Source organism: Pezoporus wallicus, unplaced genomic scaffold (genome assembly GCF_028554395.1).
Source record: "Pezoporus wallicus isolate ANWC-B61680 ecotype Strahan unplaced genomic scaffold, APGP_CSIRO_Pwel_v1 contig_4131, whole genome shotgun sequence".
NCBI classification, from domain to species: Eukaryota; Metazoa; Chordata; class Aves; order Psittaciformes; family Psittacidae; genus Pezoporus; species Pezoporus wallicus.
The window spans coordinates 51230-123318 of record NW_026641950.1 but is presented as its reverse complement, the minus strand read 5'-3'; the positions used below and the strand labels follow the sequence as shown (position 1 = coordinate 123318).

The 72089-nt window shown below is 37.4% G+C and overlaps 1 long non-coding RNA gene across 1 annotated transcript; it reads right to left on the bottom strand.

The window, feature by feature from the left end:
- Positions 1 to 48221: 48221 nt before the first annotated feature.
- LOC130608302 (uncharacterized) lies at positions 48222 to 67554 on the bottom strand. Its single transcript, XR_008974505.1, has 3 exons — positions 67532 to 67554; positions 66566 to 66698; positions 48222 to 48638 (listed from the first exon to the last, which is right to left on the bottom strand). It is a non-coding gene; the product is annotated as an uncharacterized LOC130608302 (long non-coding RNA).
- Positions 67555 to 72089: the final 4535 nt, after the last annotated feature.

Genomic DNA, 72089 nt, shown 5'->3' with positions numbered 1-72089 from the left:
AATTATTTACAATGAGTAAGCAATTTCCTTCAGGCGGACGCGCAGAAAGCTTCTTACATTTGTGAAGATAAAGACAGCGATCTTTGTTGCTAGTATGAGTAGTAGTTTCTTTTACCTAATGTAAGAAATTAGACCAGCAGTGGAGAGCTAAACAGAACAAGATAAAATAATACATTCTATGTTAGTATTTTTCTAAGGGTTTTAGAGGTAAGAAATGCAACCTTTTCTTTTATGTGTAGTTTGTTTTGTCTCTGCTTGTGCATTCAGTGAATACAGTTTTAGAACTCATCTTTTTTATAAGAAACATCATTTTGTGATTAGGCTAAAACTACTTGGCAGAACCAGGAGATCCATGATAGGGTACTTCCACAGGACCAGGCTTTGTGATTTGCTTCTTGTCTATAGCAGACCAAACTTATCACAAATCAGAGACCTTCCAAACACCTAGAAAACTGTTCTGAGGATTGAAATCACTATCAGAGAAATCTTTCTATAACTAGCAGCTAAATTCACTTCTGTTGTAACTTTGTTGGAGTCAGTCATATCTGATTGTTTATACAAAGCAGATAGTGTAGCTAAATGAGATTTAAGGGCATAGAGAACAGTTGGTGAAGCTGAATATGAGAAACTTATTTTCTGGATGCTAGATTCTCCTCAAGGAAAAAATGAAAGTGCTATTATTGTGCCATATACTCAAGTCAATATCTAGTATTTTACTTAGTTTCAACACAAAATTGAATTTATTGTCTAAAAGTAAAATATTACAAAGTAAACTGATATTCTCTGTGTCTGATGCTACCCCGAGCCTTTTAGCTTGTCATCCTTTCATCTATCTTAGAGATACTTGAGTTCATAGTCGTCAAAAGAACATGATGAAAGGCGAAAGATGAACTATTTTGCAGGGTTATAAAAAAAAAAAAACTTGGCTTATTAGGAGCTATTATTTTCTATATTGAAACCAAGCCCCAGTGGTTTTTAGTCCTTGGAGGATCTAATATGTTGCAACCACAATTGTAAGTTGTAGGGGGAGAATCTGACCTCATTGAGGCCTACAGGAAACTGAGGAATGTGATGGGGTCATGATTTCATATGTTGTGGCTATCCTATGGCTCTTTGCACTGTATGATGCTAGGCCATTAATATAAGGCTGCTTCAGACTTCGTAGCTTGCTCTGCTTCACTTTACCAATGGACCTGTACAAAAACAATCACGCTGTTGCAAAGAGAATCTTGCAGTTTTGATGTAGAAGGATGTTCTTTACTTATTCACTGATGCCTGTGAGTGTAAACAGGACGCGAATAAGACAATGAGTGTGTGATGTCAGCCAATGTAGAAACCAGCTAATAATTATTTGTTATCAGAGTTGTAACAAATGTTTCATGCTTATAACTTTGTGAAGTGTGCCAAGCAAACTCCCCTGTAGCACTGCAGTTCTATATGGCTGCAACTCTTCAGCAGTGTTCTGCTTTGAAGGATCTGTCCTTTGAATAAGACCAAGAAGAGGTGAAATTGCAGGTAAAGGACAACAATTTACACTGGTACTAAGAAATATTCCGTTTTGCCACAGCAAGTACTATGCACTTCATGCTAACAGGAAGTATGTTAAGGGAAAGACAAACAATAAAAATGCTTCTAATGCATTTATTACTGTAAACATACATGCATTATATTCAAACACTCAGTATAACTTACTTACTGCCACAGGCCAATTAGATCATCTCCAATCACATGTGGAAAGAGCTCAAGCTAATCTAATTTGCCCAAGAATGCTCCATTTATTCCTGTGTTTCTGATGTTTTTATACCATTACAGAATGATCACTAAGCATGCCCTCCAGTATGGAGCCTCTGTGCACTCAGAAATGCAAGTTCAGAGGGCCATCCTTCTAACAAAACAGTGATAACTCACTGTACTTCTAAATTATGTTTCTTAATGGTCAATAAACATCTGATGTTAAGTAGGGAACACTTGGCTCTGCACCTGAAATGGCTGATGTTAACATTCAATTTCAACTAAAGTCAGCTGCTTACTGTTTATCAGAGGAAGAAAAACCCAAACCAACACAACAACCCTAATTTTCTTAGTTCTGTGGCAGCGTTAATCTTCTTTGTAGTTGATTGGATGATGCAGGAATTTTAGTTCTGTATCACAAATAATTTGAGGCTGTAGTATTATAAAACTTTGTGCAAAAAAAAAAAAAAAGAGAAAACCAGAAAACAGTACATGAAGAAAAGTCTGCAGCAGTATTTGGTGTCTTTATTTTGTTACAAGAAGGGTAAGCTTCACTGTAAAAATGGCAATGAAGAAGACATTGGTGTCATTTTACTACACTGTACTTAAATGCATGCATATTTTATAGCTGAAAATTTTATTATACTTTATAAAAAAATCTGGAAAGTGCTCACAGTTTGACAGACATGTCTAACTCATAGGCAAGGGGTACACGTCACTGTGTAACAAGTGAAGGCTTGGGTCTTATGACAGGAAACATTTTGTTTCTTCATGTTTCAGATGGGTTGCATTATCTCATTATTTCTATCTAGTGGCACCAGAGTCTATCATATGGATCAAGTTAGCCCTAATAGTCTGTTTTTCCTCCTTGTCATCTTCACTAGAAGCATTCAATCAGTACACTCTCACAGTCTGAACCACTAACTTAAAGCTGGGTTCTTTTCTTCTTTCCACTGAATTTGTCTTAATTTGGTACATGTAATACGTTGTATTTCACTATCATTGGGGGGTGTCATAAATATCTAGAAGACTCCTACACAAGTTTGTCTAAATATTTTCTTGGTAAAACCAAGACTGGAACTGTATCCATCAAAACCCAGCAATATTGACTGCTATGTGAGCCTCAGTCAAGCAGTATTCTGCAGCTGTAGTTGTAACTGCATTAAATGTCTTCAATAAAACTGTAGTTTTCCCTGGAGTAAAGTAAAACATAATATTTTAGTCATATACTGTATCTCACATGAAATGTAATGATCTGAACTTAACGTATGTTTAAACCCCTTCGTCACAGCACAACCTCAACAGTAGGCAAGGTCTAGTGTATGTTACAGGACATTAAAATGAGCATTCAACCAAAAGAAAATCATAAGCTGACTCTGCCATAAATCTTGTGCACCCCTGGTGGCTATTAAAATTCCACCAAAATTCACATGCTAACGATGTGATTCCAATCAATCCAATTTATCAACCTTGCAGGCTTATTAAAGCTATCACACCATTATGATTTAACTCATTGCTGCTGGATTTTGCAAAGTGCAATACAAAGCAGAAACTTTGGCTTGCTTAACACTGAGAAGTTAATAGGAAACTATAAACTTCAAGAAAAATGTTAGGCCAGTTCATAAAAATCTCTGTGTTAAGTAAGAGCCAATCCCTTTTCCTCTGCATTTTTAAGCGTTCCTCTGCTCAAGCAGCCAAATAATTTACACTGTAACAGTTTTCAAACACCATTCATACATACTCTTTAAAACTAGGAGTTAGTTAGCCATCCCAGTTCCACTTCTGCTTTGGACTTCAGCCTCCTTTTTAACAAAGCAGGGAGGTGTCCATTTACAAACAGGGGGAAACAGCTCCATTAATCACAGAAAAGGATTCTTTACGTAGAAAAAAAGCATGCTCCACGCTTTTTCCACATAAAGACGTGACATTCATGTGGAAACGGCCTGAATTAGTTTTTATGAATAGGGCCCTTGGTGACTAATTCTTTTCTGGGGAGGGTAACAGGCAAATGTTATCCAGATGCATTCCTCTGGAATTATTCCCAGTTTCTGGAAGTGAAAACTACTGTACCTGTAGTACAATACAGGGCAGTCAGTGAAACTTGATATCAGCATAAATATTGCAACAGTGTTCCCTTCACTTCTCGCCATTGCCATAAAAATCATCTGTTGTAAACATCTACTAAATGACTTTCCAGTAATTCAGTAATACCTGTACCTATTCTCACACAGATCTGTGTATGGGAGGGAAAAGTAACTCTGGGAGATTGTAATCCACCTCAACAACTGAGACAAACAAAGATCTTCCAGCTTTAAAAACTTTCTGATTCTGGCTAACAGGGAAATATAAGAAAACAAATGTTTACTTATTCTATTTTGGTGATTTTTAAGACGGAATTGCTATACCCATCCTGCTTAGGAAAGACCAGTGCAGTAATTCAGGAGTCCAACACTACAAATATGATGATACTAACAAGAATGCTCCTGCAACATCCTTTTACCGCTTATTCATGGCATACAGCCTTTCAGACATAAAGGTCAAAATGTTTTAAAGAAACAGTGACTGTTGTTATGCTCAGGGCATGAATATGGGGCAAGAGGATGTGAAGTGATTTGCACAAGCCATTCAGCAAATATCTCCAGTGGCAGCGTCAAGGCTTAGCAAAATTAAGCGTTAGTAAATCCTTAACAAAGAGTTCTAAGTAAAGACCAGCCTCTTAGTTTTTCTCCAATGAAGAGATAAGTGGTTTCTCGTAACTGCTGGAACAGTTTGAAAATACTCCTTCAGAACTGAGAACAAACACTGCAGTTGTTCAGCTGTTTGCCAAATGAAATAAGAAAAATCTCACATTCCTGGTATAAAAAAAGCCTATTTTTAACCCTACAATGTTTATTTGTTCTTATGTATTTTGATATTTCTTTGTAACTATGAAGTAAGAGGAGACACTGTGTATGCATTTGATATCCTGTCAGTCCACTGGAGATTATGCTTCAGTAGTATGTTTGATGGTCTACACTGAAATTCAGTATTAGTTACTGATAAATATGGTAAGCTTTTTTTCAGATTGGTTGTTCTCTGAAGCATAATCAAGGCTAGAAGCCAACTACAAAACCAACTATGAATATTTCAGTCTCCAGCTGGGAGGATGGTCTGATTTGGATCCCTCATAGGTCACCTGACTATTGCATATTAAGAATTTCTAGACATTTGGAAAAGGGTCTTGACTAGTGCTAGTCAACGACCCAATATCTCTAGATTGAAAAAGGCTTGAAATATAGGTTAAAATAGTATCTACAGATTCAAAAAATGGTATTAATGAGTGTCAGTATTCTTTCTTGTGGATTTCTGCAATAAATGATTGGGAAAGTGAACAAAGCAAAAGGAGAGTTTTACCAAGGATAATGCTGGCATTTGAGTATCCATGCATTATGTTCCTTCTATTTTTTAACAGAATAAAGTGCTGTGCTGAGAAAAGTGCCATTATAGATGATCTGCTCCTGAATTGAAAAGTATGATAGTACTTCCCTATTTTTCACACTATCTTAAAATTAATAGGCAATTTGCAGAGTACAGTATTTTGGTGTTGTCTATCACCGCCATTTATATCACTAGTAGGTAGGTATCCATATGATTGTTTGAAAGCATCCAGCTGCATTTATTACAACCTCCCAGCATCATCTAATGACTCCACTGAACACGCCAATCACTTTCTGTAAGAAATGATACTTTTATCTTTCAATATTATCCAAACTTTAAAGCAGCTGTCATATATATGTGCTTTCACTAGAGAACCACCTTCTTGCTCTACCTCCAAGTGTAGGTTTTCCTTCACAAAACATAATTAGGTTAAGGCCCGTCATTAGTAATATTAAGGCTCATATTTCTGTCATACTTAATGCCCCACATCCTACCTATTATAATGACAGCTTTAGAAAGCCAGTACCTCTACTTTTTCAACAGCTGATAACTGCTTTCAGTAATATGTGAGATACTGGATTGCAGTTTCTACATATAAGTAATTATTTGGGTTAAGGACTCTTTTAAGCACTTCTTAGAAGTTTTTAAAATTTATAAATTGCTCTCCTAATTGTAGCCATTAAAAATTTTTGCCTACCTCCATAACTGGTAGAGAGACATAGGCATTTCCAGGGGCTGTTTCACTGTATTTAAGACAGGTATCTAAGATGAATCTTCATGAAATACAGCACTTTCTCCATTGCCCATAGAAAGAACCTAGACAACTCTCTTACAATGGAGGCTTATCTTTTAGACTTCTGCAATTAGGTAACTTCACCATTAGGGCCTACCTTGCCCTCTTTCAGACTTCTCAGTGAGTCACAGAGAAAGGAAGTCATGTTTAACTGACTCACAGTCAGAAAATACAGCTCTCATACACATTTTAAGATTCCAAGTTAAAAATCAATAGTTCCAGAAGTTCAGATATAACTTTCTTGTTAAGAAATGTCTGAAAAGTGCCATATTTGTGGTAGCATGATGAGATACAGAGTTTATTGGCACTTCTTTGAGAAAAGCAAAGCAACCTTGACTCCTGATGGCACCAGCATTCAAAAGCACATAACCATCAGATCCTTTTAACATATCACCATTCTTTGAATGTTGACTATTCCAAAGCATATCAGCAAACCTTGTCTGCTATGGATTATGCATTCTGGTTTGCAAAGATACTCTGTCTACACTTTTCAAAGACAGACATATAAGTGATTTAGACAAATATGTAATTATTTGTGTTTTGAAAAATAAATCACAACAAACTACCTTTTCTTCTTCTCTGCCAGGTACTCCTTGACTAGAAATTACCTTCAGATGTTCATAATTTTAATGTTCTTCTACAAGAATAGCTGTTTCTTGAACAAAAAGCAGTCCAGGATATTGGTCAGAGCTCCTGTGCTATAATTTGAAAGGATGACTTAAAAGCTTCACATTATATTAGCTTCTCTGGAAGCTGATTGATCTAATGAATTTAACCACAAAGCAATTTATTATGCAGGTTCCAAAAGCTTCATTCTTTAACAAGCCAAAGAATTGGTCTTTTGTTAATATACAAACTGAAGATGTTTCACAGCCTGCATAAGAAATAGTTCCTGTACTCAGCTGCTGTTAAATGGACATTTTTTTCAGTGCATAAGAAAAAGTGGGAATTGATCTGCATGTGATATTTGGCAAATACGTGTTCTATATTTTGCAGGGACAGTAAGTATGAAACATTATGTTAAAAATAGTGTATGCACAAAGATGGCTAATCCTGCAAAACACTCTAACAGAGGTGTGTTTTTACTCATGAAATTCCTGTCTATCATGTGCTTAAGTATTTGCAAAAGTTAGATCTTTAGATAGTAAAGTATTTGGATTTTCAGTACTTAAGAAACGCGAGAACCCACGCTTACATGTTTTTTGAAATCCATAGCCCAGTTTCCACAAGTATTGTTTCCTACTCCTGGAACTAGGCATATTGCAGTACATTTTCCCAAATGTTCTTTGCTGGAGCACTGAACAAAGTCCCAGCGCTAAATGCCACACTGGACATCTTGAAAGATGTCACAACTTTTGTAATATCAACAGAAAAAAATCATAATACCTTGGAGGTAAAAGCTTTCTGTTGCTGTTTTCTTCAGTTCCCTTTCTCTTTTGCCTTGTTCATTTGTTTTATTTATTCTGTTTTTAAGAACTAGAAACCAATGGACTGGTTTCCCTGATAAGATGATACCCCAGCAGCCACAGTCTTCTGGGCTGTAGAAATTCAGCTGTCATATATGCTGTGAAATGAAGCAAGGGTTTAAAAAGACCTTATAAATAGATCCACTCCTCACTAACATTGAAATGGATTCCTCCACTTCTCTGACTTAATGTAACCTGAATTTGACCTGCAGGGCATATTGCAAGGCTCATCTTTTTTCACTCTATTTGAAAATGGGGGTATACAATAGCTATTGTAAAAGCAGGGCATTGATCGAGCAGGGAGGGAGGATCAGTGTGTGAAGAGATGCTTCTTAAATAGCTGTATCAGGCGGTATTTTCAGATTACATCAACGGCATTTAGGCCACAAGGAGAAGTTGCCTTTTTACTTTTGAAGGAATTTAAATGAATAAATAATCCTTGTTGCATGAGCTATGAGCTATGAGTAGTATTTTTTCACGCTGCCTGTTACTAGCCTCTACAATCCTCCTACAGCTGAGATTTCTAGGGTCAGGCAGTGATCCTGGCAGGAAGGGTAAAATGCTCAGTTTGCCAAGGAATATAAATAGGACTAATTTACCAGTATACTATTCTTGCTTACAACTAAATCTATTTCTCCTTTTTCTTTCTGAGCTGTCAGAGAGCATATCCATCTACAACAGTGAGATTTTCTTCACTGTGATGATGCACACCTCCTATGACTCCTATTTGCATGTCTCTGTCTGTTGAGCAGGTCAGACAAGGCTCTCACTTTCCATCCTGGTGCTGGCTGTGGTATCTCAGTATCATCCTAGTGATTGTAACTTGTAGCATCACCCCTCTTATTTTATTCTTGCAAAACAATCACAGTAAGTTGTTAATAAATGAAGTATTGATGTTGATTATGTAGTCAGCATGAATAAGAGTGTCATGTGCAAGGTTTAGTAATGCCTAGGCCATAAGTCACTATGGCGTATCCCACTAGCAAATCTGCCTTTAAAAAAATCCCCTTAGAAAGCAAGATGTTCCATCAGTTGCATTGAGCTGAACTATGAACGCTCAGGTGCTGTGTATGCCAGTAACAGTACTAATCATTCTCATTTCAGTGTTGGTATTAAAGGCTCTATTCATGACCAAAGGAGTGTTATGCAGCTGCTCAAGGCTTTCTTTTAGAAGATGCCTGTGGGAGGTAGGTTGCATAATGAGACATAGCCCTATCTTATGTCCTCATCTGCATGTGGGAGGGTTTGAGCAAGCAGAAGCACATCTCAGTTTAAAAAAGGCCTTGAAGAAACACCTCTTTTGGTTTATAGAACAGATCACATGATTGCTTCAAGATGTTTCTACAGCATCTCCAGAGCAGCAAACCCCTTGATTTCCTTTCCAACAAAATGGAAGAAAGTTGCTTCCTGGCATTCTGTGACACTGAAGCAAAGGTCTCACTGGCAACACAAACTGCTGGCTGATTTACAGTAGCCACTCATCATATGGGCTCATGCAGATAATTTAACACTGATTTTGGTGAGATTAGTACATCTAAGGGAAAAACAGGACCACATTTCTATGAGTATATCTGCTGGCTCCAAACTGTAGAGCTACACTTTCTAGACCAAATATGTATGTTTTAACATCTTAACATGTCAAAGACTGAAACAAATCAAGATACTAGTAGACATCTGAATTGAATTTTTTAATAGAAATAAACTCTTCTGATGGGCCAAATGCAAAAAAAGCTGTTCTTTCATTCCTTGCAAAGTGTCTTTTTGGACACATATTATGTATGCTATCAGAGGATTTTTTAAAAAAGTGAAGATATAAGTTTCTAAACATTGAAGCCACAAAATAGCTTAATTAAAAAAAAAATGGGGTGCTTCCAGTAACATTAGGAGATGAAATAGGCCGAACTAATTTTAAATTTTGATAAAAATATTTCCACTGATTTTAATACTTCATCTCCTAATTACTTTAAGATGAGATTTGTGTCTCTCATTTTCTGAGAAATTTCCATAGCAATGGTGACAGTTTTTTTCTAGTGAAAACTGAAATTTTGGAAAAAATGAAGTTTCTGAATGCAAATATTTATTTCCCTGAAAATGACCATTTTTACCTTTGAAAATAATCAAGCTTTTTCACATACGAAATCTGATTAAATTTATGAGCAAAGTAAAAGAAAAAAAAACACTAAGTGACCCAGCTAAAAAAAATTTGGGTTCAGCATTTTCATGGTGTGTCTCTTGTTACCTTTCCCAAGAAATCTGGGATTCTAGAAAAATGTCTTTCTCAAAAGGAGGAAGAAAAGGAGACTCTAATGATATTTAAGTGGCTTCAATGCCTCCTTTATTGCTCTCAGAGCCATACTAAGCACAGGATTTGGACACACAGAAACTGCCACCTTCATGATTTTGGGAGATAATTTCTGTTATTTCCCTCTCATGAGTTTCCTCAAGACCATCATGCTGTCCTAAGGAATGCCTTTCCATATGGTCTGAAAATCTCCATGTCCCTTGCACAGAACATTCTGCTATGTGCCCATCACCTTGGCAGTGGGCACAAAGATGGGCCATGCTTTAAGGTCCCACGATGAAGGACATGATTCATGTCTACAAATTGCAGCTTCTGGGTCCAGGGCAGGGCCATGGGGTTCAACACCACACATCTGTTTGCACCTTCAGTGCCAGTCTCTGGCTGAGGCATCTGGCAAGTATGTAAAAAAACATTTAGTGGGCATATAGCTCTATTATCTGGGTTTATAACATTTTGTGTCAGTTTATGAATTGGTAAAAATGTCATCAGTATTTATATATTTGCTGTATTGATACCTTTACATATAGTTGGCATAGACTGACTAGACAATTTAAATTATTGCTGTTTAATTTTTAATAGGGCTGTTGATCCAATATACATATGCCATTAGTATAAGTTGATTTAAATAACATTGTCTGGTTTTGCAGGCATTCATAAAATTGGAAAATTATCTACATTGAAGAGCGCAACCTCTCGCCTGTCATATTATCAATACATTGAGTTCTTTATGAATAATTTTCTATTTATCTCTTCTAGAAGTAATCAGAAAGCAGTCACTTTAAATAAACTTCTCTTTGTGGATGATTGATTGATTACAGAAAATGTAATTTCCTATCCTTTCCAAATACCTAGTTTCATATATAACTAAACATTTAACTATATTGGAAGCAAGTTGATTTTACTTTTCTCATGACAGAAAGGTTAAATCAGTGACTTATAGCTGAATGCTGAATCCCCTTTTACTTCAGGTAGAGTTCCTTTAGCAAGGACTGAGCAGAAAAGAAATGATCTGAATACACAGCGATTTCAGTTGAAAATGTCTGAATGGAGAAAACGTGCAAGTACGTGTCTCTACATATAGGGATTTGTCACTATTTCTAACCCAAAGCAATAATATGTTACATAACAATAAAATATGCTTATACTGGATATAACGTGCTCTTAGCTACTCTGGTGCAACTGATGGAAAACAGTAAGGCAGTACCTAAAAAAATAAACAAAGCATGTCCCTTTGCTGCTTACTCCTCAAGAAGAAAATGTGTGGATATTCAGCAGTTTTTGACATATAAAATAACGGAAAGGCACAGAGGTCCCCCAGAGCTGAAGGGGCTGAACAGCAGGGGAGGCTCCGAAGGGTGAAGCTGGCAGCTCCCTGAACCATCCCCAAAGCAGGATGTGTGGGCCTGGGGAAACCAGTCATGGACACCCTGCAGATGGTGGGCTGGACAGCCACTGCAGCCATGGGGACAGCACGTCTTAACCAGGCTTGTCTGGCCTTGTGGTTTTCCTGCTGGGAGAGCAGAAAGGTTGCCCTGCATCCCTTTCAGTGACCCTTATACAGTGTTCTCTTCTGGTTTTTAAGTATTTCATGGGTTGTTAAGCATTCAAACAATTTAAAAATATTATGGTCATGTTTTAATTTAAAAATATGGTTGTACCTTGATCACAGTTAAATGTGCTGGGGCATAACTTCATCTTACAGTGTAAAATGGTTATGACTGCAGGCTTCTTTCCACAGAAGTTTTCATGCCAAATCTGAGTAGATTGCTGCTTGGGCCTTTAGAAGGGGAGGGATAAGCCATGTGATGAAATAGCCTTTCTTTGTCAAACATAGTTGGTTTCAGTTATGACTCAATATGAAAAGACAGGTTCCTAAAGAAAGTTTCCACATTTCAGCGCCATTCATAAATATTTTAACTTGCTTTTACTTAATGCACGAATGAAAAACCCATAAAAAGGATTTGACCTTAAACCCTTAATTGACAAAGACTAGTTTAAATCCTCTGCAATAGCCGACTAATGCAGTACCATTATGAATCATAAGGAATCTTAGCATGATGCATTCCCATTGTCACTGAACTAGTTAAAGCCAGTGAAGCATGACTAAATTGTTGTGACATTTTCCCAGCCCTACTATTACCTGTCAGATGGGAAAAAATCAAGGCGTCAGGACAAGCTTCCATATTGATGTGCTTGCTGTTGATATTAATTGATGTAAATGGATAAGCTTGTCCATCAACAGTAACAAGCACATCTGCTCATTGTAAAAAAAAAATAAAAATCGTCTTAACCTTCTGTTCTTTTCAGACTTCTTTGATATGAAAAAATACTCGGTTCTATACTCAGCAAATATAATGTCTATTGTGTTTGGGTTTATATTTTTTTCTAATTTGCTGACAAAATGAAATATGAACTATGCTGGTATTTCATGTTTTTGCTCACAGTGGATTGAGTTATATAAAGTAGGACATGGACAAATTACAAAAGCCAGAACAAGCAGGGTACCTAATAGTCTTATATAACTGCAAACAGTCTGCATCTGCTTTAATCCATCATCTCCTTACTGCTCTTTGGAAATAAACAAAAAAAAACAAAAACTTTTTCTTTCCTTCTCTTAATTCATTTTAAGTACAAAGAAGTTTTCCATATACTAAAAGATCAAAACTTTTCTTGAGAAGTACTGCAAAAAACTGTAGGAAAGAATGCTTTGAGTTCTTTCCTGGGCTAATTTACTAATTCCTGAGGAATACTACATGTACTACAAACAGAGCTTTCCCAAAGATCTTCCTGTCCGTATGTACTTGTGTCAACAAAGCCTGCTCATAGAGAGAATACATTTTTTTCAAATGTCATCCTCTGCCTTATGATTATGTTTTTATTTCTGCCTGGTAAAAGACCAAAGCAAAACAAAACCAAAAGCCATCCCACAATTAAAAGTACAATATAAATAATCATGCTGAATTCCATGTATTTTCATTTAAATATGATTTGGGTTTAATTAGAAATGTGATGTCTCCTAGCAGAAATAAAGTATGCACTGAGCGTCATGTTTGCTGTTTTGAAATCATATTAATGAAGGCAGCCACTGCTGCAGACTATATTTAGCATTTCCGTTGATAGAAACAGAGAATAATTCAGAAATATTTTCACGTTGGTGAAATATTTACTCGAAAATAAAACCAAACATATTGAGAGAAAGGTAAATGGAAAAGCAATCAAGGTAAATAGAAATACTTTCTATACAGTACACAAGAAATTTGATTTATCTTGAACAGAAGCAAACTTCGATGTTTTTGAACACCTAAATATTGCCATCATCTGATAAAAACCTTTTACTTATTATCTTAAGTTTTACTTAACTTAGCTGTATTATGAATTTTGATTAATCTGAAAGTAATGCTGATGTCTGAAACAGGCATGAATACTGATACAGGGAAAAAGATGCCAAATTAAACCTCAACTCATATCTTTTTTATAAACTATGATGTTGGCATACATCTTTTTCCAGAAAGGTCTTCCAGTCCTTCTGAGACTGTGGCTACAAATCCAGATGGTATGAACCTCCCGGGAATAGTTTAAACAAAGAGAACCAGTTAGGCTATTGTTAAATTACCTTGGTTTTTCTTTGCACCTCTGTATGAACACTACTCCCACACAATTCCCCAACAAATGAAATCTTGCTCTGATGTCTGAAAGTTCTCATTAGTCACTATATATAACATTCACACTAGAGGGCTGGGTAATGTCCAGATTACAGCCTGGCTAGCTACTGTCTTCCAAACACAGCTGATACAAGCAAGATACTGGAAGGCTCTTTTCAGCTGTTTATTATTTAAAATAGCTAGGAAAATGTCAGCTAACACAAACAGATCACAGTGCTTGATGTGCTGCTTAGCTTCGCTTGAATCATTCTTCCGTTTCAGAACAGAAAAACAAAAACATGTTGGAAATTCATTTCTGTGTGATATGTCTCTTGACCATTCATTTCACCTGGGTCCTATGGGTATATTTATTTGTGAGGCCAAAATTTTCTGATGATGTAAACAAATGAAAGAACATTGAGGAATTTCATTGAGCTGTAGCCATTTACAAGAGCAGAGACTATGGGGCAAAGCTCTGATAAGGTAGAAAGTTCATTTTCTACTATTAAACTGTTACATTTTGAGCAGGTATAATTGACATAAAAACTATCTTTATAGCAAGCCCAGAGAGACATAACATTCACTGTAGAGGTATAATTAGTTTTGAACACAAATAAATAATGTAGTATTAGTTCTATTTTTCCCTTCCTAATGGTGTAAAAGGATAAAGTTTTCTTTATGATTTAAAACTACACTAGTCAGTAACCTTTCCCAATATTTGATGTAGAGTAAGTGTGGAAATAGTGACAATAAATATTATTAAAAGGAAATAATGAAAAAACATATTACAGGAAAGGATTATAAAAGGAATAACTTTTTCATAGCCAAAAAATGAAATAACACTTCATATTCTCTGTATTTGCATTTTGTACAGAGGCAAGGAAAGGTATTATTTTTACAACTCATCTGTAGGATGTTAAATACCATTTGGCCAAATTTCAAGAATTAGCAGCTATTGCATTAAATCCCCCACAGATACTAAATAACAGATATGATCTAATCAGAAATTATTCCTCTCAGGATTTGATTTTACCCAAATATAAATCAGATAAATTAAGAAATACAGGAGGAAATAGTAGGTTCAAGCTCAGTAATGACTTTTAGTAATCACCGATCTCAATTGCATTTTACCTTAAAACCTAAAATTGAAAGCTACCTCATTTCCCTAGCTGCCCAAACAACCCTTTGAAAACAGAAATAGTATTATGACAGTATTTGATTTCTATCATGGAAGCAACAACATACAATACAGTACAGACAACTTTGCAATAATCATTGCAGCAATTATGTAGATGTTGTTGAGCACCTAATAGGTCATGCTATGATTTATCACAGCTTTCTCAATAACTGCTGGCACATTGGTCTAAACCTTTTATCATTTTGACTCTGAAATAACTCAATTTAATTTAGAATAATTATCCAGCTCTAAACTATTGTAACTTAGAGCAGAAATCTTACTCTCTTTGTGTCAGTGTGAGTATGTGGCTATGAATGTAAGTATTACTTTTCAGTCAAGTCAGATCTACTCTTAACACAACCGTATGGTTCAAGTCTTTGAGATTTATGATAGCTATATATGTTAAATGTCAAACAAATTAGAAGACAAAAACTGGAGAAGAAATCTTGCTTACTTAGACCAGAGGCATGAAAAAAAAGCTAGGAAAGGAGCTGTAACTTTAACTAAAATGCATACTTTAGATGATGAAACAATTCACAAATTCATGTATAATTTATCATTTTTCAGTAAAAACATTTTAAAAAGTCAAAACACATCACTCTGACATTTTCAAGTGGAATGTTTTGATTTTTCCATTTCAAAACAACATTTCATTTAGAAAAAAATTACCTCTTTTTTAAATGATCCCCTGATTATTTAATATTTTGGTCAATCTGAAAATAAGTCTCTGGTCTCTTTTATTTGGGAATATTAAAATGTTCAAATTATTTTTCCAATTAATTATTCTTTATCCACTTGATAAAAAAAAACCACAGTTATTTGCACAGATTGCCTCTACAACTCCTGTAAGACTACTATCATAGGCTCAAAAGCCATTTCAGCTCCATTAAATGCACCTGAGTGATGTGTTTAAGCATCCATCATTGGTGTTACTGCTCTGTAAATATTAATGAAGCTTTGACTAAGAAAAGATGTCCTGTCTAAGGAGGAGTGGTACATTAGCAACAGCAGTAGGTGGAAGCAAAAGGCTAGTCCCAACAGAACTCATACTTCCTACATCCTTCCTTTTGCCAAAAGTTTAATAGGAGGGATAAAGAAAAAAAAAGTTAGCTACATAAGAGGAAAAAAGCCCACTTGCATAGATATGGTCTCGATGAATGTGCTGAATATGATTTCTACACTAAAAGACTGTGAGATTACACTGCTATCATAATATGAATAGCACCCATCAGTTTGTAGCCAGTGGGTGATTCTTTTCTCTCTCTGCTGGCATGTAAATTTCTTGTCACAATATTCCCAGATAAAGTAGAGTCAATCCAAACATGAAATCTAACAAAAGAGAAACTGGATTTTACTTAATCATTTCTAGATAAAAAATATTATCTTGACTGTCATCTTGTCTATTTGGTTCCACATCGCCCAAAAGAGGTCAGCTTTGTATTCTAAGTGTGGTAAGGAAATGGAGCTGAATGTGCTCAGGAAGCAACCAAGCTGATAGTTTCATGAGGATTCAGGCATACCTTGGATTTAGAGCTTATTCAAGGGTAAATTTAATATCTGCTGCATGGATAGGTAGTGGCACTGAAAGTGTGGAAGTTGGCACTGTAAGATTTAATTCATTGGTCTTACTTTTTTCTTTAGGGTGCATGCTGAAACAAATTGGTAAAGCAGATCCCACAAATTTCAGCTAGTTGTAATTGCAGGTCATTGAACTAGGTAAATTTATTGTTGTTCTCCAAGGTCTTGAAAGGGCCAACACCAAAGAAACCAGGAGCTTTGCTTTTTTTAAGGCTGAGCCTGGAGTGCTATGTATGTCATGTGAACTTGGTGGTTTTCCACTCTGAAGCAAATGTGTGGAGAAGGGCATCCATCCTGGATATGGACTTGAGGTCAAGAAGCAGCCATGTGCTTTAGCAATATCTCTGCATCATAAATAATCTCCAGATTCCCTCTGCTTGGTTTTCTGATAAAACTGTTATAAATTATAACAAGAAGAAAGCAGAGACTTTTGCAGAGGGGAAAGCTGCAAGAGACAATGGGTTAAATCTTGACAAAGTGAATCAAATGTACAGGGAATCATCCACCTGCACAGCCTAGAAATAAGATCATTTCAAAGCTTATAAGTGAACTTGATGCTGTCCTTTAATGTGTCACTAAACAATTCATAAAGTTCATGGTTGGAGTTGACCCCTGTTACTGTGCTCCTTCTTGGCAGGGTTTCTAGGAAAAAGCTATTGCACAGCTGTAGGACGCTCAGCACAGGAGAACAGAGGTTTATTTGAAACAAACCAAGGATTATCATGATCAGATCCCTACAGACATACTGACTGTGAGCCCAACAATATATAAGAAATCAAACTGTACAGACCTGGGGTCTATTAGACTGGGGCATCTTCAGACTTCTATTTTCCCTTAAATTAGATTCTTCATGATTACTTTTTAGTTTGATATAGAAAAGGTTTTAAAATTACTGGAAATTATACTCATTGTAGTGATTGTAACAACGTGTTTGTATGTGATTATTTCTAGTGTTTGGAAACAGGGTCTATTTTTTTTTGCCAGAGAACTTATTGCTATAATATATGTGCTACCACAGTTAAGAGACACCAGCTTTAGTGATAAATATGCCTTTTAAAGTTCTCTATGCAGATTCCACTTGTCATCAATTATATTTTATTTGATAACTGGAGTGCTGTAAGTTTTTAAGGAAAACATATAAGATGCACTTTCATGATGCCCAGAATAATCAAAGCTACAACAGATAGTAGGGTTCCTAAAGTACCATTAGATGCCTAAGCATACTGAAAACACAAAATCAGAATACTCTGTCTTACACATATTGAAGTATGTATGCTGCACAAATGAATAAACATGGATAATTTCAGTGGTGATTCCTTAACTTAATGGTTCAAATGATTCAGATATTTGCCTTGTGCACTCAGCCAGGATAGTATCTGCCACTAAAAAAACCTGAAATCCAAAGAGGTACCTACTTATATAGAGCAAAAACGTAGCACTTAAACTGCTCCTCTAGTCTGGGAGAAATGGGCTATTTGAAAGGGACAAATAGTGTGAACAATTAATAGTCCTTTGTCAAGGTTTGCTTTTAAGACTTCCTAGCTTTAGGCTTTGAACTGATGCAATTCTTCAAAATAAGAACTTAAACCTTCTAAACTCTCTAGAGAAGCTGGAAGAGGTAGGTCTCTATGACAAGCGATTCACCTAATAATCTCAGAATGTTAGATTCAGCTAAAATTAGAGTGAATATGCTCCCGAGGAACTGCACTGATAATAGAACTAATTAAATCTTTAAGATAATATTTTCTTAAACAAAGTGGTAAATGTTCTGTTTTCATCTGCAGTTTGAAAAGTGCATACAGATTCACATCCTTCATTTTCAAGGGTTTTCTTACCTTATAAAGTGGAATTCTTTCATAATAAATTATACAAATTAAACAATAAAAAGCAACATGTATTACTAAGATCATCGTCACACCAATAAACATAGTAAAATACAATCTAATAATTTCTGAATGCAGTGAGCACATACTATCTGGAACTTTTCTCATCACTTCTGTGTGAGGCAGGATTATCCTTTTTAAATTAACCTGTCTCTACAGCAGTGAAATTCCATTTCTGTTTTTTCATATAGACACAACAACCTTTTCAGGACAGAAAGAATTGAAGATACCAGAGGCCATTAGCTATATATAAAAATCCCTTTTCAATATAACCATATGTAATAGTGCAATGTACCCATGGTGCTTGGCAGTATTGTGGGATTCAGATGTGTTATTGCTAGCAGAAATGCTCAGTGAAGCCCATTATGGAATGATCTGTTGGAGGAAAAATCAATCCAGAAGCTTTCTTAAGATATATTTCAACTTGTCCATTTACTTGATGAAGAACAGATCCCATTGTAGTATTAGTAAAGACAGGTAAAACTGTATTTGTTGTGCCAGCAACTCTCTTTCTGACCTGCCCTGCAGTAAGTGTTTGCTGCTGGATGAATACATGGCACATGCCCACTGGAAGTGACATATAACAGGGCCACATCTGGACTGTGAATGCTACTGCAAGCTCCAGTCATACCACTCTTTCCTGGCACAGTTAGCATTGTTTCAGAGCCAGAGGCAGCAAATACATATATAATACAGTTAAAAGGAACATTACTCTTTCACTCCCTGCAAGCTGATCTGTTTTTTTAAATTTTCTTGTTTTTTCTTGCCTTTGTTCGTACAGAAGGAGCAGCAAAGGAGCAATAGCAGCGGTGCTGCTGCTGTGACAAAATGTGCTGCAAGCCTGTGCATTTTTAAATTGTCTTCAAAAGTTCTACCTGTTCTTTTCTGGATATGAGGTGGCTTATCCTGCTTCTGCATAATGCTCGTCCACTTGGCTGTCAAACCTGTGTATGGTCAATGGAAAAAATAAGTACCTTCAAGATATCATCTAGATTTTAGGTGGCTCAATCATCCTTTACATGAGCTTCTCTCCTCTTACTGAATACTGAAGAGGTCTAGGAGAGATATTCTCTCATCTTAGTTGCCGAGAAAAAATTAGATCAATTCAGGATTATGGGAAAAAGATAAATGCTCAGTTGAGAGCTGAGAAGCCAATTACCCAATACATAATCTCCATTGAATGTATGGCAATAATGTAGAATAGCAAACTACTTGAGCAATGGAATATCACTATCATATTTAGTTTAATATCATAATATTTACATGTATTTGTTTATTTTTATATAATTAGTGATATCATTCACCATCTTGTAGGGAAATAGCAACTTATGGGCAACCAATAAAGCTCTGTGCCCTAAACTACAACGATACTATATTAGGTGATGATAAACGTGATTGAATTAATGCAAATAGTGATTATGCCGCTGTATGCATCATTTATTTTCTGTCATCTCATATGAAATGTTTTTTGATAGTCGACTTTGCAGATGCTAACTGATCACTTTTGTTCTTCCACAGACTGAGTTTCAGACTAGGGTAGTATTATTCAGCTAAAATTTTTTTTTTCTGATGTCTGGACTAAAGAGAATTGTAACTCCAGCTGTCAGCTTCCAGCAGCCAATAACAAACCTATTTACTAGGAAATTTTGCCAATTTTAATTAACTATTCCGCATACTAGTATGTATAAGCACTGCACTTGTGCTATGCCTGAGTATGGGTTCTTCACCTTAAAAGTGAAGTCTCATGCTTTTATAGTAAAAGACAGAAAATAAAGATATTTGTGTATTCCCATCTGCCCCCTCCCCCCCCCCCCCCCCCCCCCCCCCCCCAGTTTTCCAATAGATCAAGATTTGTTTATTTGCTTGTTTTTTTTTCCCAGACATACATCTACTTGGGAAGAAATCTAATTGAGTCAAAAAAACCTTTTGCAAACTTACCTGCAATCTTAATCTACTATCTTTGTGTGCATGTGAGTATACATATATACTCACACATATGGCTGAACATATGCTGAGGGCAATTAAAAGACAATATAAAGCAAAACCAAAAATCCAGACACCTCTCTCTTTTTTATGTTTATTTTAACATGTACTTTGGATTTGAGATGGAGTATTTTAGGGACGTTTTGCAGGTAGAGTAACCAAATAACTTTCCATAGAGGAAATGGTCTTTGTCATGCTATTTAAATTACTCACATTGGTTCATTTGTGACATGGTTAACACTTAAAAAATCATAAATGTCAAGAACTGTAAGTTTATAAAAGCTTGAACAATTTGCCTTTAGATTCTTCTCAGGTTAGTATTTCTACTCTGCTATTGCCTGTTCTTTATTTCTTTTACAGCTACAGCTTGTAAACTGGGAGTAGGCAACTTCTTCTGCAAGTTATGTCTTACGCCTGACCTATGTGAAACATATCAGAATGACGGTGGGTATTTCTAATCACGCTATAGCAAACAGCTCTCTGAACGTGGCTGTCACAGCATGTCACTGTCATATTTACAAGCACACAGGTATTTGAAACACCCCAAGGTATCTGTAAGTAATTGGCATGATGATTCCAATCCATTGCTAGCTATGAATTAAATATCTAAACAGTTTTGGTTAACGAACTAATTATCCTAGTGGAAAATTGTATCTTCAGTTTATTCAGTGAACTGGAAATAGAACAGAGGCTAGACATTGCTGTTCCCAGAGTAACTACGATTTTTGATGTGAAAGGAGTAGGCAAACAAGATATATCTTACTGATGTACATTGCAAATGGTTGAAGACCTCTCACCTAATCCGAGTCTGTCAAAAGAATCTATGCATTCAGTAAGCAGTTTGTAGCAAGAGGGCCGTAGTACTGAATAAAGAGGATAGTAAGAAGAGTCTGACACTTGAAAGGTCTTTGACAGCCTGTGGCCAATTGCTGATAGTGTTTAGAACAGACTTATTATAAACCCTGGTGTGTCTTATAAGTATGAACAGGGTTTGAAAATTAAACAGTGTGAAAAGACATTGTCTCACACTCAGTATTTTTAATATATTTGCACTAAAATATGCAATGCCAAAAATTGGAAAAAAATCCTCCAACAATTCCTCTAGTGTATTTTTTTATTATTATTATTTTCTGCATAGAGCAGGAACTATCAAAGCACAGCATTATTTAAGTGTATTGTTATAGTACTATTTAAGCTTACACTTACAAAACCAGAATGAGGTATTTTTATTTAAAACAAGGAGTTTTTTAAATGGAAAGAAAAATACAAACATCTTTTTTTTTTAACCTCCTTTTGTTTGTTCCTTTGTTAATATCTTGCTCTGTTAGGTTTACAAATCCTAAATAAATAGAAATTAGTGCTCCTTACTTTGCAGTCCATTTGCTTTAGATGTTTGCCTTGAGGGACATTTGTGTATTCTACTAATGGCTGCAGCAGAGTGCTGTCTCATTTTCATTCTGGCAAAAAAAGGCCGTTTCCATGGTTACAGTTTCATTTGCTAGAGAGAAACTGATGGCTGTTAGTGATCCCATCATAAGCAACTTCTGTCAGATTTCTTATCAAGTAGACATATTTTGACAAAGTGAAAGATAACACCATAATAAGAGAACTAAGTTGCTACTCTATGTAATGAACCATTTAGCATTAAATGAAATGTGAAACCACATTCTTAAGGCTGAAGGTGGAGAGGAAAAAGTAATATTTATAATTTGCAAAAATAAAATTATTCAGTGCTGGAATTATGATAGCCTGCTTGCTTTCTGTTGTCAAGGTAAATCTAGTAGCATAACATCGATTTATGTTTTAGGATCAGATACGAAACTTCATCATCTATTTTGCAAAAAGGTTGTGCAGAGCTGTAATAATGGTTAGGTTTTCCTGTGGTAGCCCATTGGCTAGGTATGGCCTAAGGCTGAGTTAAGGGCAGGTAGATCAACCACCCCCAAGTCCCAGCATGTAAGACTTAGTCTAGCATTTTGCTCCACAAAATACATGCCATCTCTCTTCAGAAGAAATACTACAGACTTAGACACCTGACAGAAACTGACCCAACCCTTTGTTTCTGTGAGCTGGGCAGGACACCAGACCACAGACAAGAATTGCCCCAGAATATTCTGCTTTGAAGGAAGTGTTTATTGAAGCTCTACATAACCTGCAGACTAAAGCTAAATATGGTTACTGAAGGGAAAAGGATGTAATAAAGTGCTTAATTTTAGAGGGTTGCCTTGAGTTTCGAGTCTTGGAGGTATCATACATAGACTGTACCACTAGGTCTCCAGGCTTTCTTGGCTCATTATCTCAGGAAAGTCTAATAAAGACCTCTAAAACCTAATCAACAGAAGAGGAGAAGAACAGAGGGAGACAAATAAAACATATTGGAAAAATAGGATAAAACCAAAATGTCATGAAAAATATACCTCAAGAGGTTGCATAAGAGACCTGAAACAACAAAGAAAGGAATTCTCAGAAAAAATTAAATACTAATACGCAGTACATAAGGTGGATACCCTGGGGTTAAGTTGAAGATTTGTGGAGTGTACATGTATTAATGCATATCAAGATTTTTCTCCTCAGATTTATCCCTGAATCTCCATCTACTTACACATATTTGTTTAAAATATGATCTTACTTGAAGCAGCATATTAGTTCATTATTGCCTTTCACTCAGGTTTACAGGTGATGTGAAATGCTATCAGACTAAAATGATATGCCTGAGTCTTATCTAAATAAATTATTTTTTATAGATAAACGTATATATGTTTCCCAGCAAATTTGGAAATGGGATGTAACTCTTTAATCAGCTGTGAATAATTTGTTATTACCTTGTTCTGAAAGGCACTTTAGAATAGCTAACAGAGCCCAGTAGTGCTGTAGATCTAGTTTGCACTCAGGATACACTCTGGGATCAGGGCTATACGTGAACGAGCTACCTCCAAAAAAGCCTGCAATCCCCCAAATACTTTTCTGACATGCAAAAGCAGTTGATGTCCTGTAGACCCATCTTTAATTCTGTTACTATAAATGCTGTACACTTCATGGAGGTTTAAAAGTGTTCACTTTCCTTCACACCCAAAGATCCCACTGACTTGAATCTAGAATGAGTCCCTCTGTCATCCTTTTTTCTTTCAAGAAGCATAAAGGACTGGATCTTCCACAGCAGATGGTGCTGCCCTACTTCAGGTTCCACTGAAGTTAATGATAAAACTCTCGGGTTTGAACTCGAGCAGAGTTAGGCCCATGGTACATTTGAAAAATCCCACTCCATACGGTTTCTAAAGAGTTAGTGATGAACAAAAAGCACTGAAGCAATCTGTACCTTTCAGATGGGATTTCTAACATATGTATAATAACATCAGTGACACAGGAATTGAATGTGTGGCACTCTATTAAATTCCGTGAGCTGTTATACCATATTTCTAAAGCTGTGGGAATGTTAATATGTATGTTTGCACTGCAGCTGTGCTTTGCCACAACCTTGGGTATCTGTCTGTTTATGAATTAGTTAGTTGGAGGCAGGGTGAGTGTATCCATAACATGAATAGGGGCTAAGAGAAAGGATTCAGGGCATAACTCAAGAGCTTTGTACCTCGAAAGACATATAGCTTCCTTAATGCCTCTAATAAATTTAAATTGGACAGAAACAGAGACAACGGATAATTTAGTAGAGTTACTCTAGAAAGATCTCCCTAAAACATAATGTTTTTGAAATTCTTTCTTTACCTTTTTTCTTAAAAACAAACTTCAGATGATTGTGCTTCTTCAATTACTGAAGCTGCTGTTGTGAGGAGCACAAAGAAGGATCTTTCCCTTTGCTTTTCATCGTGTACCTGGTGTTTTCTACAATCTATGCAACGATGGAAATAGTTCTTTTTCTCAGAGTGGCAAAGATGACTTAATTGCATTACCAAAAATGTAAATTTAAGATAAACCTGTTTTGTAGCATGACCAAAATATCTAAGTGATTTAGGGTCAGAGCTGCCACTGTACTTCAGCCCTTCCCTGAGTACCTAAATATGTGGCCTAATTTTCAGCAAAGGTTTGCCTTTACAAGGTTTCTAATTTGAACAACAGTTGTTATGTTGTCCTAGGAACAGGCAGTCCTAACCTTTAAGTGCCTAAGAGTTTTATATGTTTGACTTTCAGTGGGATTTGAGCACTTCAGTCCCATAGCTCCTTCTAAAATGATGAGGAATTTAACCATTACTCATTCCTTCAAAGAAGAAAAATTCTTGTGTGGATGTATTTATTTATTAGTGCCTCAGTGAAAATGCCATGTCACCTTCTGGTGCCAAGGATCTGCTTGGGCAAACTGACAACTGTGAACAACAACTAAAACTGACAACTTCATAACCTTGCCAAGCATTAGGAAAAAATGGCTGTTCATTCTGCCCATGGTGCATAAAGGGCTTTGCATGTCCCAGTACCCAAGGGTGCTGCACTGTGGGTCCTGACTCAAGTTGTTTTCTGTTCAAGTATGAAATAGTAAAAGCAAATCTTGTAGCATTAGCTGTATATTAACAAACCCTGGGTCTGACACATGTGAGTCATGAAAACAGAAGCAGAGATGCTTCTTCAGGCTTGTATGGTAAATACCAAGGTGCAATTTGGTGGCAGGGTATGTCACAGACAGGTAACTCTTAAGAGACAGGTCTCATCCTACATAAAAGAAATAAACAAATTTTCTGAAACCCATTTTTAAATCACTCCCAGTGCATTGATGTAGCATATTTCCAAAGCAATTTTCCATTAACAAAAGGCAGTGACATCAGTTTTCAGAGGACATATCTCAGCGTTCATGTGACAAATGGAAGGGGAGAGCAAATGTAGCAAAAATCACCATTACCAATAAAGCTCAAGTCAGACAGATACTACTACTGATAAGATATTCTTGATTTCATTCATGATATCACATGAATGTTTAAGGTATAAATTTAATTTTTCTATTTCAAACTGATCTTAGAACTGATGCCTTCAGAAAATCTTAAGAATAGATAACATTAAAAAAAAAAAAAGAAAAATAGACAGATATCAGTGTATGCTGTTTTGATAATGTTAAAATCAAAGGCAACACGTATTTTGTCCAGAAGGATGCACATGAGATTCGTTCATGCTACATATACCACAAGTTGCAAATGTTTCCCAGCAGTAGAGAGCAGATTAGGCCAGAAGCCACGGGTTATGAAAGATTTCATAAGGGTCCTGCAAAAGGGGGCATGTAAGGTGTGTTTTGTTTTTATTTAGTATACAGGCACCAAACTTCTGGAGTAAAAAGTCTTTCCAAAATCTTTTTTATTGGAAACACCATATGTAACATTTCCACACTGTACAAAGAAGCCACCCATTTTTTTTCTGTTCAGGAGCTTCAGCAAAGCTGACTCTTTCCTTCAAGTAAACTACATGCTTAGAATTTTCCAATGAGAAAATGAAATTTCCCATGCAGCTTTCATGTATATATTTTTTTTTTTCCTTCTACTTCAATCATTCCTGGAGTGGAAAGAAACCATTTAGCAATGTAAAGCAATACTACACAATAGTTCAGTGACAGGAAATGAAAAATAATGTATCTTGTGGGGAAATTACACAGTCATCTAATTAGACAGGATATTGTGACATATAATTAGTTTATGTTTGCTGAGTACTTAAAAAAATGCAAAGCTCTTTATAAATGCTAACCATTAATATTTAACCTAGGCATATATAATTAACAAAAGCCTATTCTAGGCAAAGCATTAGTGCTAATTAACAACCTGACTTTCATGAGAAATACTACCATATTCTACATTTTCTGAAGATGCTATGATCTTGTTTTTAAGGATATCTGTAGAGTGCCCTTAAATATTAAAATAGGATTTTTTTGTTGTTGTTATTAGGTGGGCTTTTTTCAAACAAAAACATATCCCACAGAATATTATATATATAATTACATATATAGTTACTATATATATATATTTTATATATCTATAATATATATATATAGTTACACTTTCCCTAAGCACATGTGGGGTTGTTTTTGGAAGGATTCTACCTAACTAAATCTTATTTGACTGCTGGAAATTAATTAGATTACATTATGGGCAGCAGACTGAGCAGCTATCATTGCCATTTCACTGTCACAGATAAAAGCTGGAATTTCACAATGTCAGGGTACTCACATCAGCATGAACCAAAGCAAATGAGAACTGAACCAGGCCTGTCGTATCCAAGGCAAAGGTGAAATTTGGGATCCCAATTAGGTAGAGAAATGTGATAGGAGGAAAGTCCATTTTTTTTTTTCCATTCAAGCAGCTAGAGTTCAATTCAAAAGGCAGCAAAAAAAATAATCCTGAATTGCAAAAATAAAGTGGCAAAGTTTTGATACATAGAGACCCGGTATTTAAGCCAAAACAAACTTTTAGGACATGAGGTGTTTATACGAAGAATAATGACTTCTGCTTTTTCCATCCAGCTACTCTATGTATCTTTGTACCACTGCAAATCTTGCTTGTTACATGAACTTTAGCACTACATTTTAACAATAAAATGTTGTGAGCTAACATTTTTGTTTTGCTTGGGTTCTTCAAGCAAAGTTTAAAACTTCTTATTTCCGTGGAGGAAATAGAATATTATGTTCAAATACAAAAAAGTAGTCATCACCAAACTTCAGTTCTGTGGTATGCATGATATGAATGTTCCTCAAATAGAAAGGTATTACTCTGCTGGCCAAATTGTCCCTTAATCCACATAAGATGAGCAATACCTGTATATTTACTAAACTGGTGAAAAAAACAAGTTAGAAAAGTCTTCTTAATCACTAGGATTAAAATAGAGACAGTCTCTAAGGATTTACTTGCATGTTATTTTACTGAGAGATTGCATAAAACATATTCAAAGTGGGACAGAAACAGAAGGAAAAACATAGGGTGAGTAGCAAAAAATAAATAAAATCCAGCTATAACACATATTAGTGCAATGTGAGAAAATAAAAAAGCAATAAACAAAAATAGATATTGAATGAAATCAGTGCCTGGAAAGCTAAGGGAACAAAATGTGCCTAATGTCTGTCCTGCAAACCTTTACTCAGGCAAATGTGCTGTGTTCATGAAAACAGCTCTATTTTTGTTAGCTGGACTGTCCATGTAAGGATAAAATTTTACAGCTGAATTCCTAAAAAACTTAAGTATACTTGTTTGCTTGTTCATGTCTCATTAATATAATGTAATCTGCTATCTACAGTTCCTCATCCTGGAATACTCAAATAAATCTTACCATAAATTTTGAAGATCTGTAAGTATATTTACTATATACACACTGAGACAGAAACCTCAGCTTGTTTTGAATGAGTACTTATCCAATGGTCTTTTTTCCCCTGTAGCTAGTAATTGAGAACATGACCCTTTTAATTTCTACCCATTGTGTCTAAGAATCAGAGAAATATTATAAATCATTTCACAAAAAGAATAATAAGAAAGGACCCCCCCAGTATATTCAAACTCCTAGGTTGCTCTCTCTAAGTTTTCCACCCCAAGCCCTGAGGATTACATACCAATGTTATTTTTCAAATTACTGTTCCAGGTTTCTGGACTCGTGGTAACTTTAGACAAATGCATACTTTCATTCCAGCTGATACATGATCTTCTTTGAGTCTGAAGCCGAATTAAACTATAGAAATATGCAGAAAATGGAGATGCAAACCAAGTGGTCTTAACAGATGTGATCTCTTCAGGGTTCCATTTGTTGAAGGAAATCATTGAATATTAACTAAAAGTTAATTAGACTTAATTGCCAATTAGAAAGAAAAAGTAATTTGAAACTATCCACTGCCAGTGTCTTATTATTACCTTTGAGAATCCTAAATCTTGAAGATGGTTTGTTACCTGTCCATATATCAATTCTAGCATGCTAAGTCCATCAAATTCTGATTCATTAAAGGAAGTCCCACAGACCTCAAAAGATCCAGTGGAAAATATGAACAACTTGTCTTGAAATACTGGAAATACTGAAGGACTCACTAATTTGCTCTTTTCAGAAAAACATACACTTTTCTTTTAGTTTGGGTTTTTTGATTTTGTTCTTTTCTTTTCCCCAAATTCTTCACTTTCAAATGTAGATGATGGGACACCAGACTACTGGGGAGCAGAGATTATGTTAAAAGTGAAAGGACTTGTATCTGGCTGAATGAGGTACATTTGGTAAGAAGAGAGTGGACCATGGTGCCTAAGTGAACCACAATTCCATCAGCCTTTGCATCCCAGACCATTAGCTCTACAGTCAAAGATGTCTTTACCCATCATTAGAAAAACAATCAGATTTCAGTGCAATTTGTGCAGTAAGTATTATAGAAAAATAAAGGCCTGGAGACAGAAGAACTCAAGCCTTCCATGGATCGTACACTTCTCATATGTATTTAGGAAAATGAAAGTATACTATGACATCCACTGTAGCTGAGAAAGAGCATAAGGTGAGATGGCTGAAAAGAATGTGAGTGAAGGCCATGAGGTGGTGAGCTCAATCAGTGAGTATCTTTGACACTGAACTGTTCTGATCCTTCTTTGAAAATTAATGTAAGCGATGATGTAAGAGAGTTGCAGAAGTACTTCTGTTTATCTCCTCAACCTCTTTTATCCCCCGTCTTAAAGAAAACTCAAGGTATAGTATAGTTGACACAGTCAGTTGCAGGTAAAATAATATAAAATATTAGATCCAGAAACATATTTCAGGTCCTGGGTTTTTGTTTGGGTTTGTTTTGTTTTTTTCTTATTATCTTGGCCATTATTTTTTCAAATAAAGTATTCTTTAGATAGCACAAGAAACTAGAACTTGCCTTTGAACCCATCTCATAAAGCACCAGTACCTGTGCCTGCTTAATTATTCCAAATTTGTCGCCAGTTCAGTGAAACATTAGTTATTATACAAACCCACCGGGCTGATTTGGAAGATCTTCAAATAAGATAACATCATGTTGTCTGAATTAAGAACTGATGGATTACTCCAGACACCTTACACTAAGTTTATGTTCTGGATTCACATTACAGAGCGCACTTTTATTAAAAGAATTATTAGAAAGAGCCTCAAGGTTGCTATCGGAAATTTTTGAAAGAAGGAATAGAAATTCACATCTTAGGCCTCATTATGAAATGAAAGACCTACTGAGACAAAAGGGACATATAAGGTCTTTCCCATATTTCTACACATTAATAGTATTTCTGCCTTCAGGATTTGGGGAAATATTTAATATTGCTTTTTAGAATCACAAAAAATTTTTTTTTGCTTTTGAGATCTCTTCTCAAACAGACTGTCTATAATCCTATAATCCAGAACTTTTACAGTTCCAAAATGAGTTTTTTAGAGCATCATGCTTATTCTTAATGGACAAGTATTGTCAGAGGCCTGTGCAATTCCTTAGTAACCTCAAAGACATTCTGTGGCAAAGAATCTAGACACTTCTGTGGTTTCTTTATAGCTTCTGAGTATAAATACAAATAAAACAGCAAAGAATCAGTGAGAATGAAAGCAAGAGCAGAAGTAATATTTAGTGAAATTGCAGCAGAAAAGTAGGGGCAGCAAAAATTCACCTCTCAATACATTGCACAAGATTGCCTTACTGAATCTGACTAGTTACATATTCAGTTTCTTTTTTTCTACTTTTGTTTCATGCTCCATGCCCTCATTCAGCACATATTTAGTTATCCTAGGATGAGCAGTTACATTGCTCTGTTGATCAAAAAAAAAATCTGAAGAAATTACATTTACAGTTCTGTTAAACCTTTTGATATTATGAAAGTATATTCTATTTTTTTTTTTTTTTAAATGCCACATACATGCACTAAAAGGTGGGATGGAAAATGAGGACACAGATTACAGCTGCTTTCTAATGGTAATTTTCATCGCAGAGGAAAATTTTACCTCTTTGCCTCTTTTCTTCAAGAAAGAGAGTGACAAGTTTTATTGCTTAACAGATTTATACAGAAGATACTATTTAGAGCATAGAAAGTACCTGAGTACTTATAATTCTAACAGCTAGCAAAGTCACCTACCAAATTGACCTTATGTGGAACTCCATTGCTTGTCTATACTATCAATTTGAAATTATGTTTGTATTGTGCACAGTAAACTTAACAGATATGTTCCAATCTCAAAAAAAAATTCTTAACCACCTGAAATTTCACAAACACTGTTTTGTCGTACTTTACGGGAAAAACTGACCTTTTTGTCGTCATGGTACAAACCTCTCCCTTGTCAGCAAACAAAAATCCATTATCTGTTAGTAGTACAGGGCCTATGGCACAGAGACAGGACTACTACTAATCCTTCTGTCTTGGTCTTGCATCTCCCCCGAGTCAAGCTTAATATAAGACTTAAATTATTCTGCACAGGGAATGATTTTTTTTGTATAAACAGTCATGAGAAGTTGTTTAGGAGAAATTATACATAATAGTAGAGGAGGCAAGAGAAGACAGATATGAAGTATTAATTAATTAATTTTATTCATTCTGCCTAAATTTCTGCTAGTAGTGAATCATGCATGATCACCTGTAATTTGCTGTATTATGTAGCAGTGGAAGTTAGGCTTCTCACTCTGTCAGTGGCTCACACAAAGCAACGTATTAATGACCCCTCGAGCTATGTTGTTTCTCAGGCTGCTGTTAATTAATAAATTATATCATAATGTTTACATTCCTTATGCTGTGGTTTCTAGTCTGTGAGGCCAAACCTATCTCAATGCATAGGCAAGTTTACCAGCAAGAGAGATGAATGAGAGTTCTTGGGTTTGCAGACCACCAAAAGCCATTGTGTGGAGCAGGAGACCATAACCAAGCTGGGGTGCAAGTGGGGAAGTTAAAACAGTGGGTGTCACTAATGAAAGATGTGGCAGATTCAGGGAGAGGTAATCTCAGAGGAGGCGCCACCTGAAGGCACAGCTATTGTGCTAAGCAGTAAAAAAGGACCAAAAGACACCAGGCAGAAATGTTAGCATCTATGGCACAGACAGCAGTGCCCTCGATGAACATCTAGTTACAGAAAATGCAGAGCAAAGGCAGTGTTTCACAGCCTGACAAAAAAAACATTAAAGTCAATGGAAAGATGCCTATCTGGAAACATTTGAAAATCCCAGATGATATTAAGAAATGGGAAGGCTCCTAAAAATAAAAGAAGAACATCTGTAACTTCATGGACCTTGCTGCTGGCAATAAACATGAAGAGGTTCCACTAAGAAAGTTGAAATAAAAATTGAAGTGGGATGAACGACAGAACTTTACCTAAGTCTGGGATGGAAACCTGAGGATGGTTACCAGAAAAAATGTATTTCACTTGAAGGTCATTATGCATTTTTTCCTCTTTGTCCCAGTGACTCATAAGCCAGTAAGTTCAATAGCAACAGAAATTTGGTACAGGATGAATGCTGAGCCATATTTTAGCTTTTTGGGATCTGACCCATTTTTATGATTTTACCAACTGAGTAGCTTGTGGCTTTTGTGCTTTAAAGCCTGATATTTGCATTTGATGGACAATATCAAATTGCTGCAGTTATAGTTTTGTGGATAGTTTCTTCCCTTTTTAAAAATTTATTTTATTTTATTTTATTTGGTTTCTTTTCCCTACAGTAATGGTGCTTGACAGCATGATTCCCTCTTGGGAAAATTGGACATATGTAGCTTTTAATTTCTTCTGGAGAAAGGAGCAGTTAAATTAAAAGTAGCAGGATGTTTATCACAAAAGGACGAATTTTCTACCCAGCTTGAGTTGTGGCTCAACTTGAGTAATTCTGTGGGAGAAATCATGCTTCCTACTGGGGAATAATTGTCAGTGGCTCAGCACATTCCCAGTGCATATGTCATTTTAGCAGATTTTCCTGAAACCTTAACTCCCCACATAGTAGAGTCACTATGGGGTTGCAAGAGGATTCACGTAACGGTGATAGGTCCCAGTAGTTTCACTGAGAAAGTTGTTTGGGTGAATAGTTCATGATTTGGCCTTAAAATCAGAATGACCTGTTAGGTGAGACCTCAATGAAAATCTCTGTTTGATTGCAGAATATGTCATAGCCTCTAGTATGGACATGAATAAGGGTTCTTATTTCCCTGTATATTGGTTACCTATCAGTAATGCTTCCATCTCTCACAGAAGTGTTCTAAAGAGTTCATTAATATTTGTGAAGTATTTAAAAGAAGAACTTACTGAAGTAGAAATAGTTCAGGGCTGGGCACATGGGTGCACACTATTATTCCCAGCACAAAACAAAACAAATCCCTAATTGATTTTTCTTCCATGTTCCCCAGAGGGCACAAAGTACAATATATACAAAATATCAATAGAACAAGCAATCGTGCTTGAAGCAGAAACTTTGATGCTGTGCCTCAACTTAACTAGAACCATCTGCTTGCTCAGGAGCAGCAGTAAAAGGCTTGAAAGGAACACAAAGTGCAGCACATACACAAGCCTAGGTGGTAAGTATCAGTAGAGTTCACTCCATTGCAAAGTGATGAGAACAAGTTTGTCATCAGACATGCTCAAGAATAAGCAAACAGGTCCAATTAAAGACAAAAGCCCTCAGCAAGTCTGACCCTGTAACTAATCATGATAGCTGACTGAAGTAACAATTAACTGCAGCTTAAATGATAGTCTGAAGAGCAAACAGCTTCCTGGGAGACAAAAATGCATGATCTGGGAAACGAGACTTATGATTGCGATCGTTTGTACCTGCAATTGGTACCTTGTAAGATAATGTTCCCATTGCATTGCAGAACTAACATGGCTGGCCCAATTATCAGGCTGGACAGCGACCCCTATGAAAATTTGGTTTGCAATCTGTTTGAAGAGATGCACAGTATATTATCAGAAGGAAAAGCAAGAGATTTCAATAATAACGTAATGCCCAAAATTTTGATGTATTTAGTACTATTTTCCCTTAGATTGTCTTTAGCATTTTAAATCTTCAGCCTTGAATTTACAAAATAAAAAGGGAATGTGGAGATGAGGGTGCAGTCAATGAATATGACAAAAAAAGTATTTTAAGTTTCAGGTGGATACTCTTGAGATGTAAGTGGAAAGCAGGCTCAAATGAAAAGGATACAGAATCTGAATCATGTAAAATTTACCTCTAGATTCTAGTAGTATCGTCAATGTTCTCTGGTACATTTGATTTCAAGCAATATCTTTTATATTTTATTATTCTATTACATTAGAACAGTTACTCTACAATTAATAAGAACTGATTACTTTCCCTAATGAGTCATTGTTTACCATTGTAGTCTATTAGTTTAACTTAGGGTCTTGAGCCTAAAAGCACGATTTTTGCAAAACACTTAAGGTAATCATAAGTCCATAGAAGCCTTCTGTATAACCTATTTTACTGACAAACAATTACATTTTAGATTGAAGAGGTGAAATGATTAAGAATATTTGACTTAGTTGCCATGACAGCATGCATTTTTCATCAGGCAGAGTGTAATTACTACAATTTCAATGATGTAAAATCAAGAAAGATGATAACAAACAGCAGAACCATGGAGATATTGCCATTGCAACCAGGTTGCCATGGCAACAGTGATAATAATCTCAGTGATAGATGTTTTCTCTTGCTCTTTCCATTTTGTACGGTTATAACATTCAGAGCCAGTTTTTACCACAGCTTTTTATAGTTTATTAGACTGTCAAAATAGTTTATGAGATGTTGTTGCAAAGGAAATGACTGAGATCCGCAGCCTAATAAAAATGCCAAATACTCTGTTTACATACTGCTGCAGCATTTAACAAACATTAAAAAATTGTATGAAAAATGATTTGATATTGTATCTGTATTAATCAATTTGCAAGGCATAAGCTCTGTCACTGAAGGTCAAATGAATACCTTCCAAGCATTACTTTTAGAGAGCCCTTTTAAAGTTTATTTTTGACACCATGTTGACAACTCCTTTTACCTGAATGGTTGCAAAACATGCAGTTCATGGGAAATACTTCATAAGACTAGTAGATAGCTAGAAAAACCATGTTAATGATTTAAATAATGTCAGAACATTTAATAACTTAATGTCGAAGAAGTGGCCAATGCAGATTAAAGAATGCTTTACTGAAAGTCTACCATAGATATAACACAAATAAAGAAAGTAAAATAATATGTGCATGTTTTTATATATATGTATAAATATACATATATAGAAACTATTGTATCTATATGTTACTTTATACTGTATGTATGTAGTGTATATATGAAGACAGAGAATAAATAACCTCTTCATGATGTTACCTCCTATGCTATAGAGGTATGAGAAGCCATTGATTATTAGAAGAATTGAGATTTACTTTTGAAGCAAAAATAAAACCCCTCTTTTATAGTCTTAGTCTGACTTCCTAAATCTGAAGCAATAACTCTTCAGGGAGCAATGTAAGTTTAATGGAAATTTTTAGAATTGTTTTCAAAGGAAATATTTAAATATCCATTTCTATTTTTCCCTATGTTTCTCTCCCTAGGCTTAACAACAGTCATCACCCATCTTAAAAAAAGTATAGACATCCTCTCAGAAAAAAACACATTTAAAATCTCAGTATTGACTACAACAAATCATTGTTCTTCATTGAAGTTGCCCTATATTTACTTATATATAGCTGAAAGAATTGCTAGAACTTCAGCTTTTCCTATTTTCCAGTTTGGCCAGCCAAATTACATATTTGCTCAGCACTGAGACCTTCAGTAGAGAACAAAACTCAGAGGAAGGGAAGGACTCCTGAAATGTTGCAATTAAACAGGTGGGTAATGGGGCAGGAAGATTCAGAAATAACATGAATGATTATGCACTGCTCTGAGGCATTAATGTGGATTTGAGAACTTTCATGGGAGACTATTGCCATTATACCAAGACACTGGTGACTGATGGCATCAGTTTCAGTCATGCTCCTCCTCAAAACAGTTACATCAAGGAGAACCTGACTCTATTTATCCCATAATACGTAGAGACAAATGTCCATAATGCAATTCCTCCATGAAAATTAATAGATTTCCATTTGGAGAACTCTTAAATGTTGTAGACAACTGTAACCCACTGTTACCAGCCCCTGTTCAATCTCAGTTATCTTTTTTGAAAATAAAATAAAATACAATAAAGCAAAAGTATTGAATAAAGCCAAATATTTAGTTTGTTAACAGAACACTACTAAGTGCTACTGACAGTCTATTCCTTTGGTGTTTATAAACTAAAGGTTTTTAAATTTTAACTGGTGCTTGCAGGGGAATAAAACCCCAAACTATCTATATATCCCAACCCAGATAAGAATTTAAATGTATATGCCTTACTGCAGTTAATAGATAACGTATGTTTACATTGTCTATGTTGCTTGGAAAACTTATTTGTTGTATATGTTAAATGTTCATACAGTATGCATGTGTGAATGAGAGAGAGGAAGAGAAGGAAGTCTGGTGTCTGAGAAGACCCACTGCAAAAGCCGACAAATAATAAGCAGCAGCTGAGATTACATAATCATGAACAATCTCAGAGGTGTTTTAAGACCCGATAACTTTGTTGACACTACAGAACTGATCCTGCCAGTATATTTGGTAAAATTAATTTAATTTTGTCAGATTCTGAAAGTGGAGCACTTATTTTCTTTATATGAAAATAGCTTGTGATGGAGAATGGGGTCCTGGTATCCAAATGTAATCTCCTTCTCTTAATTTCTCATCATTACTCTTAATTATTCTTCCTTACAATTAAATAATTCGGTATAAAGTCTTGTCATTAAGGATCAAACATTTGTAGTTCCATTTCTATTTCTATGTGCAGTTTAACTAAATTATATGTACTAAGAGACACCATCAGAGTAATAGAAGCATTCTTTTCCCTGAATGCCCTTTTCAGTTTGTATTCTTTTTCATACGCCATATAAGTTCTACAAAAAGCATAACTGAAAGAAATGCAAAGAAAAAAGAATCTGGCAGGGAAAGTCAAGGGAAAGAGTAAAAGTACTTTAAGCTACTTTAATTCTTTATTTGAAACTAAAGCAGTTTTCAGGATGGTGGTGTCTCTTTAAATAAGCTTTTTTTTTTCCCCAAAGGATATCCATCCCTCCAGCCGACACACCATTTCTGTTGCTGTTCTTCAAATCTTGCCAGATTCACAGTATCTTTTTTTGATAATGTGCAGCCGAAAAAAAAACCACCACCATGCAATAGTCTAACTTGGATGACATAAGAACAGTGGAGATACTGTTACTTGGCTCCTTCGCCGTATGATGTCTTTGTGCATGCAGCCTAAAATTGCACTGCCCTTTCTCTGGCAGCTGTTACACGTTGCAAATTGATGAATACTTTGCTGTCCAGTTAATCCTGTGTTTCTTGCACTGTTATTACTTCCCAGGTTTGTCTCCTTCATCAAATGAACATCCTTGCACTATGCCTGCCAAATATTATTATAAATCATGCCAAATTTAATTTTTCTTTTTTGCTTATACAGTTACAGAGCACAGACCTTTTCATCTGTTTCCTTGGCCTCTGAGGTGTTTAAACTCTTCTAGTCTTTGAATTTCACTAATAGACCTGACTACTAATGACTTAACAAATATTATAAATAACTTGCGCCAATCATCAATACTGCTTGCACCTTGCTAGACTTTCTCCAACTCAGTTCATTTCATTTCTAATTACTTTGTGTTTACTCTTTTTCTGATCACTTTTCAGGTCTCAGATCAGTGTTTCTTTTCCAGCTTAACTTCACTCTCAATTCTTATTTGTATCAAATGCTAGGTGCAAATGCTATCACACATCCACAATTTTGCAATTTGAAGGACAGAATTAAAAAAAAAAAAAAAAGAAATCATTCATCTGGAAAGCCATATGTTTGAGACTTGCCTAGTTTTTAAAGTCTGATTTCTTATGCATTGGTATTGTGTTGGAGATTCTCATATCTTTTGTTTGGAATATACGTAAGATTTTCACTAATTGCAATGGACATTAATTACCACCTTTAAGGGTACATTTCTGCTTTCTGACATGGCATTCAGCACATCCTGCCTATCATTCTATAAACAGCTTCTTGTAAGGGATGTCCTTGGAGATTTTAAAAGCGTGGAGCCCTTTACTGGTTTTCCAGACAACACATGAATTGCACTAACATGTGAATAAACATAAGGAAATTTAAATACTGAAACAGAAATTGCAGCTTTGCAACTTTATTTAGTGCACTTAATTGAAAATCCAGAGACATTCTGTAGGCTCTAAGACTTTCTAAGTGCACAGATAATAAATTGGATTGATAGCCTAGAAAAGAGATTTACCAAGAATGACCTGCCTGCCAGGAAATGAGCTAACCCTAACCCCTCAGTTTTCGGTGGTGATCATCAGTTTTGAAGTAAAGCTGAAGCATTTCCTTTTGCTAGTTTTCTAAGTACATGATGCTTTCTAATGGAATTACATTATAGAGTGTTGAATTATCACTTCCAACTTCCCTTGAAAAGAGAGAGGGGAGGATCAGAAGCACTGAGACTCAAGAAGCAGTTCCCTTCTTCAAACAGAGAAAATGCAGGCACCTGAAAAAACAACATAAACTACTGAAAAAGAGGTATATCTACAGCAAAATGGTGATATGAATTTGAAACTGCACTCTCCTCCAAGCTTTCAATACTCCTGGAGACTACATCCTTGAGTGTGAAAGACCATCAGAAATGATGATGTCATTTTACAGAATAACTCCCATCTACATAACCCTGTGAAGGAGAGATGCTGTTTTGTCAGGGGGAGTAAGTGATCCCCTGGACTTGGTCCCATGCTGATAACTGATATACCTTGAGGCATTTTAATCTGCTGGCCGTGTGCCAACACGTTCCTCTATCTAAATGCAGGACACATCTGCTTATGGGTGGGTATGTGACAAAAAACTGAGTCACATAAAAGAGTAAGATAGTGTTGCTCAAGAGCTTATAATAGATTTTCTTTATAGAGAGAAATTAATAAACAAAGTTTCCACCTGTCCATGGCCCCTTCTTTTAATTATACTCGATGTCTTTTGTCCTGCAAAATGCTGATATATGGAACCACTTCTTGTCCCTTAATTTCAAGATTAATTAACAATTGCCATTGTGTACAATCTCATTTGGAACAATGTGGAAAAAATAATCATAATTAAGTATGGATAGAAATTCTAAAATATTATAGGTGAAGTTCTCAGCTGATGTTGAGCCCAGCATTATTCAGCAAAGCATAGAATCATAGAATCATAGAATCATAGAACAGTTAGGGCTGGAAAGGACCTTAAGATCAAGTTCCATGGGCAGGGACACCTCACACTAAACCATATCACCCAAGGCTTCGTCCAGCCTGGCCTTGAACACTGCCAGGGATGGAGCATTCACAATCCATTTCAGGGTCTCACCACCCTAGCAGGAAAGAACTTCCTCCTTATATCCAATCTAAACTTCCCCTGTTTAAGTTTGAACCCGTTACCCCTTGTCCTATCACTACAGTCCCTATTGAAGAGTCAACCCCCAGCACCCCCATAGGCCCCCTTCAGATACTGGAAGGTTGCTATGAGGTCTCCACGCAGCCTTCTCTTCTCCAGGATGAACAGCCCCAATTTTCTCAGCCTGTCTTCATACGGGAGGTGCTCCAGTCTCCTGATCATCCTCGTGGCCCTTCTCTGGAGTTGTTCAAATGTCCTTTTTATGTTGAGGACACCAGAACTGCACACAATACTCCAGGTGAGGTCTCACAAGAGCAGAGTAAAGGGGCAGGATCACCTCCTTTGATCTGCTGGCCACGCTCCTTTTGATGCAGCCCAGGATAGGGTTGGCTCTCTGGGCTGCAAGCGCACACTGAAGTCGGCTCATGTTCATTTTCTCATCAACCAAAACCCCCAAGTCCTTCTCTGCAGGGCTGCTCTGAATCTCTTCTCTGCCCAACCTGTAGCTGTGCCTGGGATTGCTCCAACCCAAGTGTAGGACCTTGCACTTGGCATGGTTAAACTTCATAAGGTTGGCATCTGCCCACCTCATAAGCGTGTCAAGTTCCCTCTGGATGGCATTCCTTCCCTCCAGCGTATCAACTGAACCACACAGCTTGGTGTCATCGGCAAACTTGCTGAGGGCGCACTCAATCGCACTCTCCATGTCACCAACAAAGATGTTGAACAAGACCGGTCCCAACATCGATCCCTGTGGGACACCACTCGTTATTGGTCTCCAGCTGGATATTGAGCCATTGACCACAACTCTTTTTGTGCTGCCATCCACGCAGTTCTTTATCCACCGAGTGGTCCATCCATCAAATTGATGTCTCTCCAATTTAGAGACAAGGATGTCATGTGGGACAGCGTCGAATGCTTTGCACAAGTCCAGGTAGATGACATCAGCTGCTCTACCCCTGTCCATCAGTTCTGTAGCCCCATCATAGAAGGCCACCAAATTGGTCAGGCAGGATTTCCCCTTACCAATTTGGTAATCATTGATGTCACTTGCTACAACAGCAATAATTACTTTGGAACAATATGCAGAGCAAGTACATTCAGAAACAAGGATCTAGTAAGTTGTAAATGTGCTTCGAAGACTGAATATATGCTTTGCTATAATTTTCCTAGCTGAAATTCTTCTACCTGTCTTTTCCTGCCCTATTTAAACCCATGAAGGATGGATGTTGGCATGAATGATAGAAAGACCTTGTGGTCTTCTTCCAAACAATATTTGGATGATTCTTAAAACAGATGTGCAAGCTTTAAAACCTTCATCACAATTGCTCGGGATATAGAAGAAAAACAAATTATAATATAGACTGGAAATGTCTTTTGATATTAAAAATCATTTTCTGAGGAACATTTTAGAGCAATTTTCTGTCTTATGCATTTTATCTTGCCACTATTCCCATTGACTATTATTTCCCTTGGTCTCATGTGGATATATCCTGAATTACACTCTGGAGAATATTAAGCCATGCAACAGCAAGAAAGAGCTCAAGAAAACTATTGCAGCTTAGTCTGCCTCTCACTCTACCTTAGATTTAAATGGCCATGGTATTTAATTTTCAGGGATCCTAGCTCAAATTTCTTCTTTCAACTTATAGAAACTTTCTGTGCTTTCCATCCAATAACCTCTATAAAGTCATGCATACCACTGCTAGTCACCAGCATTTTTTCCTGACACCTTGGCTTTACTTGGTAAGGTTTCTTTTTGCTTCCCCCCCCCCCCCCCTTTGACTTTCTACCAGAGTAAAGGAAATGCATTTAATGATATAACCCACAGAAAGTCCTCTGCTTTAGGATTAAATGTAGTCTGTTCCCTTTCGTTATCTTAAAAACTCTAACTGTTTGAGCAGAACTTTCGGTTATGCAATATGCACATTTTGTAATCCAGATCCCCAAATCAAGCACATCTAGCTGAACTGTTCTTTTAAAAGGCCCCAGATTATTAAACCTGCTTGCTGTGCATTTTTATAGGAGGGTTTTAAATTTTCAATTACTGGTTTTGCAAGTGATATATCTTTTAAAACTCTGTAACATAGCATGATAGCTTTGGTATGACTTGATGTGTTCTCTCACTATCACAGGTTACCTAGGACAGCATACATATTGCAAAGTGTAAATTACTTTTATTTTAAATGATGTAAAAAAACAAAGAAAGAACAAATGGATATCCTACAGGGCAGAGAAATCAACCTTTTAGTAGCACCGCATAAGTCACTTTTTAATTCATTTCAGTGGCTGTTTTTCCTATTGCTGGTATACATACATTTAGAGATTACCTGTGCTGTGTGCCAGTAGACTATGGATGTAAGTATGCCAAGGACATCTAGGATTTAATTTTCAATGATCATATACCATTTGCTCCAGCAATATGGGATTTCTATGACATCTTGTAGTCTCATCCTGGATGCTTTTGTGGGAACAACTGAGCACTTCTGCAGTTTCTAACTAGGATCAACAGTCATCTCTGCCCAGTTTCTATAGCAAACTACCGAGAAGGTACGCTAAGAAAATGAACTGTAGATAGGAAGAAAGACAGTTGAGAAGAAAAAGAAGAAAAAAATGGGCACGCACCTTTTTGACAGAGTCATTTGCAACATAGCACACACTAAAGAAATACTATAATGGTAATCAGTTGGTCATGCAACCTCTGAATTGTAGGGATGCAAATTGCTGTGACTATTGTTGGTCTCTGGCTATTTCTGAAGACAAAATGTTTCTGAAATGATTTTGAACATTTCTTCTGCTGCTGAGACACTCAGAAGTCTGTACTCATCCAGCTGAATTGTACACACTGAAGCACTCAGATCAGTATTTTCCTACCCTCAGGCTGCCACTAGAGAAAATATAGTGAGATGGATACATACAGGAAGAAATTCAGCTCATCTCAGACTTAAACAGTCATTCTTAAAGTCTTGATATTTCCTTATATATGAGGCTGGATTAAACCGTACGAGATTGTTTGGTTAGGTTTTGCTTGGCTGAGGGCTTTTTTTGGGATGTGTGGGGTTTTTGTTTCTGTTGTTGTTGTTTTGGGTTTTTTTTTGGCTGCCTGCAGTCTGGATAAGCACTGTTACTGGGGAAACACTTTGGTACACATTTACTTCCAGATTTTTTTCATAACTTAAAGTCTCAGACACTTTTTAGGCGCCGAGAAGTTAAAATATCAGCACTGCCTAAGGAGAAAACCATTGCAATATAATGGAGAAAGGCAAAAAGGGGCTGTTTAAAGGAGCTTCTATTAGCAGCAAACCTTGCAAAACAACACTATATGCAAATATTTTGCCCAGTCATATCTCCTTACCCAAGCATGATGGATAAGAAAACATCATTTCTTATCACTATCATGGCATCTTTATTTTCTCAAAACCTGTTCTTTTGTCATTCACACTTCCTAGTGTAAGCTGTCTCCTAAATTGTTCTTAAGACTTTGCTCAAAATGGTCTTGAATTAGTTGAGACCTGGAGAAGGATCATTTGTCTTCAAAATTGCTAATGATTTTGTAAACACTTCTATGCTATTTACTTGAAGGTGGAAATATCTGACTTCAGCTTTAAAACCTTTTGCTCCCGATAAATTAAAATGATGCACCTAAAGGGCCTCTTCATTAAAGCACTGGAGAGTAAAAGCTCCATTTAAGTGACATGTTTGACTCTCCCTCTCTTTTAAAGCTTCTATTTGTTGCTGATCAACACCTCAGCTCCCACTGTTTATTTTGCTATACATGGTATAGAGATAAAACCATATTCCACTCCATAGGCTTTTTCTAAGATTTCCACATGCAGCAGGAGGTAAACAGAAGAGTCAGATAAAAAGAATTACAATAGGATGTTATTTATGCATTAGAATACATGGAAGAACAGGGGAACAAGACAAATACACTTTAAAGAAATGAAAATTGAGCCTGACAAGAAATACATGATTCTTTAAATGCTTTTGCTAACCTAAATGTTGGAGATAAGCTCCCCTTTCAAAGTAAAATGATACTTAGAAACATTTTTCTTTCACAATAAAATAAAATAACCTGTGGGAGGTGAAAAGCTACTGTGGAAAATTGTTAACTCAGTGTTTGCGAGACACTATCCAACTCAGGCGAGGGAAGGGAAAGTGGTTTATCAGACACTAGTGCAGGGAAGCAAGTTGAACCTTCATCACACAAATATCATAAAATGCTTTGGGTTGGAAGGGACTTTTAAAAATCCTCTACTCCAACTATTGCAGCTTCCATAATGATGTTCAACAGATTTCGGGACTTTATGAAAAATACTTCTATCCTCTTCCCAAGGTGCCATATCTCCACATTATGCCCTTACAATCTAGATTGCCAGCCTAAGGCACTGAAGGTTATAAAGCAGGGTATTTAAAACTAAATAGCAAGAAAAAGGGTCTTCATTTTATGTGCTCTTACTTTTATTTTACTTTATTTAATTCTAATCCCTCAGACTTTGCCACTTAGCCAAATCCTCTCCATGGGTTCAAGAAGAGACTTTTTCTGCCTCTCCAAGTTGCTTCTAATTGCTTTCATCTTTTGTAAGTCACTCAGTATTAAGATGAAAACCACTCGTTGTCTTTTTTTTTTTTTTTAAGCTGTGTTCAAAAGGTCCTATACAAAGCACAGTTTACTGGCAAATGAACAGTTTCTGAAAATTCTATTTTGCAGATTTTTTCTAAATATTAGCAATTTTTTTGTTTACAGCAAGAAAGTGCTTAGATCCTGGAAAAGAAGTGCTGAAATCAGTAAAACCTAGAGTATGACAAAAAACAGAGCTGTTTTTCCAGCAGAACAAGATAAGAACCCACAGTTCTGGTAAGGTTATGCACAGCTAGAAAAGCTTTAAGCAAAAATTCCACCAATTTGCATCTCTAAATGAGTTTGAAAAACTTGCGGGACAGGAGAAGGGAGGCTTAATCTCAGAAAGCTTGACTCTTTCTCCAGTATCCCACTCAGTGCAATACAGCTCTTCTGAGCTCAGTAACATCTCTGAGGAGATCTTAATATCTTCACATCTTACATCCATTACAGTTTTTCTTCTGGTTGGGTATTGCTACATATTACTTTGTGCTGTTATTGTCCCCGCAAAATAGCTTTGGCACGCTGTTGGCCTGACTTCAAATATTCCTGCTGTTCATTGGGGTGGTGAAGCCAGTAGGCATACATCTTTTTCTTGCCTGACCCATAAAAGTGTACATCATTATACCAAATTCATAATCCCACTGTTGGCTACACATAGTATGGGCGTGCTCTGTCATAGAAAGTGTCATCTAAAAACTAGAAATGGACATAAATAACTGGTGCTAATTATCTGCCTGGAACTGCATTTATGAGGCAGAATATATGACTAGTACAGCTATGCAGAGAATGTGGAGCAATTAATATTTAAGCAAAGTCTACTGAAATTAATTATCACACAATTTAAAAAGAAGTTTTGTATATCAATCCAGTTTATGTATAAATTGAAACTTAAGAATAAAGATAATAGATGAGCTTTACAGTTAAAATTCAGCCACATTAAGAATCCGAATTTCTTGTTTTATGGAACTTCTGGAGAATTAGTTTTTTAAAACATGAGGGTGCTCTGCTCTCTCCTTTTTTTCTCTTTTTTCTTTTATTTAGCAGAGATGAGATTTTTCAAAGTCAGACATGTATCTGATTTTTATACCTTCCTGTCTTTCTTGAATCTAAAACTCTGTTGTGGAAATCCTGCTCTCAGAGAGGCCAATGGAGAAAAATATCTTCATCTTCCTTGGGGTTCAGATTTCATATGATGTCTTCTGTCATGATGCAGCTTTTTAATATAAACAAGTAAATGCCTTGTTAAGTAAATGAAGGAGAAGTTAACCAATTATAAAGATTCTATTGCCAGCATTAACGTAATTTTTTTTTGCAATTTTTTTTCAGTATTAGATTACATATGAGAAGCTTATTAAAAGAACATTACATTTGCAAAGTCAATTTCTGGAAAGTTGAACGGTGGCAGGATGAGTGTTGTATAAACATATTCAGTCATAAGTAATACTGTTTTAATGCTGCATTAACTGAGAAATGTTTATAACTCTCAGAATTCCAAGTCCAGCATAATCTTGGTTTATGCAGGCCTATTTTACTGCAAAGGCAACTTTAAAATCTTCAGAATCATTCAAGTACTTACTCTTTCTAGCCTCAATTTAAATACTTTCTGAGAGTGACGGCTATGCCTCAGTTCCTTGACAAAAAAATGATAATGCCATTTTTACTGTAATTTTCCTTTCTCTCATACATGCTTTATTGAAATTGAAAACTGTGTGGCAAGGACTGTATTTTATTTGGTATCCATACTTTGGGAGACATTTCTAGGTACTGGAATAATATAGATGAATGAATAAAGAGCAACTTGTTACAGCAACACAATTTTTCAAGATAAGAAAAATATGTCTAAGACCTCAAGAACTGTGCTCCAATTCATATAGCTATGTGGTACATGTTTAAGGATCTTATGACTTTTTAATGACTTTCCTTGAAGTCAGTAGGTATACAGCAAACCTTAAGGTCTACTTGCTGCATTAGTGGACAAGGGTGCCATCAACATCTACTGTTAACAGCAGTAAATGTTAACTGTTAAGTCTATTTCTGAGTGAAATGTCTTAAGCCAGAGACTTAATCAAACCAAATGTACTAAACAACTATTCATTATTTTAATTCAGTTGGAAATATCAGAAAAGCCAGAAATGATAGTGTACATTATAGCCTTTTTCTGCTAAAATAAACTGTTGGGTATTTTTCTGTGTTTCTCTGCATTTTCAAATCCTATTTCATTAAAAATGGGATTTCCATGCAAAACTTGAGAAGGAAAAAAAATCCAGAACAGATCCAATGAGCAATTTAATTATGAATGTTCTGTTCAACTAATTGTCTCCTGCAGACAACATACTTGGTAAGAGGAGATTGCAAACAGATGAGTACATTCAATGCACTCAAATCTCTCAATGAGAGAGCAAAATAAACACATTCTTCTAGATCAGCACCTTACCTAGATTTTTGGCAGTGGCCTAAGACTTTACTCAGAGAGGATCTCTGCAAAATCCAAGAACCAGAATTAGACCTGAAACACATCTCTGAAAATTCAGAAAGGGAAATACTTGTTTAATGGACATTTTGGAAATGTTTGTAACATTAATTTTTCTAGAACAGTCCAGAGCAACAAGAGCTTGCCTAGAAACAGGGTCTTTAGAGTCCATTTGTCTTTCTACTGTGCCTGAGGATGTGAAGTACCTGAACAGGTCAGTTCCCTGGTCCTTTTTGGGCACTTGCCTGTGGGCCCCGCTCCTGGCTGTTTTGAGAAAAACAAGCAAGCAGGGAGACTGTTCAAGAGTTAAAGTATCTTTTCTGATCCATTCTGTGCCTGACAAAATACAAAGTTTGACAAAGCCTGTTTGAGAGCATCAGCAGATGGGTGCCTATTAACCATTATTGGAACTGTTTAATTCTGCTGTCAGATGAAAGAATCAAACAAAAGAACAAACTTCACAGAATCGTAGAATCATTTGGTTGGAAATCACCTTTAAGACCATCAAGTCCAAACATTAATCTAGCACTGCCAAGTTCACCACTAAACCATGTCCCTAATGCCACATCTACACATCATTTAAAATGCCTTCAAGGATGATGACACAACTGTTTCCTTGGGCAGCCTGTTCCTGTGGTTGGTAACCCTTTCAGTGAAGAAATTTTTCCTAATATCCAACTTAAACTTCTGGTGCAACTTGAGGATATTTCCCTTTGTCCTATGACCTGTTACTCAGCAGAAGAGACCAACCCCCACCCCACTACAACTTCCTTTCAGATAGTTGAAGAAAGCAAGGTCTCCCCTAAGCCTTCCTTTCTCCAGACTAAACAACCCCAGTTCCCTCGCTGTTCCTTATCAGAGTTGTGCTCTAGGCCCTTCACTAGTTTTGTTGCTTTTCTTGGGACATGCTCCAGCACCTTATTGTCTTTCTTGGATTGAGGTGGCCAGGAGCTGAACACAGTATTTGGGGTGCTGAGTACAGGGGGACAATCACTTCCCTAGTTCTGCTGGCCATACTCTTGCTTATACAAGCCGGGATGCTGTTGGCCTTCTTGGCTGGCTGGGAACACTGATGACTCATGTTCAGGGGCCACTAATTAGCACCCCCATGTTCTTTTCCACCAGTCAGCTTTCCAGCCACTTTCCCCCAAGCCTGCAGCATTGTATGGGGTTGTTGTGACCCAGGTGCAGGACCTAGCACTAAGCCTTGTTGAACCTCATATCATTGGCCACAGCCCATTGATCCAGCCTGTCTAGATCCCTCTGAAAAAACATCCAGCAGATCAACACTCCCACCCAACTTTGTGTCACCTGCAAATGTACTGATGGTCTACTTGATCCCCTCATCCAGATCACTGATAAAGACATTAAACAACACTGGCCCCAGTACTCACCCCTTGGAACACCACTTGTCGCTAGCTGCTAACTGGATTTAACTACACTCACCACCACTCTTTGGGCCCAGCCATCAAGCCACTTTTTTACCCAGTGAAGAGTACACCTATCCAAACCATGAGCAGCCAAATTCTCCAAGAGAATGCTGTGGGAAATGGTGTCAAATTCTTTACTTAAACCTAGGTGGACAGCATCCACAGTCTCTCCCTCTTCCACTAAGCAGGTCCTTCCTCTGAGGTTGCTCCATTGAAATCATCAAAGGGATATGATGGTGTCCTGGGTTCAGCAGTAGCAGTCATGTTTGGTTTTTTTTTTTTCCTTTGTGCTAGCTGGTGCAGTGCTGTGTTTTGACTTCCAACCTGAGAACAGTGTTGGTGAAGTCAATGTTTTCAGTTGTTGCTAAGTGATGTTTACCCTGACCAAGGACTTTGTGAGGCTCATGCTCTGCCAGGGAGGAGGGGAAGCCGGGAGGAAGCAGAGATGGGGCGCCTGACTCGGGCTAGCCAGGGAGGTATTCCATACCACAGCACGTCATGGCCGGGGTGGGGGGTGACTGGGAGTTACCCGGAAGGACATGGGCTTCCGGGTGGAACTCGTCTTCTTGGCCGGTGGTATCGTATTCTCTTCCCTTGTTATTTTCCCTTATCATTGTTGTAGTTGATAGTAGCAGTGGTGATTTGTGTTGTACATTGGTTGCTGGACTGTTCTTGTCTCAACCCGTGGGAGTTGCACTCTTTTGATCCTCCTCCCCGTTCCTCCGGGAGTGGGGGAGAACCCCGGTGGGGGGGGGGACACGGACCTCGATTGTTGTCAGCTCGGCACCACTCACAGGGAGTGAGTGAACAAGTTACCTGACTGGGTTTAAACCACGACAGATGGATGCACTTATTAGAGGCCTGATAAGGCCAGGAGGACCTGCATGACAGAGAAGGAATACTTCAGCATTTTTACAACAAGAAAAGTGTTGATTTCTTAAGAGTAGTGTCTCCTGAGAAAGACTTGTCAGTAGCCAATTTTCTGCTTGGTAAAAAGAACAGGAAAAATTTGAAATTGTCAAAATATCCCATCTGAATTATTTATAAAGCTTTTTTTGTTAAATGGTAAGTTTTAATTCACACTTTAGGTAGCTCAAAGGAGAAAGAAAAAATGTTAAAATCTAAGTGATTTTTTTTAAAGTACACAGAAAAACGCTTTCACCGATATACCTCAGTAGGGTGGGGCTTCTTTTGTTTTCATTTCCCAGAAATATTGAGTGTTCTCTGTTCTTTTATTCCTAATGAGCTGGGAAAAACATTTGGCCTCATGTATTCTCACAGGATCAGAAAATTCCTTGTCCTAAAAACCTGCAGATTAGAAGACAGACAGGCTGAGGATGTTCTGTGAGAGAAGGCAGTGATATTTTTCAGTGTCAGAGTTTATTTGTAACAAGGCAGTAGGTATGATAACAGTTGCATTTATTGGGCTTTCAGGCAGAGAGATAGATGTAGATAGATACAGGTACTTCTTACATTATTTTCCAACTTTTTAAAAATGGGATATATTATACAGCTTACTTTACAAATAGCACAGAGAAGATATGGTTCATACCCTGAAGAACTGGGGCATTCATTTCAAAACACACTGAACAGGAAATTTTACATAAAGTAGCTCTAAGAGTTCAATCTCAAAGCAGCCTTGAGTGGTTTTGTTTGCTTGTTTGCACATATTATTTGAAGGGAGGTTTTCATCATCATCTTCTTTCTCAGGCTGGCAGTCACTGACAAAGCTTCACGGAAGGGTTTGTTAAGGGGGATTTGCCTCATGGGGATGAATGCTGGTAAGAAAACAAGAGAATGAGTTCATATGGGGTTGCACAGGTCCTAATCCTTCAATCCTAAAACTGAAAAGGGAAAAAAAAAAAAAAAGGCAGAAACAAGTTATTTTTCTAGGAAGGGAGATGAGAAAAGAAGGCAGGACATGGGGCACACTGCATAGGTACTAACATAGGATGCTATGTAGGAGCCAGAAAGCTATTTTTATTCTCCTGCTCCTCCTCCACTTTTTGCTCTGTTTTCTTGAATTATAAAATCCCATACTCTTCTTATCCTCAAGAACATTATTTAATCAAGTCTTTACAGCAACAAACACATACATTCCTTCAGTATAATTCAAACAGACATTTTGTAATCCAAAACACACCAGAAATAATACTGCTTTCTCCCTTGCATTCAGGAGTCATTTTTTTTTTTTGTGTAATTTCAAAGGAAAACTGCTGGATACAAATTGAGAAATGTAATAACTGGTTTGCTGTCCATGATTTACATGAAGGGTAGCCTGACAGCATAACAGCATTACTAATTATGATGTTCCAAATCAAATTCCCTTTGAGGCTGGTCTTTATCATGCTGCACCCAACTGTAAGAGAGATATCTAAGAAAATCACCTATTACTTGTCACTTCAGAGCAACCACAGCCAGCATCCTACATTGGGCTAGTAGTATCTCTCTGACAGCCTCCCAGACTATACAAAGTGTTGGTGAGCACCATGTTAATTCAGTTTGTCATCAGCTCTCCATTCTACCAGTGTAATTCAAAAAGATGCAGTACCTGTGATCTCTTATAGGAAAACACTACTCTGGGAAAACATCTCTCCAGGTAGATACTACAAACTCTCATGCAGTCTCCCTTCTAGGTCTGCCATAATTAACAGGTGTTGTAGTGAGTGTGCAGGAGCCCTCCTGGCTCAAGTAAAATTCAGCCTCTGTACCAATGCACACACCCAGAACATTTCCAACCCTAAATATTCTATGATCTATGATCCTATGTCTGTAAAGCTGGGCCTGGCTCAGGGATGCTATTCAAAGCCACATCAGACTTGCTGTCAAGGCAAGGAGAGCAGTGACTGCCCAGCTCTGACATTGTCTTTCAAGAGCATTTATTCCTCAGATTTTTTACTCCATTTTGTCTTGTCTGTAGTACAGCAGGACATATCCTTTATCCACTGTCCCTCAACATACACACTTCAGGCTCAGTTCTCAAGCTTTTATTTAGGAATACTACTCAGAGACTTTCTTTTTAAAAAATAAAGGTGGAAGATTCAGACCTGGATGTTTGTTTCTGGTCTAGGTGATTGTTAAGCATACACAGTGCTTTGAACACATTTGGCAGCAGGCCATTGTGGACTCAAGGAATGCTCATGCCAAAGTGGCAGAAAACTGCCATTATTCTAGAAGACTTTCTGGTCCATTTTTTTTTTTTTTTTTTTCCCTGGTTATTTCTTATCCATACATGTTTTCATATCTATGCAGTGCAAAGTAACAGGATGGCTTGCATTTGTGGAAAAACACACTATTTTCTGACCAGATACCAGCTGTCAAGTTAGATAGAGAATACTGCATCAGAAATTTTACAGCCCAGTTCACAAAAATTTTATGTGTCTGTAATTCATGTTTTTCTGTGAAATAGTTGTTCGAATGCTGTGCACAGTGTGCCCAATGAGTACACGCATAAAGACCAGTCAAGGGTTGTGTTGGGTCAGAGAATGGTCAAATGTGTTCTAAAAAGAAGAAATACATAAAGCTAAAATACCCTTTATTGCACTGGTAAAAATGCGTATGCATATTCTTAAATGGAGTTTAACTGGATTTCTTTTATTTATTGAAAAAATAAGGCACACTCACATAAACACATTTTTTCATTTCATCGAGTGCCTCAGACAGAAGTGAGATGGAACAACAAACAGAAAAGTCAATCAATTTTAAGGCTTTCAGATTTTAGGACCGGATCTTTACTTCTTCATTCAGTCCAAAACACAGTCTAAACTATGGCAAATTTTAGGAAGCTTTTGTTTAAGGTAGTGCACAGTTATTGTCTACTCAAACTGATAAAGAAGCTGTTGTCACAAAACCAACGATGCCAACCTCAGGAAGCCTCAGACTTTCATTTTTTTTTGTGGAAGAAATCCACATTATAACATACAAGTATGCAACAGGCTGTGATCCAGGAAATTATATATCTCTTCTGCTGACCTCCAAGGTTAGATGAGTCCTTGAATTCACATCATAAATAGGTTGAACTTAATATCACAAAAACATTTTGAATACAGCAGACAGGAAGTAAATTAATAATAGGGTTTTTATGCTGAATGTGATATTTTCACTACAACCGTAGCATGCACTCAGAGCTACAATGAAAGTGCTGTACCAACCCATTTTTTCATTTGCAACTGAATAATATTAATCTCATATGAAAAGAAATGGTTCTAAGCAAACTGACTGTAGTGCAAGCAGTCAGCATTTTCAAGTCTAGCAGCTCCCAGAAGCACTGTATTTTGGAGGCAGTCTTTGTAGAATAAGGTCAAAAATGCAGAGATATCTTTCAAGTTCTGATATAGGTAGGGATAACAGATTTTGTGGGTGTTGATCACCTACCAGTTCAGCTTCACTGAAGATAAAACCAAGTAAACTTGAAACTGGTATCTCAAAACCAGTCAACTTCTTAGGCATCAATATGCCTCTGTGCATTTTAATTTTATTCCCTCCAACATGCAAATACTGGTTTACTAGACTCATTCCAGTCTCTTTGTGTCACTGCCATGGGCCAACTGTCGTGGTTTAAACCCAGTCAGGTAACTTGTTCACTCACTCCCAGTGAGTGGTGCCGAGCTGACAACAATCGAGGTCCGTGTCCCCCCCCCCCCCCACCGGGGTTCTCCCCCACTCCCGGAGGAACGGGGAGGAGGATCGAAAGAGTGCAACTCCCACGGGTTGAGACAAGAACAGTCCAGCAACCAATGTACACAAATCACCACCGCTACTATCAACTACAACAATGATAAGGGAAAATAACAAGGGAAGAGAATACAGCATCTCACCACCAGCCAACCGATAACTCACCCCCCTCAGCCCGACCAAGCTCTGTCCAATACCTCCTCCAACCCTGCAGTCCCCCAGCCCTTCCAGCTAACTCCCCGTTACATCCTGGGCATGACGTGCTGTGGTATGGAATACCTCTTTGGTCAGTTTGGGTCAGGTGTCCTGTCTCTGCTTCCTCCCGGCTCCCCCTCCTCCCTGGCAGAGCATGAGGCTCACAAAGTCCTTGGCCAAACCAAAACATCGCTATCAGCTCTGTTCCCAGGCCGAAAGTCAAAACACTGCACTGCACCAGCTACCAAGAAGGAGAAAAATGACTGCTACTGCTGAACCCAGGAGTCTTGATTTTGGCTCAATGCCCTTGAATTTTTGGTCACCTGCTCAGAAAAATCAACTTGCCATTCAGCCCTCAGTTTTGTAACTAAGAAACATCAGCAGAATTATATTGTATAAAATACTAAAGGAAACATATTTCTGGGAAAATATATGCTCTTTTTCATAATGTTAAGTTTGTATACCCATGACTTTTTTTGCTCAACAAGACAAAGTGAAACAACTGGCATTTTATTAACTTATCCTTGATACAGATAACTCAGCTCACACAGACATGATTTACAAATGGAGGCAGTCACATGGTCAAACCTGTTGAGCACTAAGAATTGTGGTTCTAGTCCAGCAAAACACAATGATTTACCCTGGAAGAGGAGGCCTACAGACTACCAGGAGAATGTGCATACCTCTAAAATACTTTCCTGAAGAGCAGCCATAGTGCTTAGCATCTTAAAGGAGTAGCATGCCCTGCCCTTCAGGAAGAGAATGACAGGCAAAAGCTTCTTAATATGAATCCTAATATTAGTTGGTTTCAAAACAGAGCAGCCCCACTAATATGAACAGAGCTCTCCTGATGATTTTTTCCTTCTTACCCAGCTGAGGGGCTACCTCATTGCGTCAGCCCACTTGATGCTAAAATCCACCCACCTCTAAATTCAGTTAATTGAATGCAGAATACCCTGCATTTTCTCTCTCCCTTTTCTTTTCTTTCTTCTATTATTTTTTCTTCTTTTTTTTTTTTTTTGGCAGTGTCTTTATTATTTTGCATCCTGAATCATTAGAGGCTAATAAAAAGAACAAATGGAGAAGGAGATGGGAAAGGAGTTTGTTTGTACTTCACTCTCCATTGGCCCATTATGTTTAAATCCATTATGTAGTTTACCTGATGCTGTGCTCAGAGCAACTGAATGCTGTAGTTCTTTGTAATACTGACATTTTCTTAACACAATTTAAATTTAAACCCTCTATTAGTCCCAAGAAGGCTGAGCATGAAACAATAGTAGCTCTGGGAGAGTAATTATTTCTGTTCCATTGTCTGGGATGTTAGAGCTTTTGATTAGTTACACTATACAATACTTAACAGCTAACCAGCCTCACCATGGTTAACAATACATATGATTTTCCTTGTTCCAGCAGCACTTCAAATACTCCTGAAATGTTGGCTTTGTCTTTAATTTTGTTATTCACAAATACCTCTAATTTTCTGGGGTGTGTGTGAAAGCCACTGTACTGCCAGCAGCAGAGAACATCATGCGTCAGGCTCTGTTGGGAAGGGATCTCTGTAAAATGGATGCATAAAGCTGTGGGTTGTAAGCCATTAAGCTTTCCCAGTACGCTTCTAATGAGCTTATGATAGCCTCACAAAATGACTGTTTTTACTGCAGCCTAGTAAATTACAGTATGTACAAATTAAATCAGTGGGACCCGATGCAAGCTGTTCCTCATCAGGTTCAACAATTCTTTTAAGAAGTGAAAAATTATGACATACTGGAAGAGCTATATGTTTCAGTCATGTCATACCCTGGAAGTGTAGTGGACTTAGCTAATTTCTACAATTATCTGTATAACACTTCTCATTGTGTCCCGCAGAAACCAAGTACTTCCTCTCTTGTGCTGTTTGTTATGTTTCAAAATTGGTGTTGTAATGCGTGTGAATAATAAATTTGTTTCAGCTGTTAAAAGTTAAATGCCAACTAAATAGCTCTCTGCGGCCTTGATCCTTCTCCCATGGAGGCCAGTGGCAAAATCCCAACTGATTTTTTTTGATCACTTGTAACCTCCTGCATTACATTAAAACTGCTTTTCATATATTACCTCTTTGGCAGTAACAGGGCACCATTAAAATGCTCATAGATGTTATTTCTACATCTTCACATATTGCCTCAATTCTTTCTTCCACCAGTTTTATTTTGGTGTGACCTGAGTGGATTAGCTGCTGGTGTTCATCACTCCAAGTGACACTGCTATGAAAGAGACCTTTTGGGGAACTGGTATATAAATAACATGAAAACATGTCTCTCTCTGTTTCTTTCTCCCCTTTCACTCTACTTTTAATACTATATCATCTGAACAATATTAGCTACAGTTTGCTAAACAGTCTGAACTGTTTTAAAATTACTACTTAAGCATCACTGCAATTGGAATTGACTTGGCCTCACTGAACCCAGCAGAGCAGTGCCAATTTACTTCACCTGCAGACAGCTTTGTGGATATTTTCAGCTGAGCATTGAGACATAAATTCCTCAGAAAGTGTCTTAAGGTAAGTGGTGACATTAATACTCTATAAACATGATGTAGAGTTGTTAAGTTTGCAGAAAGCATTCTGCAAGATGGCTTTTACCACAGGGGCTTGAGGCTGGGCAATAATCACCAGACACCCTGGAGGAGGTGGTACAGAGCAGACAAGCTTATGATTCAGAAAGGTTTTCCAAAGCATAGCCCTCAGAAATGTTTCCCAAGCCCTGGGGAAGCTGTGTTTCAGCTCTGTCCCAGTATATGCAGGGGGGCAGGCAGGCTGCAGGGCTGCTTGCTGCTGCCCCACTCAACACCATGCTCTTGTTTCAGAGAGGTCTTCCATCTGGTCATTCCATGGCACCCCCAGCTCTGCTGCAGTTTAGCTGGATGGCTGTGTATGGACAGGGCGGAGGAAAACCAGGTTTGTTTCTAACAGAAGCCTCATTCTCGTGATGTTCTCTGTTTACCTGGATTCCTACAAATGAGTATGCAAATCAGCAAATATCCTCAAAGCAAAAAGTTTTACAGGTATCGGTGATCATTTTTAATAACAGAATGAGGTGACGAGGTTGTGGAACTAGGGCAATGTTGGGAGCTTCAAGCATCTGACAGGCAATAACAGATCCTTTTACCTAACTGAAGTCACAAAATTTCAATGATCATAAAGAAAATGACGCTTTTTGCCTTCAGTACTCAAGCTTTCCCTAAAATCTCCAGAGTTAGAAATCACCTTTAAAAAGCTGATGTATTCACACATCTTCCTATTCAAGCATCAAGAAAAATACCAAACATCACATTACACAAATTATCCTTAACCCTGTCTGAAATAAAAATCAAAATAAGCTAGAAAGAGAGCAACTAGACACTGAATGCTTGATTAAAGCAATGCTGACTGCAATGAAAGGGAAAGATAAAATGAAAATGGTTGCTGTGTTGCCATATCCCTGCAACACTCACAATTAAAACATGAATGCAAGGCTGGAAACCTGTTAAGAAAGCCATTTAATTCTGTAAACAAAAGACCTAAACTAATTCTAATAACATATAAAAGCTACATTAACTACAGAAATGAAGATGAACTTCAGGTGATTTTATGAGCAGCTAGGAAAAGTTCTCCCTCCTAGTGAAAAGGCAGCACTTTTGAGCAACTGTATTGCAGATGGCAGCAGTATTTGGAGCAGCCTTCCAGCATCCACAGTAGGATATATTAGGTTTGTTAATTTTTCATTTACATATTGATCTGAATATGAGTAACAATATTACCATCTTGACTGCTGCATGATTATTTTATGTATTTATGCAAATACTCTCACACATACAATTATGTGCAAAAAATAAGGGAGTTACTTTTCCTCGTTTGTTCACATATATGTCTGTGTCTCCACTATTGGGCTGTGTCTGACATTGATTGACCTCTGAGAGATCCTGTCCACCACCACATATAATAGGATGTAGTTATAGAGAGATAATGAACATGTTATGTAGTTATAAAGAGATAACTCAGCCTGCCCACCTGCCTACCTGCCTTTTCCTTTCTTTCTTCTTGCCTTCTTACCTCTCCTTCTTCATTCCTTCCTTCTTTCCTTCCTCAGCTATGTTTTAAAACCTGGCATCATATACCATGCATATGCGATACATCAGAGATGATTAGTACAGACAGGAGATCGGAAAACCATGAAACACTTTTGAAACCCTGATAGGAAGTGACTCTTCCTGGTTGTTGATTTATTGATGCTGACAACATTAGTTTTTTTCTCATTTAAAAAAAAAACTAAAAGTACTTGGAAGAATACTGAAGCCAAGTAAATAATGGAAAAAAACCTTCTGCAGAATTGAATGTCCCTGCTCCTGAAAGAACCTGCATGTGTAGCTTAAAATAAAAATACAAAAAAAAAGGAAAAGAAAAACAGAAAAAAAGAAAAGGTTAAAAATGAAAGGCTTTCAGAGATGCTTCTTTACAAGCATCCAGTATAATTTTCAGATGCTTACAAAGATCCAGCCCAGAAGCTATTTTGCTTCTTTAGAACCAGAGCCAGTATTATTCAACCTCTGTCAAGTCAAGGTCTGGGAATAGCACCACCTTTTCAAAAGCTGTCTTCCAATAGCCATATACCAATAAAATGACTAATGAGGGCATTTGACTTTAAAGTGTTCAGAGAAGGCTGAACATATGAAGTAGTAATTTTAAAGGTGAAAGTTTCTTAGGTATTTTCTTTTAAAGGGTATAAGATAATTGCCTTTTTATTTTTTTTTTTACTAGCCCTTAAAAAATCACTTGTAGACCTGTTTAAAGCCCTCTTAACACAGAAAAAGATGTAACTAATGTGTCAGTGGATTGTGAAAAACCACCAAGAAACCAGATTTCTACACCCCCAGTTTACTCTGGGAACCAAATGCATTCATGATAACAACAAATATAGAAAAATGTTATTTTAGCCTATAAAAAAGACTAAGAATTAATGTTGTGGATTAAAGGATTAAATTAAAAAACAAAACAAAACAAAACAAATAAAATGGATACCCCAAGCTTTCAGAATATTTAAGCCCAGCATATGATTTTTGAGCATTTAAACCTGTTCACAGACAGAAACATTCAGAAGCATGCATGTATTCAAAGGGATTTGCTCTGGCTTCACGTTGGTGACCACACATGCCTTTCCCTTATTTCACCTCTGGTGGGCTTGGAGACTTAGGCTTGAACTTCACTAGCAAATTAAGAGGTTACTGAGCACTGAAGTGCAGTGAATATTGCTGAATTTTTAGAGTCCTGGCACTGTTTTGGCCCTGGTTAATTGAGCAGTACCCCAAACACTTCTCAAGCTCATCCTGGGAGTTAGCATGTTCAGGGCAGCTTGCATGCACTCTACCCTGGATAGCAAGAGATTTGCAGAGTGGAGGAAGTTTTTGAATAGGCAGGTCTCTGAACAGTACAGAAGCAGCTAGCTGGCCTTCTTAAGAAAAAAAATGTTTTATTTAATAGCACATACTGTGTGTGAATAGCTGCCATATATTCATGCTCAAATGCAGCACCAGTTCAACAGCTGTTTGGATCTCTTGTCTTACGGATAGAATTGTAAGAGACATCATTGCAAACGATATTGTCTGTCTAGGTGTCCACAATACTATTCATAAGGTATTTCTAATGATAATAACCATTTCACCTTCTTGTGTTCAAGTATCTCATGAACATGTCCAGATATTTAGCATAGCAGAGGGACCCAGCTAAGGCCATGTTTACTCAGACACATAAATACTCTTTACGTAGTTTATGTACTGCAGCCTGATTCTGCGGGCAGCTTGATTCTGTGGGCAGCAAAAACTCTACAGTTCTCCTGATTATTCAAAAATATTTTCTCTAAAGGTAAAAACCAAAAGAAATTTCTGGTGTGTTTTCTACCTTGCTGTTAAAGAATCCAGAAAAAAATCCATGAAATCAGTGGCTGAATTCCAGTTGTCTCCACTGGGTCGATGACTGCTTATGCAGCCAAAGCTGCTGAGGGAGCCAGGTTCTCAGCTGGTGCCCATTGACTTTCATGGAGACAGACCAGGTCACATCAACTGGGGATTTTGCCAGAGATGTTGACAAAAGAGGTACAGATGAAAAGAGTCAGCTACGCGAGGCTTATAGTTAACTTGGCACATCTAAAAGTAGCACAAGCACCACTGCAAGGGATACATTTACCAAAGTACAACAGGGAAAGAAATTACATTCAGAAGATGAATGTTTCTAACCCTCTTAGAAACCATAATGATACATCAGGCTGAGATTTCCCCATATGGAAGCCATGGTAAGGATGACTTAGTTTGGTCCTAAAAGGCTGTCTTTAAATTGCCCCCTTTCTTTCTGCCCTAAGATTAATAACCATAGCAGATAAACCAAGCAAACCACACACTGTTTGAGAAAGACCACACTCTCAAAAGCACAGTAAACATCAATATCAGAAAAGGTATGCTCATATGTAAGGAATTATGCCCATGGCAAAAATCCTACATTTTTTGGAAAAAAAAATATAATTTCACATTAGGTGACAATTTAGGTAAAAAACACACTGAGATTTCATATTGAAAGTTCATATGAACCTTATTATAATGTTATAAAATTTCCCAACCGTAAGCATGCATGTATCTTCTGATTTTGCATTGATCCTTTTTTAAATGAAGGCAAACTGAAATTTGTACAGGATAAAACCAATCATACTATACAGCATAAGACAGCCTATGTGTTGGGAGGGGGAAGGGAACTTCTTTGAAAGTAGAAACTACATGTGGCATAATTTCTGGAAGTTTCTAGTGAGGCAGTTAATACTGACAACTGGTGGAAACACAATACTGGAGAGAATGGATATTGTTTTCATCCAATGAGGCATGCACCTTGGGCTTGAGAAGCTTAATGTAAAGAAAAAATACATGCTTGCATTGCTTTGGTTTTTATCTATGAAATGGTGGTTGTTAATAATTTAACTATCTAATATACTTCTCTATTTATTGCTGCATCCTTAATGAAGCATAAATCATTAAAATTATCCTCTAGTGAAAACAGAGAGGTGGGACTAGGAAATGCCATGCCATGTGATCCATGGGACTGTCTGAGGCATTTAGTCCTCTCTTCTTTTCCACTCATTACATATCTGAGGCTGCTTGTTGATTAAGTACGGTTCCTGCTATAAACAAAAAATGTATATGAAGGTTAGTGGGCCTCTGCTACAAATAATGGTTGGAGATAGGCTAGTACAAGTAGTCCTTTATGGTATTGACTCTTCAACACCCTCAAGGAGCTAATAAATAGAATGTTAGTGCTAAGTCTATCTAAACCCCACCTGGTCCCTTCATGCCCTGTGGGCTATGGTGTTTTACTTAAGTTTTAATGCAGTTTTTCCACAGACTTTTTTCTCTTTTTGTCTGCTCATCCCAAACTTACACTAAAGCTGCATCATTATGAACTATATGGCAGCTCATGATACATAGTAGGGGACTCTACTTTGAAAGGGACAGAAGCACTCATCTGTCGGCCTGACCCGGTGTCAAGGGAGGTGTGTTGCCTATCAGGGGCTCAGATCACGGATGTTACTGAGAGGCTGTCGGCTCTAGTAAGTCCCACGGACTATTACTCACTTCTAGTGATACATGTGGGTGCTAGGGATATAGATAGTAGTAGCCTGGGGAACATAAAGAAGGACTACAGAGCCCTGGGAGAGGCAGTTAGGGGCTCTGGAGCTCAGATGTCTTTTCATCAATTCTCCAGGATACAGGGGAGGACCTAAAAAAAAGCTAGGAGGATTGGCCAGGTTAATAAATGGTTAGAAGGGTGGTGTCATAGTCAGGGGTTTGGGTGTCTTGAACATGGGACCCAAGTTTGTAGGCCAGGTCTACTGGGGGCTGGTGGAGCTAGGCTTTAGGGAAGAGCTGTTTTGGTAAGACACTTGCCAGACTGGTCAAGGAGGCTTTAAACTAGATGTGTTGGGGGAGGGGGGCATCATTCCATCCCAACACACCCAGTCAGTTGCCAGAACCTATAATAAGTGCTCAGAGCAATGTAGAGATATCCCAGCTGCTCCAGCCAATGAGCCAGCTTCAGCTGGAGCTCGGCTCAGATGCCTCTATACAAACACCCATAGCATGGGGAACAAACAAGAGGAATTAGAGATGTGTGCACGTCTACGGGGGTATGATATAATAGGCATCACAGAAACGTGGTGGGATGGCTCCTGTGACTGGAGTGTTGGAATGGAAGGTTACAGGTTCTTTAGAAAAGACAGGCCCAGCAGGCAGGGAGGGGAAGTTGCCCTTTATGTTAGGGATAGGCTGGAGAGTGCAGAACTGTCTGGGGACAGGTGAGCAGTTAACAGACAGTTTGTGGGTCAGGGTTAAAGGGAAAACAGCTACGGGAGACATTATTGTGGGGATCTGTTACAGACCACCCGATCAAGGAGAACCTGCGGATGAAGCACTCTATAGACAGATAGGAAAAGCCTCACACTCACAGGCCCTTGTTCTCATGGGGGACTGCAACCACCCTGACATCTGTTGGAAGGACGGTACAGCCCGGCACAAGCAATCCAGGAGGTTCCTCAATTCTGTGGAAGACAACTTCCTTCTGCAAGTAATAGAGGAGCCGACAAGGAGAGGTGCCATGCTTGACCTTGTGCTCACCAACAGGGAAAGGCTCATTAGAAATGTGATGCTCCCGGGCAGCCTTGGATGGAGCAATCATGAGACTGTTGAATTCAAGATCCTCAGGACTGTGAGAAGAGCGTGCAGCAAGCTCGCTGCCCTGGACTTCAAGAGAGCAGACCTGCTTAGTAAGGTTCCATGGGATACAGCCTTAGAGGGCAGGGGGGCCCAAGACTCCTGGTTGATATTCAAAGATCACCTACTACAAGCTCAGGAGTGTTGCATCCCAACTAGAAGGAAGTGCAGCAGGAGAGCCAGGAAACCTCCTTGGATGGATAAGGAGCTGCTGAGGAAACTTACAAAGCCTCCTTATAAGGAGGCTTATAAAAGGTGGAAGCAAGGACAGGTGGCCTGGGAAGAATACAGGGATGTTGTCCAGGAAGCTAAGGCCTAGTTAGAATTAAAGTTGGCTAGGGATGTTAAGGATAACAGGAAGGGATTCTATAGGTACGTAGTGAATAAAAAACAGACTAAGGACAACGTAGGCCCCCTCTGGAACCTCTTGGGAGAACTAGCTGCACAGGATTTGGAGAAGGCTGAGGTTCTGAATGACTTCTTTGCCTCAGTCTTCACAGGCATAGGCTCTGACTGCACCACCCAAGTCTTGGAAAGTAGATGCAGGGACTGTGAGAATGAAGACCTTGGGCCCATTGTAGGAGAGGATCTGGTTCGAGACCATCTTAAAAACCTGAACGTACACAAGTCCATGTTACCTGATGAAATCCATCCACGGGTCCTGAAGGAGCTGGCGAATGAAGTTGCTAAGCTGCTGGCCATCATATTTGAAAAGTCATGGCAGTCAGGTGAAGTTCCCAATGACTGGAAAAAGGGAAATATAACCCCCCTTTTTAAGAAGGGGAAAATGGATGACCTGGGGAGCTACAGACCAGTCAGTCTCACCTCTGTGCCTGGCAAAATCTTGGAGCAGATTCTCCTGGAAGGCATGCTAAGGCACATGAAAAACAACAAGGTGCTTGGTGACAGCCAGCATGGCTTCACTAAGGGGAAATCCTGCCTGACCAATTTGGTGGCCTTCTATGATGGGGCTACAGACCTGATGGACAGGGGTAGAGCAGCTGATGTCATCTACCTGGACTTGTGCAAAGTGTTCGACACTGCCCCACACGACATCCTTGTCTCTAAATTGGAGAGACATCAATTTGATGGATGGACCACTCGGTGGATAAAGAACTGGCTGGATGGCTGCAGGCAAAGAGTTGTGGTCAATGGCTCAATGTCTGGCTGGAGACCAGTAACGAGTGGTGTCCCTCAGGGATCGGTGTTGGGACCGGTCTTGTTCAACATCTTTGTTGGTGACATGGACATAGGATTGAGTGTGCCCTCAGCAAGTTTGCCGATGACACCGAGCTGTGTGGTTCGGTTGATACGCTGGAGGGAAGGAATGCCATCCAGAGGGAACTTGACATGCTTGTGAGGTGGGCTGATGCCAACCTTATGAAGATTAATCATGCCAAGTGCAGGGTCCTACACCTGGGTTGGAGCAATCCCAGGCACAGGTACAGGATGAGCAAAGAAGAGATTCAGAGCAGCCCTGCGGAGAAGCACTTGGGGGTGTTGGTTGATGAGAAACTTAACATGAGCCAGCTCCAGTGTGCACTTGCAGCCCAGAAAGCCAACCATATCCTGGGCTGCATCAAAAGGAACATGACCAGCAGATCAAAGGAAGTGATCCTGCCCCTCTACTCTGCTCTTGTGAGACCTCACCTGGAGTATTGTGTGCAGTTCTGGTGTCCTCAACATAAAAAGGACATGGAACTGTTGGAACAAGTCTAGAGGAGCGCCACGAGGATGGTCAGGGGACGGGAACACCTCCCATATGAAGACAGGCTGAGGAAGTTGGGGCTGTTCATCCTGGAGAAGAGAAGGCTGTGTGGAGACCTCATAGCAGCCTTCCAGTATCTGAAGGGGGCCTATAAGGATGCTGGGGAGGGACTCTTCATTAGAGACTGTAGTGACAGGACAAGGAGGAACAGGTTAAAACTTAAAGAGGGGAAGTTTAGATTGGATATAAGGAGGAAATTCTTTCCTGTTAAGGTGGTGAGGCACTGGAATGGGTTGCCCAGGGAAGTTGTGAATGCTCCATCCCTAGCAGTGTTCAAGGCCAGGTTGTACAAAGCCTTGGGTGAGATGGTTTAGCATGAGATGTCCCCGCCCTTGACAGGGGAGTTGGAGCTAGATGATCTTAAGGTTCTTTCCCACCCTAACTATTCTATGATTCTATGATTCTGTAAAATAGATCTGCTGCTTCTCCCTACCAGACAGCCAAAGAAGGAATCATGAGCCACAGGCTGTATTTGGAGTGTATCCCTGGATGATGGTTCAGGATCTTTCTTGAACTCAGAACTCCATAAATATTCAACACTTCTCAAGTCTGTATTCATCATTTTATGTAGTCAAAATATAGATTCATGTGCTCAGTTTAAGGACATGTGTTTTGTTCAAGGTCACATCAGCAATTGGTTGTTGAATGTATCACAAGTCAAAAAAAAACCAGTGAAATTGACTTTGTAGATTTCAAAATTGGCTGTATGGATTTTTTATTTTTTTTTGTTTGCTCTCCAAAAATACTTGTATAGATCTCCACAGAAGTTTGTACAGATGAAGTATTCCCTGTGAATGATATTTTTGATGGATCTACTCCTCCACCTTGTACAGCTTGACTTTAGTTATAACCTTTCTCCATTGTGCTGTTGACTTAATTTGAAAACCAATTATTTTTTAAAAAATGAATATAAAAGCTCACTAAAAGAGAATGCCACTCCCCCAAAACATTGGTCTTCACTACAATCAAATGTCTTTGACCATTAATCTTATAGCAGCCAACTTCAATCAAAGCTTAAAGAATAAACAAAAATGTCAATCCATCCAACCTTTCTCTCTGATCTTTTCTTTAATGATTATGGAGATAGGACAAAGGGTAATGGTTTAAAACTAAAAGAGGGTAGTTTCAGGCTAGATATAAGGAAAAAAATGTTTATGATGAGAGTGGCGAAACACTGGAACAGTTTTCCCAGAGAAGTGGTAGATCTGAATATTCCATCTACCTGGAAACATTCCATATCCCTGGAAACAGTCAAAGTCAGGTTGGACGAGGCTTTGAGCAACCTGAGCAAGTTGAAGATGTCCCTGCTCTGTGCAGGGAGGTTGGACTAGATGACCTTTAAAGGGCTCTTCCACCCTAAACTATTCTATGATTCTATTATTATTACGCATGAAGAATTTGACCTGTAGTTTACATACACTGTGAAATAACCAAGCCACCCATAGTCCATGATAAACATATTCCTACTGAGCATTCTTAGTAATGCTGTATAAGTTCTGAGAAATGTATAAGTAAAAATATGGACTGATGTGAACTTCTGAGATCATAAAATTATTGTCTAACAACAATCTCTCTTAGCTGCACTTAAATGCCATGCTACTGATCTCAAACCCCTCATTTTTTTTTGACTGCAAGACAATGTTTTGTAATGGTCAAAGTACTAGGCTAAGAAGCAGTGATCACTAACTTTTCTGGATAGCTTTGAAGCTGACACTTTCCTTTAGGAAAGCACTTAGTCCCTTTATAACATTTCCCCCATATCTGATACCATTTTCATGTTGATTTCCCAGCAGTGTAATTCCGTTCACTTCAATAGAAAGCTTCATGATTTACAGTAGCACAAATGAAAATACAATCAGGTTCCTCATTTCAAAGATGGAAATCCTAGTTATCATTCTCCCTTTGGGTAATGTAAGGATTAATTAGTATTAGTCTGCGCTCATGAAGTGTTTTAAAAAAATATAGTGCTAACTATGATAAATATTATTCGTTTTGTGCTGAAATTTCATGCTGACTTGCAAAAATGTTTCTAAGTTAGGTCAATGTAACAGTAATTTGAGAAGGTGAAGGTCTACTTGATAATGGAGATTTACAACCTTGTGAGATTTTTCAACCTTGAAATAATATAAATTATAATCATTTTGTACATAGTACTCATTCCTTCTTCCTCTTTAAGGAGTTAACAGTAAATCTATTTTAAACACTTGACATACATCCTAATAAGAAATAAGCATATAACTTAAGGTAACCTCCTCTTCCTGAATTCAAAGTCAGTTTTTATTCCATTCTGGCAAAGAGGCCTAAAATTGTGAATTATTAACGTGTGCATCCATTTTAAAGTCCCTTTAGAAAAGAGAAAAAAAAGGCCTTGCTGTAAATGATGATTAGACCTACCGTTTATGTAAGTTCACAGCATTATCAAGTGGTAGTAATCTCATAGAAAATAAGGCAAGCAATTAACAGTTTTGAAAAGAAATAGTTAAAATAGACACAGATGTTGTCAATGAATTTGCTAAGTTCCTTTAAAGAAAGAATTGGCTGTGTACATTAATTTGGAGCTTGGGTCACTTGAGAGCATGAAAACTTACCAGGATTATCAAATGCTGAAAACACAGGCTTTTACTGTGAGGGGGTTTCATACGCTTTTTAAACATAACTATCCCAATTTAATATAAATCTTCCAAGTGAATATTAGAAGTCATGAAGTACAAGACACAACAAACTTGGTGGTGTTCAAAAGAGGTTGCAAACATGCCATAAACCTCTGCATATTTCCTGCTCCAAACGAAACTCAGACCAGTACATATCATTCATGTGCCTGCTTTAATTAATCTTTTCCTAAGTTAAACCAATCAATCAGCGAAGCAATATTCAATTGCATATGAGGAACACGTTAGACACAATTAATATTTTAATGTAAAGCCTTGTAGAAATGAGATTAAAAGACACTTTTGCGTTAAGATTTTTGAAAATATAGTGCATGCTTGTAAAAAATCCACTTCTAATAATTCTTCTTTTTTCCAGCTTGTGCACTGTTATGTCTTATATGTTTATGAAAAAGACCCCTTTCTTGCACCAAAATACACATCTGACAGAAATTAACTGAACTTTGGTATACTTTGGACCAATACAGACATTTGTATTCAATCGTCTGGCTTTTGTTGGTCAAAGTGACAACTGATGATAAGATAGATGCTATTTGTTCAAGCCTGTCCTTATGAAATGGGAAACTCACATACCATCTCAGCTTTATGTTATTAAGAATTAATTAATGCAAATGATGAATCATTTCCAAGTTTCTTTGTCATTGAAAACTAGAACACACCTTTATAATTTTGCTTGTTTCTCAGCTGAATGAAGTTAGAAAGCTAGACCTGGAATTTATAGCATTTAAACTGATTTACATATCAATCATCTCATTCACATTAAATTAATATTTTTGCAATATTTTTTAGTTTAAAATGTCCTGCAGGTGTTTTATATTCTTCATTATTTTAGGCATGTTTCAGACAAAATTGTTTTAAATTTTGCAGACATGCCAACAAAAATATGATATTGATGCATAAACAAACAACGTATATAAATGAAATTGGTTCTCTCAAGCAACATGTATAAGTCTATCACGAGTGTGATTAAAGTCAGATTGGGATAGATTTCTTTCACAAACACGGATAAACCTGGGCATTAATGCAGCCTGAACATCTAATAGAGTGCTCTGATAAGAAAATGATGTGCAAAACCACTTACTGTAGTAACTGAACCTTGATCTAGTGCGTCCAAGAAATTCCTTTTCTGTTTGCATCCTGCCAATAAGAAACAAATAAATAACTCCACTAATATGGTACAGCATCATGAAGAAATCAAACATCATCCCCCTCACTGTGAGAACAGATCTATAGAAGACAAACTCGTGAAAGAAAGAGTAAAAATTCTACCAACACTCAGAAAACCGAATGTGCTTGAGGATAGGCACAGGCTTTGCATTTTTTTATAGAGCCTAATGAGAAAAGTAATTCACAAGTTGAATACTTTTGTTTTCTTCTATGGCCAAGTTCATCAGCTGCACTGAATCTCCCATAAGCAGCTTACTTTATAAAGCTGTGAATGGAAGAGTGTAGGCATAATAACTTGTGACTATGTGTTACCCATAGTCACTAAAATCAAGCTGCAGGGAATTTTTACTGTTAGGCTCTAGTTCTGCATACCTGTAATAGCAAAGTAGATGGATATTTTGGAAGCTATTGACAGACTCTGTGCTGCTCTGTACTGTACTGTTGCCAGGGCTCTGCTTGTTGCTGGGAAGGCACTTACACGATTAGGTAACTGCATAGTCTTCTTTCAGGGTTGTCACATATGGATTTCATTGTCTAAGAGCATAAACTGACAACCAGATATGATTGATAGGACAGGTAAGACAGAAGACAAGTTAACGAGAATGGCAGATCTATGAAATAAGAAACCATCTATAGAATATTGCATTAAATCATGCAAAAATATGTATTTTTAAGAATGGGCCATAAACCTCTTCTGAGTGGCTGGATGAAATTACTCATTATTGTTGTTATTATTATCGCTTACCCTGTTCTTAAAAGGATAAAATGTTATTAAATGGTAGTTCAATCTGTATTAGTAGGTATTTAATTAAGTGAGTAGATTTATTGCACACATTTTTATTAATTGACCTGTGTCAGGTAGCTATAAGGAAAAGGCAGATCTAATACAGCTCTTTAGCTTTTAAATGTCAGCAACAGAATGATAAAGTGTTACAACACTTAGCAATTTTCTTATTAACTTCTATACTGAACTCTACCCTAGACCATAAATAAAAGAGGAGTTATCCCTAATACATAAGAGAATTGAGTTGAATGGTATTATCAAAATGAATAAGATAAAAACTAAGAAAATGGAAAGAAAAAGATGAGAAAGCAAACAAATTAAAATAACATGATACACTGATTTATATGACATGTTAATCATCTATTATTTATCCTAAGTGCTTTTTGAGTTCTCATCTAATTTCACTATAACATCATGGATAGACTGTAGTCACCTTTTCCTGAATGTTAATAATTGATAAGCAATATTTAGCTTGCAAATAGGAAGCTGATGCATATTCTTTGGAAAGCCATGCGTTGCGATGGCTTCTCCCCTTGGGTGAACTCTGCTCCATCTGTATAAAGTCATTCTATAAAGCACTGAGGGCTTTGGGAAGCAGAATCCTTCCAACCAATGTCTACAGTCAGCATGGCTTATCCTTACATTTTGTTCCTGGTTTACCTTCTTCACAGCTTTTGACACCCACTTACAGAAAGTCCTTTTTCTTCTTGCATTTTCTGATTGGCTCACCCTTTTTGCTTCCAAGGCCCTAGACAGACACTGAACACTGCAAGAGAGAATGTGCTGGATGTTTGCATCATGATAAATTTCACAAGTGCATATAAAAAGGATGCCCACAGCACTGCATATTATTCAGGGAATAACACTGGAAATTTCTGATGTGGATTCTGCAGTACCTAATGAGGAGAACTTGGACCCAACAAAGAGCAGTGTAGATTCACATCAGCTGAGAGTGCACCCAGGGAGATAAAGAAGGCAATGCAGGGGGAATATTCACATGGTGTAGATGTGAGCAGTATATTTGTAAAGACTTACATTTGCCTTTACAAACTCACAGTTCCTTGATTGAATGACAGGGATTGATTCCTTGATTGAATGACATTGTAACTTCCATGTTTCTCATGAAACAAATTTTCACACTTTTGACAAACTGGATATCATTAATTTTCACCTTTCTACTGAGAAGTGTTTTTGGTTTCTTGGCTATCATATTCTGGGTATCAAGGAGAGTATGATTGCAAAAATCTTCATAATAATTTATCATGGTTACCTGCTGCTAAAGTTCTAGATATCTATGGCTAGTTCTGTCTTGGCTGTATTTTAAAAACTCTATGGACAAAAATCACCCCAGGAATAAAATTTGTAATGCACCAAAACTTTCTGACTTCCCAGCTGAACTATAACAATTTATGCTACATAATTCCATTTGTGGTACATGTATACTACTAAATTATTTTGTTGGAACTCCCTTCACTATGTACGACAATCACTACTTAGCTTTATAGTTTTCCTCTTCTTCTGAGTCTTTTAAAGCTTCTGACTTGTTGGAAAAAATGTATCCAGATTTTTTGTATAGCCCTAAGTGAAGAAGATGCTCTTGACTGTAGATCTTTTTCTTTTTTTTTTTTTTTAATCTCTGTGTGTGAATTTACCTTTAGAGCTTTCCATGTTGCCTGAATTTTACTTGAGTCATACTTTTACTGACATTTACTGGCATGCTGGCAATGAATAAATTAGTTGGCAAATATACTAATACTACATATTTATAAAGAGGAAGAATGGTTTCTTGATTCTGAAGCAGTTGCGTCAGTTTGGAAAGCTTATTTTAATATTTTATTGACACCATTGGAATGCCTATCAAGTAGTCTTTTATCACAGTTGCTCTGACTAAATAGTCAGTTCACATATTTAGTAATCATGTGTCCAAACCATTTGATTCAAATTGTCCATTGTTGCCTCCAAATATGAAAATAGCGCAATTTCCCAACACTTCAACTGCTATCATTATGGACCTAAACCAGCTTAATTTAGTTGTATAAGTATTCCCATTCAAATCATTTTATCAGTAATGGCTGCAAATGAACCATGAAATTTAGCTGTTTTCTAGTCAAGTATAATCTAGTGGAATACCTCATGTAGCTTTAGATCCTGATATAGAATTTTCTGGTCCAGTTTGTTAAGTTCGTTCAGAATGTATATGCCAAGTATTTGGAGTTGATTCATATTGAGACAGACAAAAATTAGCACAGGAATTATGATTTTCAGAATGTTTGTCACAGGACTTAAATGTTTTCCTTTTTCCACACAGATTCTTGAAAGTTTATTTGAGTTTTGTAAAATAAATAATTTAGAAAGTTGAAAGGTAATGGTGAGAAATCATAGACTATTCTAGGTCACATAAAAATTCTAATGACTTTTTCTGAGCAAAACTCATTCTTCCTTTAAATTTTATGGAGTTTAGTAATAATAGAATTCATTTATCATGTATTTTTTACCTCATTTATATACCAAAGTACAATGTCTGCTCTTTACAAGTTTATATATGCCAACAATTACTACACATAATAATCAAAATACCATAGTATGTACAATTTGATTATACAAATTTGATTTATTCTCGTAAACGGATGGTAGAATGGGGTAAATCAGAACTAGTCACTGTCAAATTGACAGCTAAAATCAGTTTTTTCAGGAGGTACTAACTTCAATTATAATATTCAAAGAGGTTTAACATTATTTTTATGGGCTACCATAGGATACTCTTTTTATTAGTGTCACCATGGATTATTACCAGACCAACTCTGCATGAAGAAAACCAGTTCTCTTTGCACCATTTATACATTTCTGATATTTTACACAAAACCTATGTTAAAACAGCTTTACCAAGGTTTTAATTCCTGCGTTTTTACATAAGGAAATGCCAGTTACAGTGGCCTGGACTGCCTCAGTTCAGTTCCCTGTGTTATTTAGCTGTCTTCAGCAACATATCCCATATTTCATTCCTGACCAACCACTACCTGAGCTTTCTATGAGACCCTTGCTCCTTTCTGTACATAAGCTGGACAGCGATCATTTAATGAGGAGACATCCAAGATTTGTTTATTTGTCTGTTTATTTCTCACTTTTTGCAGTAAGGTCCTAGACTATGTACATGCTGAACAAACCAAGCACTAAGAAATTATTAGTCTTTCCCTTGGGATTACTATAGCAATCCCTCCTGTGCCTCACAAATACGAATCCATTTATCTGTACAAAAGTCCTGTTCAGAAGAGAAGGGTTATGCAATGAACAGTTTACAGATGGGAATTCGAGGCACACAAGGTTAAAGTCAACAGTGTGAATTAAATTTGGTAATTTTTAAATTAATTCATTTTCATAATGCTTAACAACATGTAGAACCATACACAGCTGATCACAGCTTCTGTCAACTTCACTCATGGGTGTGAGTAGAACGTAGATCTTCAAGCAAATATTTGCATTGCAGAGGTCAGATTTCTGGCATCCACATGCAGCTCCTAAGATTTCAGAAAGACAAGTCTGAAAAGGATGTTCATACAGGGGGCAGATGATTCTTGCTTCTTGGTAGGGTGGCTGAGCAAAAGAAAGAGGCATAACTCTAGTGGAAGGTCTCCAAATGACAGGGAGGGGTAAGCTCACCAAGACAGTGGTCAACATGAAGTTTGCCATGACAAGGTGAAGAACAGGGTAACATCAATGAAATGGAATGGAGGCAAACTAACAAGTGGCTCAGCACACAGACCCCAAAACCACAAACAAAAAGCACAAGATGTATGAGAAACAGAACTGCAACATTGCAGCTACTCAAGATGTAGAATGGGTAAACATGCATGTGTGTGTAGGAGAGCTTTCTAGCAAGGAGGTGAGAGGCTACTGTGTAACTTCAGGTTATCCAGACTACCAAGAGACAGAAATTTCAGAAAACTACCAGGCAATTATGTTATTTCAATTTAGTTTAAGAATTTAATATTGTAAAGATGGGTAGATCTGCCTCATTTATGTATTTATATTATATTGTTCTAAAAAGGTCATACAGGGGATCAGAAACATGTTGTTTACCTTGTCTTTCATTTTGTGAAATACTCTTTTGTCCTGGAAAACAGGAGAAAGTAAGATTACTCCTACAGTAGCCTGAATGAGCATGACTGGTTCTGGAAAACTGTCTGGAGTGTAAAGTGGAGCAGATAGTAGCAGAGAGAAAATGGGAGATTCAAAGTGCTCCGCCCAATAGGTAAAGCAGTCTCAAACTGGGCTTTAAGATTGTCAGGTAAGAGACTTTCCTGAAGATTCATAAGGAAGGTGTGTTTTGAAGCAGTCTGGTGCTGAAGATTAGACTTACAACACAGTAAGGAGAAAAGGTATAAACACTGCAAAAGACAGTGATTAGGAAGTATGTTTATTTCCAAACATCTTGTTTAATCTGTCTCACCCAGTGCTTCTGAGGCTTCCACTATTTAGTGAGTTTCTTGCTATAGTTTTGTTGTTTTTTTTGTTCTTTAAATAAAACATTAGTTTTAGAAATTGGATGCTATTACTGTTTTTTGGTATGCTTGCATCAAAAATGAGAAGAGAAAGTGGTTTCACTTGGACAAAGATGGTCCCCTGGAGCCAGCTGCAATGTGATCCTCCCCGTGTGCTATGAGAAATAGCAGCCTAGAAAACTGCTGAAGTGCACAGTGAAGCTGTGGCAAATGCACATTTAAAATACAAAAGCCACAAAACAATAAATAGCTCAGCACTGACACCCTGGAAGCCATATGGTCATGGCTTCAGAGCAGTGCATATCAGGAATTTATTGTTTGCTGAATGGCATATTCCAGTAGAGTATTCTAACAGAGTTTAATATTATAAAGGACATAGGCTAAAGAAAAGTGACCAGGTCTTTTTTTTTTAATTGAGCACAGATTTCCACACATCAAGCCAGTTATGGTCTTGCAGTATAAGAAGGAGAATCAAAGAAGACAATTGGGAAAACCACAAAACTATGATGACTCTTTGGTACAGTAGGATGGCAAACAAGCTAACACTGAAGAGGATAGGTGTTGGTCCATTGGGTATTTAAAGACTTTAGATGGGCTATAGCCAGACACAGAGAGATTGAGAACCTGTAAAGAAATACCAAGACAATGAAGGAGTCTAGTAATTGTTAGTAGAGGCTGACTATTTTAGTAAGTGTGCATACCTATTAGAAACGTACAAG